The sequence below is a fragment of the Coenobita brevimanus genome, chromosome 66 (genome assembly GCF_032717465.1).
Source record: "Coenobita brevimanus isolate Jiangsu-jjx chromosome 66, ASM3271746v2, whole genome shotgun sequence".
Classification (NCBI taxonomy): domain Eukaryota; kingdom Metazoa; phylum Arthropoda; class Malacostraca; order Decapoda; family Coenobitidae; genus Coenobita; species Coenobita brevimanus.
In genome coordinates this window covers 1350628-1422716 of record NC_137019.1, presented here as the reverse complement: position 1 = coordinate 1422716, position 72089 = coordinate 1350628, and the positions used below count along the sequence as shown (strand labels likewise).

At 42.4% G+C, this 72089-nt stretch overlaps 1 protein-coding gene across 1 annotated transcript; it reads right to left on the bottom strand.

The window, feature by feature from the left end:
• Positions 1–12935: 12935 nt before the first annotated feature.
• LOC145405247 (cotranscriptional regulator ARB2A homolog) lies at positions 12936–56829 on the bottom strand. Its single transcript, XM_080276666.1, has 9 exons — positions 56801–56829; positions 54066–54163; positions 52152–52252; positions 46481–46674; positions 43295–43433; positions 37945–38064; positions 37706–37810; positions 35345–35429; positions 12936–13341 (listed from the first exon to the last, which is right to left on the bottom strand). The coding sequence occupies exons 1-9, from the start codon at positions 56815–56817 to the stop codon at positions 13049–13051; spliced, it is 1152 nt and encodes a 383-aa protein (XP_080132792.1). The 5' UTR covers positions 56818–56829; the 3' UTR covers positions 12936–13048.
• Positions 56830–72089: the final 15260 nt, after the last annotated feature.

Here is a 72089-nt window from a genome sequence, read left to right as displayed (position 1 = left end):
TTTTGTCCGGATGATTTCATTTAGGTTTGGAAACTTTTCTGACTAACCGAACTCAATACAATCATTTACCCAATCAGTAAAAAAGATCTAACTAAAACTGAATACAGTCCTCTGAAGGTACCAAGAATAGACCTCATCAGACTGAAGGAGTTAAGCCAGCTTAGGTAAGACGTTCCCGGGCCGGAGGGTTAAACAGATTCCAACTTTTTTCCCTGTTTTCGTTTTTGCAAGAACTAAAATTATTAAGTTGCATTCAAAACTGCATGTTTTCTTATATAATTTCCACTGGTCTTTTTTTCATTAGACAAAATTCGATTACATGGACTCAATTTCCACTGTAACTTTTCACATTTCGTTTAAACATGAACAGAATATATTGTCAGCTCCAGTACGGTTTCTTCCTTTAAGCCAGAATTCGAATATATTAAGTCGAATCCAATACTATTTCTCTTATTCCGTTCCGACTTTCGAGGTTGACTGAATACCCGCTAGAGGTCGCCACCCCGCTTTCAGGAGCTCACGGCCGAAGAGGAGAAAATGGATGTTGGCTCTTGTGTTACGGCGGTTCACAGGCGAAGGTCGAGAGGGAAGACACTGCAGGGATCGTGTTCACAGGTGGATTTGACTCGTGCAATATAGGCCAAGGGAACTGCAATATTCTTTTCTTAAACCTTTCAATCTAATGGCGTACGTTAGATTATATTTTTTGCTGCTACCAGACGATTATATTCAACTTTAGAAAGACGTCATGTAGTGCAGGTGTTAATGGAGGTTATATCTAATACCCCCAGTTCAAAATGTCCGCCTAATACTGAAAATTGACTGGAGATAGCAAGAAAAATACCAATCACGTCATCAGACTGGTGGTTGATCCCTTCAACTCGAAGTCTACCTTATATTTTACTTGCTACCATCAAGCGATTTTACTCAGGAACGACATTTCGAGGCACAGGTATTAAATATATAGTTTCAATTAACTCCTTACACAAGGGAAACCTTTTCTTAGTTCATTAAAACCATCTGGAAGCGCCAACAATAAATAAAATCCATCATCTATATGAAGACGCTGATTAATAAATATGTATCAGTAACAAGATAAATTCAAGAGGCTAGTTTATAAATAAGTATCGATGACAAGATAAATTCAAAAAGTTAATCCATCAATAAGTATCAATAACAATATAAATTCAAGAGGTTAATTAATAAACAGGTATCAATACTCAGTAAAAATAAATTCAAGAGGTAAATTCATAAGTAAAAGTAACAAGATAAAGGATGAACGCATAAGTAAAAAGTGCAAGCCATCGAAACATACTAAAACTACCAATAATAATAAATATGACACTGAACAATGCTGCGAACACGTTTTAAATGATCCTCTTTATAAGCGAATGTAAATGAGTCAGCATCTGCGGTCGAACTCTCGGGCTCTTGTGACTCACTCTCAGCTAATTATATGGCGTTAGATGAGGGTACTAGAGTTGTTCCGATCCTGAGAGTTTATGGTGCCAGTATTAACACTGAGGCTCCTCTACACACTCACCTGAATAAAATCATAAGAGACAGCTCGCATAAAATACTGACGTAACATGTCTCATACAACAGGTACTCAATGATGTTATGTATTTAGGCTTACTTTCTGTTGTTATCTGTGTCGCAGAAGCAAGGGAAGAGAGCGCCACAAGAGTATGTGTACTAGACTTGTTGGTACACTTCATAACTCTTGAAGTTCTTATGATTCACGCTCAGATGAATAAAGATGCCTGGCGTTAGCTGGAATAGAGCACTCGTGTCGTCCTAGTCATTCAAAAAATATATATTAGGTCCAATATATTCTTTGGCCTTTATCATTTACTCACCTTCATAGTAAAATCGTCCGGCGTTAGCTGGAGTAGAATACACCGTAGAGCTGTCCCGACGGTTAAGTGATGAAACTCTCCTCCGTAGCGAAAGACTTTCTGGAAGGTGTCAGGATGGATGATGAGCAATATAGTAATGCATGGTTTACCTCTTCTTTTACTTCATTTATTGATCTTATCTTTAGGAGAGAAGTTTGGACACATTATGCACAGTACTGTCCAAGTTTTGTCGAACAATTATGAAACCCTAATACAAAATTTTCTGAAAAGTGTACTAGTCTCCTATGATCGCATCACAACGTTTCAAAAGTCATTGCTCACTGTATCGTTATTAATTTGTCGTAACGGAGCGAACCAAAGTTTGTGCCCGCAACAGTACATTAGAGCAACAATAACTTACAATAGGACAGAGCACTTCATCCACTTATTTACTAACTTTTTTTCCTCTCATAGGGTAAATTAGGTTGGGTGTAACATCGCGAAAACGAGTCACCGAATAATCATAGGATGGGTTAGGTCAGTCAAGGCAATTAGTCTTGGGTAAGGTTAGGTCTACTTTGACATTATTAGATTTAGGTTAGCTGGTTATGTATGTAGGTGACTTGCCCAAGCATACGCACACCACACCACACCAAACCACGCTACACCCGCTCACATACAGTAAGGGGTACGAGGACGGTTAGCCAGCTGAATTCGTGAACGTATTATTCTTGCTCTTGTTGGAGAAAACTTTGAAATATACCTTCTCTGTACTTGAAACCATTAATCCTGCAGCACAAATTTTCGCAGGATATACTCTCATGGCCGTTTTCCAAACCTCATCACAATTCCACCTTATCCAACGCACTTCTTTGTGGTCCACGTCCATTATATATATATATATATATATATATATATATATATATATATATATATATATATATATATATATATATATATATATGAGGGAGGGGGGTGAGTCGGGGGGAGGGTAGTCAAATGGTGGGTGACAGAGCGACTTGGAGGCGTTTTGTCTGCGGCCACCCTTTGCGGGATTAGGGCGTCGGGCTATAGACAGATAGACAGACAGATAGACATATTTCATTCTTACTACCTAAAGACGATATTACTGAGCAGAGCAGAAATTATTTGGACTGGAGGGGTTAGATGCATCCTTCATCCATCCTTTTAATTAAAAAATCCTTCCAAGTTGAGGAAAATCGTCTGGCGGTAATAAGAATAGTATATACAATAGGACGTGGAATGAAGGGGTTAATCAGTTAAGTGCAATGATGTCTTTCAAATTTCACTGTTGCTACTCCAAGACGATTAGTTTGATTCAGCTTTCAATAACCATTTCACTACAACTCTTTCCTAAAATGAATAAAATTATTTGACGGTGACAGGACTAAACTAACAACATACGGCATCGTAGTGAGGAGGTAAATAGTTGTTTTACATGTCTGAGGCTCGAACTGCTGATACTAGACCTCCGCCCTCATGATTATTATTACTGGTTAGCTTGACAAGACCTTATTAAGTTCAGACACGGCTTCCAGAGAGTATAAAGAGGTTACTGACAGCTACCGTACAATTTTGTCAGCTAATATGCTCAGCTCACTAAAGAAAGTTTTAACCAGGATGAGAGAGAGAGAGAGAGAGAGAGAGAGAGAGACCTCACTTTACTGATATTATGAGATACAGTTTTAAAGCCTTTCACTATGATAAGCCTCCTCTAAGCTGAATATAACTGTTTGTAGCCAGAACAAGATGAGTCATCGTTCTGCAACAGCTTATTTCCGTCACTTTCTTTTTCTAACTTCTTAGTCCATCTCATGTCAAAACTATATATTTTTCCTACTGCACTTTTCTTATACTGCACTGTTCTGTTTTGTGCTGTAATACTTTAGTGGTGTACTAAGAGGTGTGCGTCACTTACGTCTTGGCCCGTCTAAAGTCAAAAACTATAGTTACATCATTTTCCTGGTATAACAGTCTTCTGTTCATGTTATTATGAGAGTGAAGGAAGTGCGTGCCACTCCATCCACGTTATCTGGCACTTTTTTTTTACTCCTCTTATATCATACTGTTCTATGGTTTAGTATGATGGTGTGAAAGGTGCCTACAACATTGAACACGGTATCTGGCACATTCTTTCTTTTCCTACTCCTCTTATATCACGCCGTTCTGTTCTATGTTCGAATGTTACCATAGTTTGAGAGGTTCAAGCCACTCTGTACATGTTATATGGCACCTCATCGTGGTACTCTGCACCATCAGGTCGTTATTCACACCAGCTTGGCGGCCCGGGACGAGAGAACGTGACAAAAACTCAACCTCTTTATTAATTAGCTCACCCCTCTCATACCCCCTCACTCTTCCACTTGACCCTTCACTGCCCCCACACAACCCTGCCACTATGACCCTCACACTCTCATCCTAAGCCCCCTCACCCTCACCCCTCAGTATATGCTCTTCAGCCCCCTTACCCTTGCCTCTCAAGTCCCTTCACCCGTTCCATTCTAACTTTTTTTTCTTTTTTAGAGCCAGGATCAATTTATTAAATACAAATATAGTATAAGCACAGACTAGGATAGGCACAGATAGCCCTGAGTTAACGGTCACTACTCTTACTTTCGACCTGCGATGGGCTGTGGATCATTGAGGGTCCCTGTTAGTTAAGCGACCACCATTAGGATTTTTAACGTACCAAGGGTCACTGCTTCAGGAGGTAACTTGTGTACTTGTCCAGCACGGGAAAGTTCCTTGTCTCAGTGGAGTGAACGAAGCTGGGGCCTGACTGACTGCTGCCTACCTTAAAAGTGCCAGGCAAGGCTGCCACACCACCCCTGAACATCCACACTGTGCATTTTCCACTATGTGTCTACAGACGCCCCGTTAACTCACCATACATACTGTCTTGCCTTAGTTATTTATTACTTGATTACTCATTTTACTTTACTACTTTCTCTTACAAGTTATTCAAACTGGCACCTTATAGATAAAGTATTATAGATTGTAACTTTTCAGTCTTTCCTATGAAATTTCCATGTCAGTTTTTCCATGCTGCATGGTGATTTTTCTCACTGTTTTCTGCCAGTTTTAAGTGAAGGATTTGGAGGCGGGGGGAGCCTTCTTGCTTTACTATCCTTATCCTTCAGCATGTAGAATTAGGTCTCGTAGTCATAGCCTACTCTGTAACAAGCAGCCTCGAAATGACCATAAGGTCTGTTGCTGTTTGCTTTCCTTTGAACTCCTTGGAACCTCCCACCCCACTCCTCGCTACCCCCTAACCGCCCCACACCTCAGCTCTTCAATCCTTACACCTCCATCCCTCATCCCCTTATCCACACACCTAAACTCTCATAACCCCCTCCACTCTACCTCATCACCACCCCGCACCTCCCCACTCAGCCCCATTATCTCTCCCCTTATACCCTTATTCCCTTATCCACGCCCCTCAAACCCCTCACCCCTCCCATCAGCCACTTCCCCCCTCCCTTTTACCCCCGCCCCTACCCCTGACCCCTGACACTCGACCCCACGGCCTGATATTGGTTAGAGGGGCCCTGATGCCTGGCGGGTTCGAGCCACTACCCCTGTTTTGTTTTCATCTCGCTGTGTGCTGTTGTGGAGCCAGGTGGAATGTGCCCTTCTGACCTGTGTGTGTGTGTGTGTGTGTGTGTGTGTGTGTGTGTGTGTGTGTGTGTGTGTGTGTGTGTGTGTGTGTGTGTGTGTGTGTGTGTGTGTGTGTGTGTGTGTGTGTGTGTGTGTGTGTGTGTGTGCAAATTATAAATATATGTAAGTTTCGTTTATGCCTGAGTGTGAAAGTAGGTTTTTGCCACTAATTGTAGGCGTGTATGTCTGTGGCGTATGTCAGAGGAAAAAATTACATGTGTACTGATAAATTGGTTGTGTGTGTGTGTGTGTGTGTGTGTGTGTGTGTGTGTGTGTGTGTGTGTGTGTGTGTGTGTGTGTGTGTGTATTTTTCGACTGGTATGTTTGGAATTCCTGCTCGCTTCCTGAGTCTGTTTTTTTTTCTGGTGGGGAGGGGGAGTTCGTTACCCACATACGTCTACATATAATCGACGAAATTGTGTGTAAGTGTGGGTTGTGGGTGTATTATTTATTAACGCCCATTTATCCCCGTTGATCGTGGCACTGAGTAAGTGAATAATTAATGTGGAAAGGATGATTACTGTGATATCGCGCTGATAAAAACACGGAGGCGATTAACTTAAGCAATATATAACCTTAGCGTACACACACACACACACACACACACACATATTCGTACGCACGCACACATACATACACATACAAACTACTGTTTCTACGATTACCACTCTTTAACCTATTGCTACAACTACTACATGTACTTTTACTGCTGCTGCTGCTACTACTACTGTTACTGCTAATTCTAATACTGGTGGAGTACGACAACGAAGACTTCTACTTCTACTACTACTACTACTACTTCAACCGCACCGTGCGCTACTATAACTACTACTACCACCACCAAACTCCTCCAACATCACCACCCACACCACTTTCTCCCGAGCGAGGTGAGGTGAGGCGAGGGCAGCGGGGCGGGACGAAGTGTGTGCCCTGGATACCTACCCTACCCTTCCTTGGCTCCCACACTCACTAAATGTCGCCTGCTTGCCCCTGCCCTTCCTCATTCTCACCCTGTCCTTCCTTCCTTACTCCCACCCTGACCTCTCCCCCTGCTCTTTTTCGTATTCACCCTGCCCTTCCTTGCTCTCTCCCTGCCCCTGTCCGCTCTTCCTGCCCTTCCTCGTTCTTAACCCGCCCTTCCTTGTTCTCTCCCTGCCCTTCTTCGCTCTCTACTTTGCCCTCCCTCGCTCTCTCCGTCCTTCCTCGCTCTCTGTTTTGCATTTCCTTGCTCTCTTCCTGTCCTTCCTCGTTCTCTCTCTGCCCTTCAATTGCACCGTACCCTTCCTTATCCCCTCCGTACCTTCCCTCGCACCGTATCCATTTCTCGCACCCTTCTTGTGCCTCCTTCCTACCCTTCCTCGCTCCCTGCCCTTTCACCCCAACCCCAGGACCACTTTCGTAAGCGCGTCTTCTTGTTGCGTCACGGCGTCAGTTTGGAAGAAACCTTGAGTTAAGATGGGAATTTCGTGTTCATTTGAGGCACTGATTTAGTACACACACACACACACACACACACACACACACACACACACACACACACAGAAAGGGAAGAGGGCAGGGTATGAGGTGAGCATGGGAAGTGCGGTGAGGTGCCGCTGTGAACTTTTCCTGTGTAGCGGCTGTGGCTGTGGTGAAAGTGCCGCGCAGGGCGTCACCTGTGGGGGAAGGTCATGACTTGCAGCATGCGTCATGGGCAGCCCTACAGTGGCGTTCCCGTACTGTTTGACCCTTCTTACCTTCTTGTAACACCTGCTTATTAACATCATCTCATGTGACCATACAGGTACCCACCATGTGTGAGTGAAGCGGAGGTCTTGCTACAACTTCCGACGTTCAAGTATCAGAGTTACATGGTTATTTCAGTTAATATTTGCCACCTCAGTTCATTCATGTCAGTGCCACCAACAAATATGCGATTATGTCAAGGTTACCAAGTGTACTAAATGCTAGCCCTCTGCTTCACAATGATTGTACTTTGCAGCACCACCCAACCTTTTCCCCACTTTCATTGTTCATACATGAAGATGAGATATAAAACAAAGCTCTTTGGGCATAAACCAAGGAAGGACGGTCCAGTTCAATCGATGTTTTTCTGTGCCGCACTATCTACGAGGTTTCATGCGCCATATGTGACAGGAGAGAGCCCCCAGATCCCTAGACCAAACAGTTCCTCATCTGCATATACTCCAGGTACCTAATTCTTCCGCGTTACCAGTACATCATCCCCTACAGTACCAGTACTCGGTCATTCTCATCCAAACCTCCCACTACAGCCTTCTGCTCTTTCCAAAGTCTATCCCAATCTTCTGCATTTCCCTCTACCTGGTTCATATACAGTATCACCACCTCTTACGGTTGACTTTTATCCAAACCCACACACTTGCACTTACCTCCCACAGTCCCACATCTCTTCACTCAGCCGTACTGCCACCCCTTTCTTCTTCTTATTCTCTCATTCATCTCAGATTTTCATCTCCCTTACATCCCCAAACACATATTTTTCCCCATCTTCAATACTTTCACTCAGTCATTACGTCCAGCTTCTTTCAAATAGCTAAGCACCTCAGTTACCTCATGCTTCTTCCCATTTCCATTACATCCACATACATTCATACCCTCAGTCAGAGCCTCTGAAAACTTTTCGTCTGGCTCACTTTCCTGCCATCTTTCTTCTATGGAAAGCTCTCTTTACAAGAGGAAACAGTCCCCCTTCCCGCTTTCTCTCCTCTCTGTTGTCTCGACGATACGCTGGCAATACATGAATAGTATTCTTTTCCTTTCCTAAGAAATAGTTTCAAAATGAGTTAGGATGTTGATGGTGATGCTACTACTGTTGTTCTACTTGCTGTTGCTGTTGTTACCTTAAACTCATTTGGATGTATGCCCAGTGGACAGTAAGCTGAAGCTGCCAGTCTGAAGGCCACCACCCTCCTTTCGGGATATGGAAAGAAATTATGGGATGTTTGCGCTACTGAGCAGCGGAGATATGCTTATGTAGTAGTCTCTACCCTGACTTTGTTTCATTCCGCCACACGGTGCTTCAGGCTGTGAAAGAAGGTGGTGTGATCAATATTAAAACCAGACAAAGATACTTTTAAAGTTATACAGAACACCCTTACCTGTTATAAGAATCTAAGAATAAATATACAAGAGGTCACTGTAGCCACAATTTATTTTTGGTTCGTAAGCATTGTTGCAATGTTGCATGTAATGATGTTAAAGCAATACATTACTTAAGAACTAGTATACTTAACCATGCAGAATAATAAACCAGAAAATCAATCCAACCTCACCACTTCAAACTCCACCATATTAAGTAACTATATTTAAATGCAAACTCGCGTAGGGCCGATTATTTTTCTAAACTAAACTACATATGCTTGAATAAACTTGTATGTGGTAAATCTCCGAGAAAATGGATTTGGCTCCACTCAGTTACAGCATACAAACTATTAAAGGGTAACTATTATAATTTCGCAAATAAAATATTTTTCGGAACTTTGGAACGAAAAATAAATAAGTAAATACACAATCTGGGGCGCTGGGGAAAGTTCCTGCAAAGTTTCATCAAATTTGGATCAAGCGTCTAGTAGGGGTAGCTGGTTAAACCCTAATAAAGACAGACAAAGGTCCACTGTTGTACAGATACAACATGACATTTTGGGGTGTCATTATAAAGTGCCTTAAAGTTACTTAAGGTTTTATCGTCCTATAAAGTCTACACGTGGAAAAAGAAATTCTAGAAAAATGTCAGTGTAAAAACTGGCTTTTAATAACTTTGTGAATCAACATTAAAGCTGGCTTTCTACAGTATAACTTCCTTAGTGAATATCACAGAATTATCATTATTTGATACTTTGCAAGCTGGATCACTGTCACTATGGAAAATAACAGGACGTGATTTGCTGTTACAGCTAAAATAATTTCAGTTACTACTACACTTAAAATATTTCTGCTAAGCGCAGCAAGGTGAGGTGGAGCTCCACAAGCTCACCAACACAGCCAGAAACGGTACCACAAACTATGCTATACGCATAGGCACTAAACGACGTCACGTGCACTGTGACTAACGACTGCAGGATCGTCAGAAAGGACAATCAAATTCATTCACATAGGCCAGCGCAACCAATGTCAACTTGAATATCCTCTAGTAGAGAACAAGTAGAACTCCGATTGAACATCTGAAATTACGGGAATGGGTTCAATGATGTTCCATTATTTGCTTTTAACCACTGTAGTGTACTGCATACTTGGTGTTCATTGACCATAGCCATGAAAACTGGTCTGATGTACAAATACACCAACACCACAAAATGTCTTGAGATACCACAGGGTATGCTAACATGGCAATTTAGAGAATATATTCCGCTACGCTTAATTGGTCAAGAGCGTTTTTTTTTTTTTTTTCACTGCGACTACTTTTTGGTTGTTACTGAAAAAATATATAACAAAAAACCTAACCAGCTTTTACAGCAAATTATAATGCAAAATTTCTCCAACCATTATCAACTGGACATTACTTCGCTTTGAACTCTCGTTGTCTTTTGCATACATTATACACCTCCAGCGGCAAAGCATATTTCCACTGCAGCTGAATCCAGCTGATTTGGCAAGCTGCAGATGCTTCCAAATCATATTATTGCTTATTACAATGACTGTTCGTTTTTTTCTTTCCTATATGTAAAAAATTCCTTTCATTAAAAAAATACTCTCAAAAACACCAAAATACGTATAAAGCATAATCTACTTGAACTAAATACTTGCAGCACATCCGCTCCTCACTTTCTTCAGTAATTAATGCGTGATTTAACACTTGCTCGCAGCTGTGTGGCAGAACCTACACGATGACACTGGTTGGCAATGCAGCTCACACGTGTAATCCATCCTACACTCTCTACCGTATTTGTAATGTCATGACTGACTATAACCCATTTATAACAAACGCACAGTAACATACTGACGATGCACTTTTTTTTTCTTCTTGCTTTGGGTGTTCGGTGACATTAAAATATATCGTCCATGTCACATGCACTAAACGCAAATGATGTCACCGGTTCAATAATCAATTAATTCATGTGCAGCGTGTGTGTGTGTGTGTGTGTGTGTGTGTGTGTGTGTGTGTAACTGGAATGTGGTGCTCGTGCAAAAAGGCAGTGTTGAAAAAAAAAAAAAACATACACCTACAGGCAGGGTAATCAGACAGTTCTAGCGCATGACTGATATCAAGCACACAGGAATGTAATGGACAGCTTTATAAACTAAGTAACTACAGTGCACCAAGGATAAGAGACTGCTTTCGTGCCAAAGAAGGCGGTTATTTCATCAGTCCGTCCTTCCTATTCTAACTTATGGATCTCAGAAACGTGGTCCAGCAAACGCCTTAAATCTTAAACTTACGGGCATATGTGTTCAGAGAAGAATGGAAAGGATGATGTCTGATGTCACATGGAGTGATAAAATGAGAACTGCTTTGACATGGGAACAAAGAAGGTAGAGAATATAAACTCTATAATTAAAAGTCACAAGTAGATGTCGGCAGGTCACGTCCTTTGTGGAACAAGTAACAGATAAACAACCAAAGTAAATGAGTGGCAACTCAGAGATTGAGTGAGAGGAAGACAGAGAACATGCTGCAGAAATGAAAATCAAATATTTGCTGAGGTTGGATGAAACCGGATAGCAGTCAAAATGTTAGATTGAAGAAAAATGGGACAGGTTTTCGTCATGCAATGCACCAACAGGCTGCTGCTGATGAAGCTTGGGTGTCCATAAGAAGTAGGCTACTAGCCTAGAGATCACCAGAGCTTTCGCATGCGGATTTCTTCCTGTGTTGGTTCATTAAGGTCAATGTCCGTGTTCCTCCTTTGCTGGGGACATTACCGGAATTAGAGACATGGATTACAGAGGCTTTATCAAACTGCTAGATTAACAAGGATGTGGAAAGAGTGGACGTGAAAAGCTAACTATCGGGTGACATTGCTCCACCCACACGTGGCGCTCAAACTGATGGACAGTGTGAAGAGAGCGTTGGATGCGAGAGGGATGTCTGTTGAGCAAGGAAGAGTGGCTGTGCGTGACAGAAATAAATGGAGAGAAATTGTGAATGAGTAAGTGATGACGCAGCCTTGAGGGGATATTCTCCCGCATTTGGTCTGATCAGCTAGTCAGGTCAGGTGCGGGTAAGGGACGGGTCTGTTAATGATGTGGCAGGGGTAAACCAGTTCTGCTGTCGGGCCCTGCTGCGGATGTCACTGATTGCATTGTGCAGTTGACCCTTGTGCGGTGTGGTGCGGTGAGGATCTGTCCGTTCTTCCCTTTGGGGCTAAGATGCGAATGAATGTGTTTGAATGGATGAGTAAATGGGGAGTGTGTCGTCCTGTCTCGGCTACCTCCCTTTCCTTGGGGGAAGCAGCCTAGGTATATGGATAGATAGAAATCTAAACTTCTGATCTTTGTCTTCCGGACAATTCATATTTCGTGACTACTTGAAATTTTATCTGAAACAGAGGATTATTATGGTAATTCCATCAAACGGACAATAACATTCTATTCATAACAACATACCTTGTCACAACTTAAATTATCTGTGCGAATCAACACGTAAATTTCTGAAATAAAAACATAAAAAAAAAGAGAATCTAATTCTTCAGGTAAAAAGCAACCAGTACTCTGCAGTATAATAATGCAGGTAACTAGTGACACACTGAAAAGAAATGGATGTGCAGCGGCTCTTATATTTATACTTACCCTCTAACATGTTCTTCCTGATCGTCTTTTTATATTATCATCCTTATCACTCCCTATGCACATCCCGTGTTTTTGCCATCCTCTGTTATTCTATTATCAACGTCTTCCTACAGAAACATTTACCACTATCTGCATTCACCATCATCATCATCTCCAGCATTGCTTCTCCCTTCATCCCCTTCCTACAAATCCAAAACCATCCTTGACATATTAACTTCCATGAAAAAAACCATTCCATATAACACTGGTGCCTTTCTCTGACCATCCTCATGTGCATCATCATCTCATTTGTTTTCTTTTACACTTCTTGTGTGTACAACGGAGTTGTACCCAGGTTTTGCGGAACTGCCTGTTGTAAGCTTCCTAGGATTGTGTATTACTTGCGTGCCAACAGATGGAGACGATGAGTGAAAAGCTGTCACCTGCTTGGATAATATTTGCCTGTTGCATCTTCTGAGACTGGAGGAATCTCATACAGAAGTAATCTATTGGCAACTACGAATGTTTCCATGTCACGACGACTAACTTATGGCAAAGCACTATCGTTAAAACACAGTTTCCGTCCCAGTAACACTTACCTTACATACACAGATTCTAAACCTGCAACACGCAGATTACTATGCCCATTCCGAAACATATCTCCCTCCAACTCTGCTGACCATCACAGCCCTCCTATCATCACCACACGCTATCCTTCCGCCTCTCTTTCCATTTAAACTATTACCAGTTGCCCTTTTATCATAACCTTTCTCCTCGACTTCCACCCTCACGCTGTCAGCACCCATCTACTCTGTCGTTTTCATTTTCTTGGAGCCATCCTTTCCTTTGTCTGCGTCGCCCTCTTCATCACTTATATCGTGGCCACCGTAGCCCCCTTTTCCTGTAGCAGCTGTAACGTCCCTGCTACCCGCATCAGAATCCATATCGTTGGCCTCTCCCTCTCTGCCGGTGTCCATTTCTGAGTTGGTGTCCACATCTCTTTCGGCGTCTGAACCTGTCACCTCCTCCAGTTTCCGGTGAATGAATTTGAAAATACTGGAGATGCTGGCCCAGGACGTCAGCTCATGGACCTTCACCCCTAAGAATCACACCGAGGACATTAGGAAAGAGAGAGAGAGAGAGAGAGAGAGAGAGAGAGAGAGAGATTTACACAGTTATACAAAGCTTGATATTGAAGGGGGAAAAAAAATACTGCTATTCCCTAGTCATAAAGTAAACAGTACTGAACAATAAAGCCTCCAGAGCATCAAACTTTAGTCTGTACAGGAGGATGAAAGACTGCCAGATATGTAATTGAAGACTGAAAGTAGTAACAAAGTACTCTTTAAGTAACATTACAATTACTGACCATCAACTTATCTGGATGGCAAAATGAGAGAGAGAGAGAGAAAGAGAGAGAGAACATATAAACGGCATATAAGACTGAACACTAGCCAGTACAAGAAGAACACATCAACGCCATCAAATGACAAGGCACCATGAGACAAATCCAAACTAACGCTCCCAAACATATCAATATTCTACAGACGAATATTTGGCTCACACAGCTTCATTGGCGCAGCGCACGCATAGATGAATGCGTCCAGTCAGTTTCATATTCAATTTTTTCTTCTTTATTTTTATCAGTGCTTCTCATTTAGGCCTTTAGAAATCTTCCTAGCGATCTCCTGATACTTCCCTCATGCAGACTCAAGCATTATCTCCATTTTTGTCTTCCAGGTTCTCTATGATCATGTAATATTTCCCTTCATTCGTCACCATACAAACTTTATCCTAGTGCCTTCCCCAACACCTGCGCCAAGGGATGCGCACACGTTAATGAGTAGGGGGCCGTGAATGAGGTTAAAAAACACAAACAGAAAGGGTGAGTTAGCATGACACAAGTACCCTAACAATAGCCATGTTTTGAGTTCATTATAAGAACCCCTCGGAGACCATAGCTGGTGAGGCAAGTAGGGTCTGCAAGCAAAGTCCGCGCCACGGGAGAACAGGAACAGCACTAGACAGCTCAGGGTAAACACACTCTGCTGTCCCGTGTTATTATTCTCTCTCCAACTTTTCCCACTCCTCCCACTCTCCTCTGGCCTGCATCAACCACCCCCACCTTCTTCGCTCTCTACCCCGCTGCTTACACCCCCGTACAATGCCTTAAAAAAAAAAAAAAGTATCCTCACTTGGGGTAGACAGCTGTGATACCATACGTTCACCTCTATAATAATAACACATAAGTATTTATTATAGCATTGATGCGTCACAACTGTAGGACATGCCTATGATACCACGTACCATAAATGTCACATGGCAACTGGGATCTTCAGGGCTACCAACATGTGTCACAAGGTCTCAGTCGTGTTTCAGATCACATCGTTGATTTTTCGGTTTGTTTACAACAAAGTTGTTCGGATACTTTTTTTAGGCACTGTACACCCCACTGTACCATGTTCAGTCCCGTTCGCGTTCATATTTGACAACCTTCAGTTTGTGCACCGTGGATATTTCTAATAAACCCCGTTGCTACTGTACTGCTACTACTGCTGCTGCTGCTATACCTACACATTACAAACGTAAGCTTCTGCTATTACTTCTAGTACTCTAATGACTTTATCAATATTTCTACAGTTACGGGTTCCACCACTCTTACTACTACTACTACTACTACTTCAACTAACAGTTTCATTCAACTTGCCTTCAGCATACACTACTTCGATATTACATTAATCATAACAGTAACACTTTTGTGAATGTGCTCGACTTAAGAAACTCTTGGCATTATTATATTAATATTGTTCTTATTATTGTTGTTATTCCTGTCGTCTTTATTGTTCTTGTCGCTGTAGTTATTACTGACAAATTCAGTTTGCTTCAAAAACATGGAGCCGTATCATCTCAAGAGCTACACAAAATCACACTATCTCACATCCCACACCATCTCCAGAGCCACACAGCCACACCACCACAGACACCATAGCACCTCGTGAACCGTACCATCTTAGGAGCTGTACAGTCAAACTACCTCAAGAGCATCAACACTTCAAGACCCACATAGCCACACCACCACAAGAGCAACACAACCACAACAACTCATGAGCCACACCACCTCAAGGGCCACACAACCACACCAATTCAAGAGCCATACCACACAACCATACCACATCAAGAGTCATACAGACACACCATCTCATGCCACACAGCCATAACACTTCAAGAGCCAGTCACATCGCAAGAGCCACAGCACCTCAGGAGCCAAAGAGAACCAGTAATTAGGCAGTGAGGCGTGGGCGGTAATCCTGGCCTAATCCGCTAATCCCCAACAGCGTGACCGGCCGTCGGGTCTGGGTCCACTGATAGCGAGGTTGGAGGGAAGAGGAGGAGGAGGGGGCACTGGAGAGGGGAACAAGAAGAGGGATGAGGGCCATGGAGAGACGGGGAAGTGAACTGGAAAGGAATGGGGAAAAGTGGAGTATTGTAAAAACAAGGGAAAACGGCATGATGGAGGAAGCTGGGGGGAATGAAGGGGTTTGGGGACTGAGGAGGTTGGGTAGGCTGAATGGCACAGAGGGGAGCGGATGGATATGAACGTGTGCAAGAGAGTTTGGGAAAGAAGGGGGGGGGGGAAGAGACATGGGGAAAAGAGAAGGCTTGGAGGACTTGAAAAGGTTAGAGGACTAGGGGGCTAAGGAACTTAGCGAGTTGGAATACGGGAAGAGATTGGAGGACTGGGGGGAACTATAAAGGATATGAGAACAGAAGGGTCGGATGAGAAAGACAGGGATTGAAGGGACGCAAGAGAACATGAAAAAGAAATAGGAGGGGAATCAATACCAAAAAGTGAAAATATTAAACACAATACCCCCAAACAAAACCAGTTCATTTATGTATCGTCCTTGAAATGTGTGAAACAGCTGCTTTATCTGCGTTACCTGCCGTACCTCTTGTTCGAAAGAACACTGTCTTGCCGTAGCGAAGAAACTATTATCTCCTCGTACCACAGCTCACGTTTTATATCTATTTAACCCTCTTACTGTCGCACCAAATTTAGACCTTAATTTCAGCAAACTCCAAACGATTTCATTCAGCTGTGGGCTAGACACAGGAGGCAATGTGTTAACCATCTTCTTTTACGCAAGGAAGAGAAAACCCAAGGTTAGAAGCTCGCAAAATTTGTTCCCTCTAAGAAAAAAATAAGAGTGAACCCAATTCAGGGTCCATTAATTTGGAGATGTCAGTCCGTCGCTGCAGATATCTTTACATCCTTCCAAGATTATGTATCTATATATATATTCCCCCCATCTATAAACCTAATTCTAATAAACTTTTCTAAATAACATCTCGACGATCATTAAATCACCATCTTCCTCCTTCTTCTCGCCGGCAAAAGAAGCGCTGTGCTTGAGAGCTAACAAGCTTCGTGATAGGTCGTGAAAAGCAGCTTCACAGGTAAAAGACAATAAACTTTTTTCCTTTTTCCTATAAGTACTGATTACTATTATTACCCTATTAAACATTTAACAACTTACACCCCCCCCAAACACACACACCTTAGTGCTTTGTGTGTGTGTGTGTGTGTGTGTGTGTGTGTGTGTGTGTGTGTGTGTGTGTGTGTGTGTGTGTGTGTGTGTGTGTGTGTTACACAGGCTATATACACACTGACCACACAGATGTTTTGGTCCCAGCACAGTAGTCTGGCCTTAATCTTATGTACAGTACTGTAATCTCTTCATATCAAGGGATTTCACTGTTTCGGTACAAATGAATAGAGTCATTTTGTGGGAGCCAGAAAAACTTTTTTTTTTTTTTTTTGTGGTAGTCAGAAAAAATTAAGTTGGTGTTGAGTCAGAATGGGATTTTCTATAGCAGCTATGCCTGTCCATCCGTCAGTCAATTTCTCCATCTTAGAAAGAACGACGCAATATTGATGATAAATGTGCCTAAGCCCACTCAACGAACAAACACTTAACGAATAGCAAAGAGGAACCGAGGAGGTAGTGACTACTGGAAATCCGTGAGCAAAACACAGCAATTACATACAATCTGCATACACGGGCAACAGGGCCCCTCAACCCACTTGCTTTGGCTGGTGCACATGGGTGTTTTATTCAAGCTAATACTAGATTAATTTATTCATATGAGAGAAATCCAGGCATTCAACGGCTTCAAAAACTAAGTAACACTGTTTTCTGTTAATGTACACCAAGAATTTTATTACTGTTTTCTGTTAATGTACACCAAGAATTTTATTTAAACTAACACCTGCCAAATATGCGAAGTCGACAGAAGTTGTAGCAGTCAAAGCGCTAAACAGTCGGCATCCTAGCAAGCCTATATTGAATTAACGGAAGATTAACTGAACATAAATAAAGGAAAACGCAACATAGGGCTTTCTCCCATTCTCCATAACCTCTGGCTATATAAGCTTCCCCGGGATCGTGAGAAGCACCACTCTGACCGCCACGACTAAAACCCATATGGAAACTTTTTTTTTCAGGAAACGAGGTTGTGATGAAGATGAGAAAGTGCAGGTATTACTATAAATGGACTTAACCTTCACGGAAACAGAGAGAGAGAGAGAGAGAGAGAGAGAGAGAGAGGGAGTCTGGCTGTCAAAATAACAGGAGAAAGGGAGCCGAGGGAGAAGGGGGGAGGGAGGGAATCAGAGACCACTTCAATTATGAGATGAGACGGTAGAAGACGTGGAAGAGGGAGCAACAGACGGAAGTTAAAAAAAAAAATGGGGAAAAAGTACAAACACGATAAAATAAAAATGGCGAAACGCACGGGAAAACGTGAGGCTAGTGAGAAAGGGAACAATATTATAAAAACAGTGACTGAAGCAGAAAAGATAAGACTGATGAAGAATTATAAAGAGAAAACAATGAAAACGGGAAATGGGTTTGGAAACAATAACAGGAAACAATGGAGAAAATGGAATCAGAAATGGAAAAATTGTAACACAAAACAAGAATACTAAAGAAAACAGGGTATATATGAAGCAGAAAGAAAGACACAAGACGGCAGGAAAGAAAACTTATAACCTTACAGCTGCCACTATACTCTGTCCATTTTATTCTGGCCTATAATTGCCGATTTCCAACTTGAATTCTGATCTGTTACAATAAATTTTATCATTAGACTGTGATGTCATTCATGAAAAAGTGCTATGGAATGGATGTGGAGCCGTAATATTGCCATACTCTGCCACTGAGATACGCGAAATAAACTGCAAAAGGACGAAAACTTCCACCAGGCTAAGGTGACCGAAGTGGAGTAAACAGCGAATGTAACTACCGGTACAATACTACAATTTTTACTACTTATTGGTGTACTCGTATTCATAATTTGGTGAGACAGTCGTAAAATCACATGGCAAAGTGTTATTGTAAATGATAGTTGAAAATTCTCTCTCTCTCTCTGGTGTAGTCTGACAGAGATTAGGGAATGGGAAGGAAAGGGAGGAGAGATGAAGGGAGGGGAAAGGAGCGAAGAAGAGGGAGGGGAAGGGAGCGAAGAAGAGGGAGGGAATGGTGGGGAGGCTGCACGTGTATAAACAGCATCAGCAGCCCAATAGTGTAATCCGAGGCAGGTGTGTGATCCTCTTACAGATGTGTGAGCCTAATAAATGTTGCCGCTATCAAAGGTAAACACCCTAGTCCGGTCCCTCCCCTCACCCCCGACACACACAGGTGACACAGCTCTCTCACAACTAAACTCACTTCGTGTATGGGCTGCTTACATATCTCTGGATGACAAGAACTCAGTACTCAACAGCTTCGAAATGGCTTGCAGCACTAGATGCAATACCTCAGCGGAATCTAGCAGTATTCATTTCATTCTTCTTAGTGATAATTCAGGAGGGCCTGGCTCCAATGGGTCCTTTCTAACGTTGGATAACACCCGATAAACAGTTCTGTCATGATTTTCACAACAGTAATCAAACCGACGTATATGAACTCACATTATCAAATAACAGACGAGATTAGTTTAACATTAAGTTCAAGATTTTCACCTCATATCGTCTTTAACAAGCCGTTACTAAGCTTACTTTCTGTCCATGCCAATCTTTTATAATGCTAAGTTTACTCTTAACTCCCTCACACGTCACTTCACATTCTTTCTCTTCTCACTTCATAAGCCCAGGAGTTCATTGGTCCACCACCTTAACAGATCCAGCTCCTTCCCTTACTAATTCACCTTCTTAACTTTACCCAGATAAACTGTACCAGTCACCAAACTCCACGAAGCCTCTCACTAACCCTGCACTGTCCAATACCATGCTTCACTCTTCACTCTCGAAAACCTTCACAACACACACACACACACACACACACACACACACACACACACACACACACACACACACACACACACACACACACACACATTCCTACCCCCGTGACCAGAGTATCCCCTCAGACATGCAAATCCCCCGGTGCCAATATACTACCTACTTGTGGTCAGGTGCGGCACTCTTTGGCACCAACAGGAGGCAGGTGTGTGTCTTAGTGCGCCTCTCTCTCTCTCTCTCTCTCTCTCTCTCTCTCTCTCTCACACACACCACAACCTATCAAACAGAGGATGCTTGTGTGTGTGTGTGTGTGTGTGTGTGTGTGTGTGTGTGTGTGTGTGTGTGTGTGTGTGTGTGTGTGTGTGTATAAAGAAACACTGACTCAATGTCCCACTACCATATCACACACACACAAAACCATGCAATTCACTTGCTTTAACTCTGCGGGACCACCACCAAACACGAAGACAATATCACTGCTGAACCCATTTTAATGTACTTTGGCTGAAGGAAATGGGGCTAAAAAGGGGAGAAAAAACAAAAATAAACGGAAGGAAATGAAAAGGTAAGTGAGAAGGAAAATCGGCCTAAATAAAGGGGTACAGGGAGATGTGAAGAGAAAAGACTGGTTATGGAAGGGAATGGGTGAAACGGGAACTGAAATGGGACCGAAAACGTACGAGGTATAAGACTGGAGAAATAAAGAAAAAAAAAAAGGGAAAGATAGAGATAGAGATGAAGGGATTGGGGCAGAATGAAGGGAAGGGGACTGAAGAGAGAAATGGGATTGAGAAGAAAAAAAAAAGTTCCAATGGAGGGAAAGGGAAGTGGAAAGAAAGAAAAAAAGGACTGAGAAACAGGAAAAGAAGGGAATGAAGATGAAGGGAAGGGAAAACATTAAAAGAAGGGAAAGAGAGAGTTCAAAATGATGGTAAGGAAAATATTAGAAGAGTTAAGGTTGATTCGAGGGAGGAGAAGGAAGAGGGATTGTTAACTATGGGAAAAAGAGGGAAAATGGAATAAAAGAGAAGAAAGTAGACGGGAACTTTAATGAACCTACGCAGAATATAACAAGAGTTGGAAGCCCAAGAGGAAGAAAAGTGGCGGGGGAAAAGCAACGTAGATGCAAGACAGGGGCATTATAAACGGAGGGAAGAGTTGTATGGTGAGAGGCAAACCACGGGAAGGAAGAGGTCATGGTAGCATAAAAAGAGAAGAGTGATACAGACACCGTAAAACATGTAAACAGAAGGAAAGCCCGGCAGGTGAAGGGAAGAAATGAAAGAAAAATGAGGAAGCAAGATCATATGAAGATAATTACGCTAGGGAGAGAGAGAAGAGAGAGAACTCGAGAAGGGAAAGAAGGAAAATAGGGGGAAAGATTCACGACGGGAAGAAAGGGTGAAAAAGAAGGAAACGCGAAGGGAGAAGAAAAAGATGAGGACAGGAGGAAAGGAAAACGTTAAAAAAATGGGGGAAGGGAAGGGAAGGGAAGAGAAGGACGGGAGGGTGAGGGAAGGGCAGACTGCGGACCAGCCCCCCTTGGGTAAAACTGCAGCTGAGACAAAAGTGCAGCCGCCATCTCCGGTGTGGTGCCGCGGCGCTGGGGGGAGTAAATGTCGCACACTTCCGCACCCCACAATTCTCTCTACCCCTATACCTCCTCCCTTTACACCACAATTCTCTCTACCCCTATACCTCCTCCCTTTACACCACAATTCTCTCTACCCCTATACCTCCTCCCTTTACACCACAATTCTCTCTACCCCTATACCTCCTCTCTTTACACCCCCTCCCTCACCTCTACCCTTTTCTCATGCCCCTCTCCCCCTACACCCTCCCCCCTCACCTCTTCCCTATTCTCATATTCCCTCTACTTACAAGCCGTACCCTAAACCCCTTCATACCCTTTCTCTCCTCACATTCTCTCTCTCCTCAAACCCCTCTCTCCTTATCTTCTTTCCCTCACACCCCGCTCTCCCCTCAGCTCCTCCTCTCCTCACCCCACAAGCCTTTCTTTCCCCTCACTCCTCAACCAATTTTCTCTTCGCTCCTCAATGCCTTCTCTCCCGTCACTCCTCAACCTTCTTTCCTCTCTCTCATCAACCCCCTCTCTTTCCTTTCACTCTTCTATTTCTCTCTTCTTATTCCATTATACCCCTTTCCCCCAACCCCTTCTCTCATAACCCCTCACTCTATAACCCTCTCTTTACCCTCAACCACTTCCCTCATACCCCTTTCCCATTCCTCACCTTTTCTCTCTCTCATTCTTTACTTCCTTACCGTACGCTCCTCTCCCTTCCCCTCTTTTTCTCCCCTTTCCTACTCTTTTACCAACCTTTTCTCACTTCCCTCATTCTCCCTCTCTCTATCAGTCTTTGCTGTCCTTTCCTCCTTGTGTGTGTGTCTCTCCTCTCCCCTTTTCCTTCTCCCCTTCTCTCTCCATTTCTGTTCTTCACATTCTCATATCCCTCTCACTTTTCTCCCGCCCCCTCTTTTTCCCCCTCCCCACATCCCGTTCCCTCACTCCCCTCGGTCTCCCATTCTTATTCTGTTTTCCATAACCCTTCCTCCCTTCTCACATTTTTTCCAGTTCCCTTTTCTATTGTTTTTCATTGTTTTCCACACCTTTCTCTCTCTCTCTCTCTCTCTCTCTACCTACCTACCTACCTATCTATCTATCTATCTACAATCCTTAATTTCGAGAACACAGCTGCATGGAATCTGTGCTGTCCTACGGATTAATTCTTCCCTTTCCTTTCATCACGCTCGAACTCTTTCTCCACAGTCTTAACTTCTTTCACTCTGCCTTGTTTTTAAACTCTTCGTTCTTCTTCCTCCTCTTCTTTTTTCTCATAGATCCTTTGCCTTCGTTCTTATACTCTTCTCCTTCTTCTTCCTCCTCCTCTCTCTCTCTCTATTTTCTTCTCCCTTCTTCATCCTTCATTTACGCTTCCCATTCCCTCTCTTTCTTCTCTGTTCTTCTATTTTCATCTTCCTGGCTTTCTACTCTTTTTCACATTTTATTCTTGTTCCATCTCCCTCACACTTTATTCTTTTGCTTCCTTCTACCTCCTTCTCTATTCTCCAAGTTCCTTCTCCCTCACACTTTACTCTTCCTCCACCCTTTTCTCTTCTCGTATCCAAGCTCCTTCTCCCTTACATTTTACTCCTCCTCTTCCGTCACCCTTTTCTCTTCTCGTCTCCAAGTTCCTTCTCCCTCACACTGTACTCTCTCTTCCTTCGCCTTCCATTTCTGTTCTGGTAGTTTCTTCACCTTCACACTTTATTCTTCCTCCTCCTTCACCTTCCTCTATTCTCCAAGCTCCTTTTCCTTCACCTTTTATTCTTTCTCTTCTTTCCCTCTCCTCTCTTCTTTAAGTTATAAAAGGGTTAAGTAAAGTTACGTTCAAAAATAATTCTACACGCTTGGGATTTATAATTAATATGATATACCAACCCAGCCAAAACTCCTGAATATACAGAGTTACTTCAGCCAAGACTTCACTATACTCTGACATGTTCCAGACAGTTTCAAAGAACTATTGGCCGTAAATGTGTATTTGTAAACCCCTCCAGTATATCCTGAGTTAATTCTTACTTTTACAGATAGCTTACAATTATATTATCCGTAACAAAGACCACGAAAATGACAGTAAATATCAACGACATTTACTAGCATTCACTCAAGCTGCACCCTTACTAGAACTCGGTCTTAGCTTTTCTTCCGTCCACTCTTCCTAGCTTCTTTCATACTGACTTCCTGCCAGCCTCCCATTTTTCTATATTATATCCTGTGTTCTCTCTCTCTCTCCTTTCCCACCTTCCCATCATTGTCTTCCTCACTTTTGTTTCCTTTGCTTTTTCCAGGAATTCCTTTTTCTCTCTTCCTCCTACTTCCCCTTTCTCTTCCTCTCTCCCTCCTCTCCTTTCCAACCCACCTTCTTCTCTCCCCATCACCCTTCTCCCCATTTGTTTCCATTGCAATTTAAAGCAACCCTTCATCATCTATTCCTTCTTAGCCTTCTTTTCCTTCCTCAATACCTCCACTTTCTTTCTCTCTCCCTCCTCCTCCTTTTCTTTCCTCTACCCTCTTCCTTCCTCTTTCCCTCCGCCCCCTTTTCCTTTCTCTATACCTCCTCTTCCTTTCTCACTCCCTCCTACCCCCTTTTCCTTCCTCGCCTCCAAATATGTATCCATCTTTCCGTTCTCACCCTCTCCCTGACTTTTCATTTTCATCTCTCCCCCTCCCTAACTCGTTCTCTCTTCCTCCCTCCTTCTCCCTAACTTTTTCCTCTCCTCATCCCTCTCATTCCCTAACTCTCCCTCTCCACATCCCTTCCTTTCCCTAACTCTTCCTCTCCTCATTCCTCCCTCTCCCTCTTCCTCCCTCCCTCCCTCTTACTTTTTCTCTCTTCCTTCCTCCCTCTTCCAAACTCTTTCTCCCTTCCTCCCTTCCTTCCCTCCCTTCCCTCCCTGCCTTCACATCGTCGTCTTCCTCACTTTTATTTGCCAAGTTCCCAGAGGCGGACGGGATTTGTTTTGGAAGTCGTTTTGAGGAATAATTATGTGGCTCCTCCTGCACCCACACCCATTATCAGCTGCGCCGGAGGGGGAGAGAAAAGAAGAGGAAGGAGGTAAAGAGGAAGGAAGGAGGGTGAGCGAGCCGGGAGAATGGAGAAGGAAGGAGGGCGAGGGAAAAGAAATGAGGAAGGACAGGGGGTGAGCGAGACGGCAGAATGGAGAGAAAGAGAGAAAGAGAAGGAATAGAAGAGAGGAAGGATGGAGGGTGGGCAAGATGGGAAAATGAATGGAAGGGGGGAAGGAGAGAGAAATGAAGAGGAAGGAGGGAAGGAGAGCTTGACGGGAGAAAGGGGAGGAAGAGGAGAGCGAGAAGGAATAAAAGAGAGAAGGCGACAGAGAAGAAAGGAGGGAGGGAAGCAGACAATGAGGGAAAGGGAATGAGTGAAAGGAAGAGAAATGAAGAACGAAGTTAAAGCAGAAGGGGACAAGACGGAAGAAAAAGAAAGGTGGTAGGGCTGGGGGGAGAAGCAAGTGACAATAGCGAGGGAGGGGAGCACAGAACATGGAAATAGGGGAGGAATTAGGTAAGGAGACAAAAGAGGGGGCACGAGATAAAGAAAGAGGAAGAAAGGTGGGTGGGAGGGATGAAGAGAAAGAAGCGCGAGAAGGAAGAAAAGGACAGAGAGAAAGAGGATGGAAGTAGGAAGGAAAAGAAAGAAGGGAAAAGAAGGAGAAAAGAGGAAAAGGAAAAGGAGGAAAGAGGGAGGCTTGAGAAAACAAGATGAGTGGGAGGGATGTAGAAAGTAAGAGTTACGTGGAAGGAAGAAGGACGTAAGGGAGGAAGAAGGAAGAATGGGAAAGAAAAGAGATGACAGGAAGGGAGAAAGAACAGGAGGATGGAGGGAAGAAATGAAAATAGAGGGAAGAGGGGAGGGGAAAGAAAAGAGGTGCACGAAAGGTAGGGAGACGAAAAAGAAGGAATCAATGAGAAGGAATAAAGAAAGGAGACAGGTGGGAAAGACAGAGAGGAAGCAAGAAGATAGAAATGAGAGGAAAAGATCAAGATAATTAGGAGGAAAGGAGGGAGGGATAAAATTAAGAGGAAAAAACAGGGAAGAGAGAAGTAGAAGGCCGAGAAAAGAAGAGAAGGAAGAAGAAAAAGGGAGACAGGATGAAACGCGAGGGAAAAAGACGCCAGGTAATGGGTGAGAGAACAGAGAAAGATGTGAGAAAGAAAAGAGGAGGAAAGAGAGAGCACGACAGAGGAAGGGAAGGAAAGGGTAAAGGGGAAAAGAAGGAGGGATAAGAGGTAAAGGAGAAAGTGGGGATGTATAGCAGTAAAGGAGAAAAGAGGAAGGGAAGAAAGATGGAGGAAGAGAAGAAGGAAGGAGCAAGATGAAGGTTGGAGAGGGAGGAAAGGAGGTACTAAAGAAATACTGGAAAGGGTGCAGGGTAGGAAAGACGGAAAGAAGGAATGAGAGAAAGGAGTGACAAGGAAAGTATGAGGGGAAATAATGAGCGAGAAAGAAGGAAGAGATGAAAAGAAAGGAGGGAGTAAAATGGCAGGCAAAACATGAAAAAAAAAAAAATGGAGGGAAAGTGAAACAGCAGGAGACAGAGTGATGTAACAAGGTAGAAGAGAGGGGAAAGAAGAAGAAAGTGGGGAGAGACAAGAGGAGAGAGGGGAATAGCAAGAAGAATGGGAGGAGGATGGTTCAAGTGATAGGATGGACAGGGACAGAGTTAAAGGCGGAACAAAAAGTGGAAGAGTGACGGAGGCAGAAGAGATAGGGATGTAAAAGATGAGATAGGGGGAAAGTGTATTGAGGATACGCATAGAGGAAAAAGAAATGTAAAAGAAAGATGGAGGAAAAAGGGTTGAGTTAAATGGGGATGAAGGGATGTAAATAAGACAGGGATGTAGGGGAGTAACAGACTACAATGAGGAGGGAGGGAAACGAGAGATGAAAGTACTGTAAATGACTGAGAGACAAAACATGAGGTGGGTATACGGGGGAAAGAGGGGAAAGAATATGTTAGTCGGGGAGCAGAATGATGGAGGGAGTAGATGTGAATTATTTTGGATGCTGTTCAGACTGAGAAACTATTATGTGGCTGAGTCTATCTCCTCCCTGCCAATGATCAGCTAAGACCATGCTGGGGAGGGGGGGGGAGGGTTGCAGGAAAAAAAAAAAAAAAAGAGAGAGAGAGAGGGAGGGGGAGGAAAAATAATAAAAAATGAGGAAATGAAAGACAAATCGAATGTGCACTCTTATTACAAAAAAGAACAGCAAAGCAGCAGGCTCTTGTTCCACCCTCCAGCCATCAACTGTACAGAGTAACAGATGCAAACAAAACCTTTCAGACTAAAAGGCCTGAATGAAATATTACAGGAACAGCAGACAGCAGTACTTACTAATCATTAAGTAAAAGTAAAACAATTAGTTTTTCTTCTCTTTTCAGGAGAGAGAATGATTAGAGACACTGCACGAGAGTCAGGAAACAGTTCTGGGGAGGTGGGGGTTGGGGTGAGGGTGTGCAGAGGTGGAAGGGAAGGGACAATTTTTGTTACCTCAAGTTTTCCTTCCCATCGCTGCTCTGAACAAAATGAGAGAGAGAGAGAGAGAGAGAGAGAGAGAGAGAGAGAGAGAGAGACAGACAGACAGACAGACAGACAGACAGAAAGAATATATGAATGAACACGAAATTCTGCAAATATTTTGAAAACATGCAGATGAGGTTTGTTTACGTGAAGCAACACCATGATGTTCAAGTTACATTTTGCAATAATTTCTATACAGTAGGTGACATTTATAAGGACACGCTGTTTTGCCAACTTCACTGGGACATCATTAAGCCCTTTAGGTTGAGGATGTCTTTAGTTCATTTTGTTTATTTATCTACTTATTTATTTATTGTTGCCACCCGAGGCTTATATTTAGCTCTGGGAATACCACTCAGCTTAGAAAAGATTAATGAAGATCGTTTTCAACCCCTTCAATGCGAGATGCTACCTGGACATTAAATGAAATCGTAAGGAGACGGCATGAATAAATTGTAAAAAGAAGCAACCATAATGCAGAGGGTTAAAGGTTAAGCTAAGCTAGGTACCAAAACAATACACGCCACTTTCTTCCCTGTCATCCAAAAGTATACAGCACTATGAGTCACCTAGCGTGCGGCTCGCTCGGATTAGGAACAAAGGATTTTCCATTTAAGCCAATTTTCATACACGCAGATTGCACTGTGAAGATGGAGTATTACCACACATATATATATATATATATATATATATATATATATATATATATATATATATATACGGTACTTTAAAAGTCGTTCTTGGACTACAGGGATTAGTGCAGTTTCTAACACCTTCAGTGGAATATGTCTCGCAATGAACAAGATCGTCTAGCTACAACAAAAGAAAAAATGACATTCTCGTGCTAAACAGGTCTCCGAGGTGTCTCTTCTAAACAAAACAAGATCGACTACCGCTAACTAGAATAATATAAAATGATGTTCTCGCGCTTAATGGGTCAAGAACATTGCCAATAAGTACCCCTCCCTCTCAGCTGACGAAGCCTCGAATTGGCGTGGTAAGGGGCCAGATGCGGTACGTGGCCCTCGAGGTGAAGGGGCAGGGAAGGCCGGAACAAAGGCAGCATTAGTCCAGATTACGGCAATAAGCGTGGATTACCCTCGCCCTTGACTCCTTCACCACCGCACTCCATCCATTGTTGTTTCCTTCCCCTCACTCGCCTTCCTTCAGCCCTCTCACTCCCACTCACAGTCCCCCCCTCCTCCCCCCTTCTCTCTCTCTCTTGTAATTCCACCAATTTCCATTCTAGTCTAAACTCTTTCATTTCCACTCTGTTTCCTTTTCATTCCTTCCTCCCTTCTCTCATTTTTATACTCGTTTCACCTTTCTTCCTCTTTTTTCCCCTTTTATCTATTTCTCAGTGTTCTTACTTTTCCTACAAGTCTCTCTCTCTCTCTCTCCCCTTCACACAAGGAACAGAAAGGCCCGGAACGTCAAAAAAGCAAACACGACCCAAAAAAGGCAAGTCAATATTTTCCGTACAGATATTCAATGGAAATCCTCAATATCCTCGACTAGGGAAAATCATTCTTATTATTTGTTCTTTCTTCACTTACTGTTGGATTAAGTATGCAATGGTTTATGTATTTTTTGGTGTATTTCCATTCAGGGAAGGACTAAGGATGGATGGATGAGAGAGAGAGAGAGAGAGAGAGAGAGAGAGAGCGCTCGGAAGCCGCCAGAAGGACTTGTGCCGCCTCTGAAGGGCTGTTGACTTGAAGAGCTGCCTCGCCTTCCTCCATCCTTCCCTCCACATCCTCTCCTCATCCCTCCCTCCATCTCTTACTTTCTCTCCTTATCCATCCCTCCACCCTACATTTTCTCTTCTCATTCATCCCTTTGCCTCCTCTCCTTATCCTTCCCTCCACATTCTCTATTCATTCCTATCCCCATGTCTAAATCTTTATCCACATCTATCCCTTCATCTGTTTCTCTTCGCCTCTCTCCCCATCCCACCCTTCGTCTCTTACTTTATCTCATCATTCCTCCCTCCATCTATTTCTCTCACTATCCCTCCCTCCATCCCTTTCTCTCCTCATCCCTCCTTACGCCTCATACTTTCTCTCCTCATCCATCCCTCCATCTCTCTCTCCTCATCCCTCCTTCTATCTCTACCTTCTCTCCTCATCCCTCCTTCCATCTCTAACTTTCTCTCCTCATCCCTCCATCCTTTTCTTAACTGTCTCTCCTCATTCATTCCTTCATCAGTTTCTCTTTCCTCTCTTCCTTCTCTTCTTATTCTTTACTCATTTATTTCTTTATCCCATCTCTACTCACCCTTCCCTCAGTCTCTGTCCGTCTCCATCTCTCTCTTTGTCTTCTTCCTTCTCTCATCATCCTTCCCATCATTTTTTCTATCCTTTTCTAATAGACGTTGGTTAGATCTTTAATTTAATTAGTTCCACCCTAAACAGATAACCTCGTTCTGGTCCACTGTGTTCTGTCTCTCTCTCTCTCTCTCAACCCCCACCATCCCACCACGATCCTTCCTCTCTCCCTCATCCTATTCTTAGCGCCACCACTCTGTCCCTATCCTAAACCCCACCATCCTCTCAAACCAGTCGTCCCCTCCCCTACCTCTATACCTTTTCTCACTCTGCTCAGCCCCCCTTCTTCATTTCTCATTTAATCCCATCACCCTATATTCATCCACCCTCGAGTCATTCCTCCCCTTATTATGTTCCTCAATCCCATCAACAACCCTAACCCTTCATTCCTACTCTCATCTAACCCCCTCTATTCTTATTCCACCTCCACCTTAACCCCCTTCCCACCACAAACACCCACAATCACCACTACAAAACCCACCCCAACCCGGTTTCACACTTCTCATTACACATTCCCCACAACAAGCTTACCCCCTCCCATTCAAATCCCACCCTTATCCTCATCCATTTCCCCTCCCACCACAATGCCCACCCCTACCTCCTATCCACCCCCGTCCCTATTCACTCCCCTTCCAGTTGCCATTCCCCATCTAGTCACCCCATCCCTATCCACTCCCCATCCAGTCACCCCCATCCTTATCCACTCTCCAACCAGTCACCCACACCCTTATCCACTCCCCATCCATTCACCCCCACACTTATCGACTCCTCATCCAGTCACCCCCTACCTTTACCATCTCCCCATCCAGTCACCCATACCCTTATCCATTCCCCATCCAGCCATCCCCTACCTTTATCCACTCCCCATCCAGCCACCCCCACCCTTTTCCACTCTCCATCCAGTTACCCCCACCGTTATCCACTCTCCATGCAGTCAGCCCCCATCTTTATCCACTCCCCATCCAGTCCCCGACACATCAATTCCCTACCCAGTACCCCACACTTATCCACTCCCCATCTAGTCACCCATATCACTATCCACTCTCCCCCCTAGTTTTTCTCACACCTATCCACTTCCTCCCTTTCATCGCATCCACTTCCCCTCCTGTCCCTACAAACGCTCTCCCCAATCCCCTCATTACTCTTCTCTCCCCTCCGACCCTATTCCCCTCCCCTCTCCCCATACATATACACTCCTTCCTCTCTATCCAATCCCGTCACCCTTGCTCCTATCCACTCCCTTGCCAGTCACCTCTATCATTATCCATTCTTCTTCCTCCTCACTTCTGTACCTATTCAGTCCCCCTTTCCCATCAATAATCCACCCACACTCCCAGCTGTCCCCAAGCCTACCCCTATATTTTCTCTCCACCTACCCTCGGATATTCTCCTTCCCATTCCTATCCGCTTCCCCCTCTCATCGCTGTTCATCTTCCCTCCCATCTCAATCTCCATTCCGCACCACGGTCATCTCCTCCCCTCCACTCCCCCCCCAAGTTAAAATCCTGTCACGGCGGGCCACCATTTGCTCTCACTTAGCCACATTAACTCTTGTCACCAGGTACAAAGCAGGAGGAGGTGGGGGAAGGGGGGCTTTACTTCCATCCTCTCTCCCCTCTACCTTTTCACGCCCCGTCTCTTTTCTTTCTTCCTTTTTCGTCTCTTCTACCTATTTCCTGTTCTTCATTCATTCTATTTCACCTTCGCACAGAAATTCTGCTTTCTTCCTTCCTCTTTCGTTTCTAATACCCATTTCCTGCTCTTCCTCTCCAGTCTCTTTCTATTCATTCCCTGCTCCTCATTGCCTCTATTTCACCCTCCCACATCCCTGCCCATTCCTTCTTTTTTTTCTCGTATCCTCTACCTATTTCATGTTCTTCATTCCCTCTATTTCATCTCCCTATACCCATTCCGTTTTTTCCTCTCTCGTCTCTTCTAACTTATTTCCCGTTCTTTGTCCATTTTGTTTCATTCTTCTACAGCCTTTCCATTTCCTTTCTTCTATCCTTAAACCAATTTCCTATTCTTCTTCTCCTCTATTTCACCTTACCAGACCCCTCTCTCTTTTCTTTCCTCCTTTCTCCTCTCTTCCAAATCTCCCGCTCCTCATCTCTTCTCCCTTCTAATTCACCTTTCCTTATCCCTTTACTTTTCCTTTTTCCTATTATACGCTGAATCTCCTTTATTCCCTGCTGTTACCGTTTTCTCCCTCTATCTTACTTCCTTTTCTCCAGCTCTTTTCTTACGTATGTTTTCGTTTCATCCGAGTCAGCAATTTTTATTCTCCCCGTAATTCCACCAATTCCCATTCTACAGTCTAACCACTTTCATATCCCCTCTGTTTCCTTTTCATTCCTTCCTCCTTTCTCTCATCTCTATACTCGTTCCACCTTTCTTCCTCTTTTTTTCCCCTTTAATCTATTTCTCGATGTCCTTACTTATTCTTCCTACCAAGCTCTCTCTCTCTCTCTCTCTCTCTCTCTCTCTCTCTCTCTCTCTCTCTCTCTCTCAAATCATCTGTTCCTGCTTAATGAGTGGGGCCTGAGGTTGCAGAAACACCCGAGTTCCCCCTTTGCAGGCCATTACCGCGCTGACATGATTACCAACGGGTGAGCAGGCAGGAGTCAACTAAACAGCCCCTCGCCGCCCTCATTCTCATCTTCTCTTTCACTTGTAAGCACTGATTTTATTATTTTATTTTTCTCCTTCCAACAATTTCTCGCTCATCTCCACCAGTTTTAGACACTGATTTTCGTTTTTCATGTTTCCAACAATTTTTCTTTTTTTTTTTTTTTACTCTAAGAAAACTGCCCAATATCACAGATGGACATAAAAACAATCACCTCACAAACATTACCAGACTGTCTGCAACATTTCAGGTGCAAACACTCCAACATCAGCAACGACGAAACATCTACATACCCATATTATGCACAGGGCATCTCAACACCTTGATCAGTGTATGCAAGTGAGGTAGAGGGGGAGGGGAGGAGGAGGCCAAGGATGAGATCGAGGGGATGGAGTGGAGACATATATGAGATAGGGGAAGTGTGGGCTGGAAGGAGGATAGCCAAATTGCAAAAGACAGGGTGATGTTGAGGTGATTTTGTTTGTGACCACCACTTACAGAATTAAGGCATCTAGCAATAGATAGAGAGATAAGTAGATAAATAGAGACAGACTGACAGACACAAGTGAATACATAACCTCCACTGAACCTCACTGGTGGAGGTAACAAGGGACAACACAGCTAGACCAGAAGTGCTAAGAGAGAACACCTGAACGCTGATATGACCCATATCCTTGACCTCTGATTGCTCTGCTTCAAAACTGAATAACTTCTTCCCATATCAACATACAATGTATGTGCCAAGTTTGATCCACATCGGATCAGACAATTCATAAAATAATACAACACCCTAAACTCTGACCTTCACCTGTAACCCTGACCTCTGATAGACTTAAACCAAAACTGAATTACTTCTTCCCAAATGCTCACAAGATCTATGTGCCAATTCTTACCTAAATCACATCCAGAATTCAAGATATGAGTGCAGATACATACACAGACAGTGGCCAACATGGCTCAGAGAGTAAGAACACATGCTATCAACATGGGGTCAAGCAACCAATCCCACCCATGGACCATTACTTGACATCAGGAAGGGCATCCACTTGCAAAGTGCTACATGCTCCAACAAAAGTCCTCTATTTGAGGACATCGCCTTAGCCCCTTAAAGAGGGGAGTACTACTGCGATCATTAATTTTTTACCCCCATGACTGGTGATGGGTCGAAGCCAGGATAGGAGCCATGTCAGAAAAGCAGACACAGACACTGGCCACTTCATTATAAAAGGCTCACTCACCAGAACCACAACTCAGTCTCACGGACAAAACATATGAGCACAGTTATGAAACAATTTGTGAATCACTATCAGCCTTGAAAAGTAGGGAATGTAAAGGTGGATGGAGTAGTTGGTGCGAGGAATGTGCCTGCAGAAGTGAATGAGCATGGAAGTGCTCTAGTGGACACCTGTGCAGGGAGAGGGTTGGTGATAGCCAATACTCTCTTTAGGCACAAAACAATCCACATTGCAAGTGATGAGAAGGGTGGGTGGTGAACTGAATGAAAGGAAGGCATTGATTGATTATGTGTGTGTGGATGAGAGAATGAAAAGGTATGTAGTGGATGCTGGAGCATACAGAGGTTAGGAGAGTGGACCTTCTGATCACCACCTGGTAGTGGTGAAAGTCGAGTCGTCGTTTTTGTTTTTGAAGGCTCTAACATGCTTGCATGCGTCAGCATTGGTCACCTAATGCTGGCTCTCCATGCTGCTCGATCTCTGGCAGCTTCCCTATTTAGTCCCTTAACCCTGAGGTTGCACTCAATGACCTCGTCACAGGTCTTTTTCGGTCTACCTCTCGCTATCCTACCCCACCATTAACACTTCTCACTTTCTGCACCCAATTATCATCCTCCATCCTCTCCACATGCCCAAACCATCTCAATCTACCTCTCCTCATCACAACACTAATACACTCCAGTCCCATCCTACCTCTTAACTCTTCCATCATAAACCAAGCCCCCCTTCCCCCAGGCCTTGCACTCAACAACACATTGCACATCTACCTAATCGTTGCCATTTCTGTATGTCTGAGCCTGCGAATACCCTCTTCCTTTACTGCCCAGGTTTCATTACCATACAGCACTACACTCCTAACACATGCTGCACACAAAGATCTCTTAGCACAGAGAGAGAGCCCTCTCTATGTCAGGAAAAGCAACAGCTCCCTGAACTTCCTACCACTCCTCACTCTGGCGACAGAGCTAGATCGTGCCCGACCTCCAGCACAGAATGTGTCTCCCAAATAACAAAACTCTTCCACACACTCAAGAGACTCACCAACATGTTCAATCCTTTCATGCCTGGCAATATCCACATGCTCTCCTCAACACGCCGCACACATGAAATCAGCATTATCTCGCAGTCTACCTCTATTACCACTACATATCTTATGCACCCCCTTACCACAAACGCTGCATGAGATGGAATTACTTCCCACACCCTGATGACAAGTCGCACATGGCCACTCTCCCTCATCTTTGAGAGTACCACCCCCAGCATTCGATACCATCACTTTTGCTTTATCTACATTTACCTTTAAGCCCTTGTGCCCCATACCATCTCTCCACTTCTTAAACCTTTCCTCCATCTCCCATTCATTTTCTGCAATCAACATCAAATCATCATTATACATCTCCTACAGAAGTCCATTTCTGAAGTCACGTGAGAGGGCTTTGAGTACCATGATAAACAACAAGGGGCTCAAGACTGACCCCTGACGCACACCAACATTCACGAATAACTCATCACTCAAATCTCCATTCATCCTCACCTGGGTGAGAGCACCCACGTACATGGCCAAAATGACCCTAACCAGCCACTCCTAAACCCAAACTTACTCATGGCCCACTTCACCACCTCTCTAGGGACACTGTCAAAGGCCATCTCCAAATCAACAAACACAAAGTCCAGTTTCCTTTTCTTTCCTATACTGTACATTTTTCCAGAAGCTGTCGAACAATGAATAAGGCATCAATGGTCCCTTTGCCTGGCATAAACCCAAACTGCATCTCATCAGTATTCAATCTTTCTCTAATCATGTCTTCTACAACTCTCCCATTACCTTCATTATCTAGTCTAAAAGCTTTATCCATCCATCCATTATCCAATCCTATGTTACCCCATGAGAAGCGTACGAACCCGGGGCTAGGCAAGTTGGTCCTGACATTTAAAATGAGAGTGACCAGCCTTGCTCATCCCTGAGTGGCATTACGTGAGCAATAAACCCCAATCACCCCTTGGATATGAACCTACACAGACTCAATCCAATTGGAGCACCTTAATTACCTACTAAACCACCAGGCACCATAATTTGGTTATATGGTTACCACCCAGCATAGTAAATGGTTTCCTGGTGTACAGGAAACCATTTGGTTTGTCACTCAGTGTAGAGTAACCCATAGGCAGAAGGAAGAGGAAAGAGTGAAGGAAAGAAAGACAGAAGAGGAAGGAAGGAAGAGAGAATAGGGCTGACACCCACAGCAGCACTACATCAAAAACTAAGACAGTTGAAAAATCGTACCTACAGACACTCCCTTTGAGCCATAATTCAGTGCAGTGTTCTAAGCCTTTTGGTGTGTGTGTGTGTGTGTGTGTGTGTGTGTGTGTGTGTGTGTGTGTGTGTGTGTGTGTGTGTGTGTGTGTGTGTGTGTGTGTTTTTAAATACATATACAGTATCATCAAACTACAATGTGAACAATAAATACTTTAAAATCCATACCTGCAGACACTCTTTCGATCTCCAAAGGGGAAGTACTGCAAGGAGTGTCCAAAGGTTGTTGACTGCACACCCAGTTGCAAGACACCTGCAGTACACATGAACCTAGCTCAGATTTATTTAAATTTTCCATAATAATTTCATACAAGATACTTGCAGAAAATTTTAGCAGAACTTACAATGTCTGTTTTATTCTGTACAATGGAACACAAGCTAAGAGCAGCTTAAAGTAAGAGAATTCCATTTTTAAATCTAATATGATCATTATTATCATCATCATCATCAATATTGCCACTATCATTATCATCATCATTACTCCCACCACCATCAGGTTGCTCTAGCTGTTGCTTCTGTGGCTGCAGGCTCATCAAACTGGTATTTTTTTGTGTGTTGATGCACCATATATTGCTGCTAGAGTATTATATTTTTATTCCTACATCCAGTTATCTGATAGACTGTACATAACTATACATGTGTGAATGGGCAGACAAGAGGAGGAGTAATGAATGTGAAATCAGATTTGAGGGGTAAAGTACTAATACGATCAAACAATATTTTCGGAAATGAAAAAAGGGTAATAACAATGAGGAATACTTGGCTGCTAAGCATACAGCCTGACAAGAGGTATACAGGGCAAAGTCTAAATCATAGAGACTTACTGAATAGCCTAAAGAGCGCTGAAAAGAAGAATCTGGTATTCAGGGTGATTAAACAGAAGCTGAGAGAACACAGGGATAACACATGTGAGCAGTATGTGAAGGATGATGAAAGAAGGGTGGAGTGGATAGTGATGATGTTATGGATGTTTGGAGAAAGCATTACAACTAGTTGCAGAATAAGGGTTTGGCTGGAGCAGGGAAGATTTGGAGACAGAAGATCCGATGTTTGGTCCTTGGCCTTTGGTTCATATTGGTACCATCGGCAAGGCAATCGACAGAATGCAGTTGGGGAAGGCTGCTGGTATGTCTGGGTTGACTGCTGAGGTGTTAAAAGCCTCCAGAAATACATGAAAGCATTTAGTTACTAATTTAATAAATTCTATTATATGTGAATGTGTTGTTCCAGATAACTGGTTGAAGAGCATAACTGTAAATTTAATGTGTATCAGGGGAAGGGTTATGCTCTGGAATAAGTAAATTATAGAGGCATAAAGCTTTTGGATCAAATAATGAAGGCAATGGAACGAGTCCTGGAAAGAGTAAATACTGATGGGGTGCAGGTTGGGTTTATGCAAGGCAAAGGAGCTACTGATACAATATTCACAGGGACAAGCTTTACTTCCCTCTCCAGAACCCTTATCTTGATCTGTATCATAACCCCATCCATAAAAGTACTGAACAACCACAGGGTCATCACACACACTCTTGTCTCTTACCAACTATCTATCTACCCTTCCTCATGCCTTACTACCATCATGAAAACTCTTTACAGAATTTCCACCTACACATTGCATTTACAAAATCTTCCACAATCCCTCCCCATTAAACATGTGATATGCATGCTCCAGATCCTTATGTTCTATAAATATCTTACAGTCCTTCTCACATGCTTCCTCTTTGATCTCTCTTACTGCAAAGGAATTTTAGGAACTGTTGTCTCTCCTGAGCATGAAAGAGCTCTCCTTTCATGCATGAGAAGTGTTATGCTATAGGGCAGTCAGACTTGGGCTGTAGGAGAAGTTACATGCAAATTGGAATGCAAACAATAGTGAATAATAAAATGGATGAGTAGGGTCTCACTGAGTGGCACAAATCACAACAAGAATGTTGTGAGACAGATTTGGCATAAGAAATATGTGAGAAGTAATGCAAACTAGAAGGTCAAGATGCTGAGACATGCTGAGAAGAGGAAAGGGTGACCGATTGAGAGAGGCTACGGGTGTACAGGAAATGGGCAAACTGAAGACAGCATGAGATGAGACCCTGCATGGAGAGCTGCCACAGGGTAAAAGAACCTATTGTACATATGCTAGGACGGTCACTGGTCTCTAAATTTAAAAGTAAACTTCCCATCAATTTAGATGCAACTCTTTTCATTATTAACCAGACATTCTGATATGGTATATGCCTTTCCTTTATAAACATTTTTCCATACACCTTGCTTCAAACACAGCCTTATGTCAGTGGACATAATTAAAGAAAGGGGTTTCCACCCAACCAGTCCTACTATTTTTAATGATCTTTAACAACACCCAGGAAATGTGGAAATTATAGTAACTTTTGCACTGGAGTGTATATAATTTAAGAAAAAAATACAAATATTCTATTCTCACTGTACTGATGCCCAATAAATAAAAACAACTGAACCAGAGGAAAATATTTAAAATAAATGCACCATTAACAGACAAGTAAGAAGAAAACCAACCTTAATGAGATCCTTGTACAGGGCAGGATTACTCAAGAAGTGAACTGAGTCTGTCATTGCCACTGCAAATACTCTCTTCTTAAATTCTTCTCTTTTATTTCGAAACTGAAAAAAAAAAAAAAAATACACATCAAATTTTTCACTTCACTTCTGCTGCACTAGTCATGGTACAAAGCACTTAATGTGTTGCTTCTTCAAGGGTGTCTCGACAAAAGGAGTAAAGAACCAAAAATACCTACCAATGCCGTAGTAACAACACCCCCATAACTGTGGGCAACTATGGCAATATGCTTGGCCTTGGCTGGGCTGATGTACTTATCCCATACATAGAAGGCATGGGACTCAGGGTTTTCACTTCCCTAGGAGAGAAAAATACACATTAATGGAACTAGTAAGGAAGTGCATAAGCAATCATCCTACAAAAGAATGCAAGATGGCTTATAGCTAAATGGATAATTATGTAAGTGAATGAATCTCAAAGCATGAAAATAAAGTACTGTTACATCCACAGTCACGCAATGCCACAGGCTCCAACAGCAGTTCAGTATGGGAAGGACACTGCCCAGTAAGTTGTTCTTCCTATGGTCAGCCTTTCTGTGTGCAACAACAAGACCAGCTCAGGCATGGTAAATAAACACTGGCTTCTCAAGTTCGCAGTTTTTATCTATCTATTGCTAGACGCCTAAATCCCTTATAAGGGGTGGCCACAAACAAATCACCTCCAAGTCACCCTGTCCCCCGTCATTTCACTGCCCTGCTCCCAATTCACACCCTCCTCTCTCATATACCTCTCCACTCCATCCCTCCATCTCATCCTTGGCCTTCCCCTCCCTCTCTCCCCCTCCACCTCAGTCACATACACTCTCCTCATCAGTTTCTCACTCTACAACCTCTAAACATGGCCAAACCACCTCAGTGTTTCTCCTAATGCTTCCTATCATGTCCACATCCGCACCACAATGCTCCATCACATCCTCATTTGTCAGTCTGTCTCTCCATGTGACTCCACACGCTCCTCTCAAATAACTCATTTCCACTGCTTTCACTCTTGGCTTGTGTCCCTCCAACAACGTCCAAGCTTCACTTCCATAAATCAGTGTCAGTATCACAATACTGTCATGCAATAACGTTTTCACTTTCATGCTCACTTCCCTATTTCATATCACTCCCTTCAAGGAACCAGCAACCTTTCTTCCTTGTTGTACCCTTTCAAGCATTTCACCCTCTACTCTTCCATCCTTTCTCATCACATTACCCAAGTACTTAAATGTACTCACATTTTCCATCTCCTCATCGTCCAACCTCACTGTACATTCACTGACTTCACTTCTCTCGAAGACCATAACATAACTCTTCCCTATGTTCACCTTTAAATTCCGTTTCTTACACACTCTCCCAATCTCATCCACCAAGCCTTACAACTCCCCTTCATCTTCACTTAAAAACACAGTATCATCTGCAAATAACAGTACAGGAAGTTTCCAAACACTGCCCTCTCTCACTAAGGCCACTCCAACATCCACTGTCCTACCTTGTATATCTTTTATAACCCCATCCATATACAGATTGAACAACCATGGAGACATGACACATCCCTGTTTCAACCCCACCTTCAAACAGAAAAACTCACTCAGTTCACTATCCATACGCACTGCAGCCTTAGCACCCTCATACATACTCTTCACAGCATTCAACAACTTCCCATCTACTCCATATAGTCTTAATACTTTCCACAATCCTTGTCTATCCACCCTATCATATGCTTTCTCCAAATCCATGAAGGCCGCATACAACTTCTTTCCCTTCTCTAAAAACTTTTCCACTAAAGATCTAAGAATGAATATCTGAGCAACACAACCTCTTCCCTTCCTGAAGCCTCCCTGTTCTTCCCCAACTAATTCCTCTGTTATTTCCCTAACTCTGTCAATAAGTATCCTACCATGTACTTTTCCTATTACAGTAAGAAGACAAATGCCCCTATGATTGCCACACACTTCTTTTTCCCCTTTCCCTTTGTACAAGGGAATAATTATACCTGACTTCCAATCATCCGGGACTTTACCTTCCTCCCAGGCCAATCTGCACATCTTCCACATCCATTCTACTACTGTCTCTCCCCCATGTTTCAGCATTTCACCACACACTCCATCAATTCCTGGGGCTTTCCCCATTTTGACTTTCTTCAACGCTTCCACAACTCCCATCCTACTGATTTCTTCCTGTCTTCTCACCTCCCTCCTTCTCCCAGCCGTTCCCCAGCCACTTATACTCGTATTACTTTCATTCTCTATGTTCAACAATTCATTAAAGTGTTCTCTCCATCTGCTCACTTCTTCTCCCTTCTCAACTAGTAATCTATCATTCTTATCTTTCACTCCCATACTAACTTTATTGCCACCCTGTCTGACTCTCTTTACCTCCTTCCAGAACATTTTCTAACATTTCCTCCACTTTACACTCAAATTCCTTCCAAATTCCTCATCCACTCTCTTCTTACTCTCTCTTACTAATCTTTTCACCTCTCTCTTCCTTTCTACATATGACTCTCTCTTCCGTCTCTTAACTTCTTCCATGCCCCTATTTCTCATCCATTCATTATATCCTTTCTTCGTTTGTGCCACAGCCTGTCTCACCCTTCATTCCACCATGCTGTTCCTTGCATCCCCGTTCATCTGCTCTTCACCCCACACACCACCTCACATGCTGCGCATATTTCCTCTGTGAATATCTTGCACACACCTTCCACGTCCCCCATCTGCTCCAAATCATGTTAACCCAGTTGTTCCTCCACTTCTCTCTTATATTCTGCATTTTTCTCAACCTCTTGTAACTTTTCCATTCTCCTTACATCTACTCCTTCCTCCTGTCCTTCCCTTCTTCTATTTCTCCATTTTACTTGGACCTTGATTCTGACCACCACCAAGAGGTGGTCCGACAGTCCACTTCCCCAACGTCTGTATGCTCTTGCATCTGTTACACATCTCCGCATCCTTTCATCCACACACACATAGTCAATCATTGCATTCTTTTCATTCAGTTCACCACCCATCCTTCTCATCACTCACCAGTTTTCATTTTCCAAATAATTACACTTAATGCTTTAAAGCTACACTTCACTGTTTTCACAAATACCGGAGCCATACAATCATCACAAACTGCTCTGACACTGAACTGACACTGAACTAAACTCAAACTGAACTGAAACTCCTCTAGTCCCTTCCCCATCCTTATATAAGCTCCCCATGTACTAGAATCATCTACTACATTCTCAGAGAAGCAAGTTACCAACTCAAAGACATCCAAACTATCCAGAGTTTCTTACACTATGTAACATTCTAAATTATTTAAATACAAACTGAGATAAAATTACATAATTTAACGAACAATCACATAAATAAAACAGTATAGAACGAAAGAGCACAAAAATTAATGTACAACTTACAAAATACCTCCACTCACAAACAGCAGGCTAACCGGCAACTCTGACTCATAACTGAACTACAAGAATTACTGAGAACCTTCCAATACTACATGACTGTATTGTGATACCAACTCTAACGTATGGAAGTGAAGCTTGGACGTTGTTGGAAGGACACAAGTGCTATGAATGATAACTAACCTTTTAGGATAGTGCTGGTGGGCTTGCTGGGAATGGAAGGTGGTATCCAAGGCTGTAGGTAGTCCTACTAGGTCCCCGGAGGATGGCTGCTGGCATCACTAGCGGGTAATGGCTGTTGCTCCTCCTCAACCTCCCTCATAAATCCTTCGAAATCACACTCAGAATCACTATCTTCGTCCACAGCCATGGAAGGTCCTGCTTCTGCCTGTCCTAGCACTCTGTAATCCTCGGCAAACGGCATGCTTCTCACACTGTTGCCAGAGCCCCGTCTCGTGACTGTGGAAAGTGATCGCTGTTGCTGACTCGGTAGAGAATAAGGAGAAGCAACTTTGTTTATAAACTGGTACACACGCCGATGAGAAGGGTTTCAAAACGATTGATATTTATTCTAAAATATTAATATGTATTCAGTGTCAGGCTAAATGTTCAATGCTGTAGTATGATACATTCTCTGTCGAGTCGCCTGGGTTTTGGTCACACTGTTTTGCCCATCGTATCCTCGGCAGGAATCCATCCAGATGAATTCCAAATGCCCGTGGTATCGTTGGCAATTTTATCACGTTACCGTTCCGATTTACCATCGTATCCTCGGCAAACCTGGTATGAAGTGCCATGTGATAGCCTTCCGCTGCCAGGATCTTGTCTTGGTTTTTTATTATGGTCCTGACGTTGGCTTCATTCATGTCGTGGGCCTTGACAATGTCAACTTTCCTCTCCCCTTTCTTCTTCCTCTCGATGCTTTCTAGCTTGGTGGCCTGAGGGAGATGCCGACGCTTCTTGGGGTTCTCAGAAGGCTTCCTAGGCATCGTGAGCAGGATAAAATGCAGTAACAAGGGCAGAAAATGCAGCAAGAAAAAAGCACCTTCCAATGCAATTATGCGACTGAGTGGCACTGTGGCGGGAGAAATTTAAACAAAACATCATGTGACACCAGAAGAGTTTTTAATTGGGCAGCATCACGATCACGTCACGATAGCGGGCGGGGAAGGCTACTTGATCAGAAGTTTTCATTGGCTATCATCATCATGGGAATGTCCAGTATGACTGTGTTGGACCAGGGGTGATCGTGCTAGAGTTGAACTCTGCGGATTTCGCTCACTTCTCGGAGCTCTGTGCGTGTTATGCTAACACACGTGTTGCAGTAATTAAATAGTATTAAATAATACTAATTATTTGCTCTCCGTGCTGGACCTGAATCGTGCTGGACTAACGCGTGTTGGACGCGAGGGTACTGTATATATATATACATAGGTATGTATATATATATATATATATATATATATATATATATATATATATATGTATATATATATATATATCCATCCATCATCTAATCCTACATTGCCCCATGAGGAACGTACGAGCCCAGGGCTAGGCAGTTGGTCCCGACATTTAAGATGAGAGTGACCAGCCTCACTCATCCCTGAGTGGCATTACGTAATAAATCAACCCCAACCATCCCTTGGATATAAACCTTCACCGGCTCAATCCAAATGGAGCACAATAATTACCCACTAATCCAACAGGTTCCATAATTTGGTTATATGGTTACCACCCAGCGTAGTAAATGGTTTCCTGGTGTACAGGAAACCACAGAGAGAGAGAGAGAGAGAGAGAAAGTGAGAGAGAGAGAGAGAGTGAGTGAGAGAGAGAAAGAGAGAGAGAGAGATGGATGAATAGATAGATGGACAGATAGATATACAGACAGATAGATACACACACACACACACACACACACACACACACACACACACACACACACATTATACCTGATACCAGTATGTATGAAACAAATACTTGTATATAACTTACAAAACTACTTTGATAGGATCTACTTAGGGCAGTATGGTCATAACCCATTCACTCAGATACACTGTATATACTTGCTACATATCTCACACAGATTCTGCTTTTGACAACACAACATGGACTCACTGCTGTCTCACCTGGACACATGTACAAGTTCTTACCCTAATTCTGCCCATCCCTTTTGTAACGCCCCTGTAGTTGTCATTAGTGTTCATGATCAACACACCATAGCCTTCCTTTTTTGCCTCCTTGATGAATGGTATTTGAGTTCCTGAATCCAAACAGTCATTGATAATCAACCTGAAAATTATACATACAAGGAATAAGAAAAAAATATAAAAAAATCACACAACATGAAATGACACAAGAAAAGAAATTCTACAGCTGTACTAATGTAACTACAGTAAACAGCTATCTGTAATCTAATAATCACATCTAAATGTAATCATGATTGGCACAGTTTTTTAACCCCTTAACCGCGGGGTGTCACTTTCGTGACGCTTGGGAGCAAGGGATCATACCGCGGGGCGTCACTTTTGCGATTCTGTGTTATTTTGAATTCGCCCGGGCTTTCAAGTGGTAGCTTGTATCATCTATCAGTACTGCCAATGTCCAACACTAGTCAGCACTCCTAATCTCATCTGTACTCCCATCCATTGTTGACAATTTAGCCATTTCTCCCCATTCTTGACTCCCCTCCCTACCTTCCCTCCATTACCCTCTCCTCTCGCCTGCCCGGCCGTGCTATGCTAAGTAAATCTTCCCTGGAATTTTCCACTGATTTCATCCATTGAAATAAGCCCTATGCCCTATTCTTATACCAAATAATATATACCAAAAAGAAATAAGGTAAGTGAGAGTGCCATACACCTGGAATTGGCTAATTATCACCTGACAACACCTCACCTGCACTCGTTCGCTAATTTTCGCTGTTTATTTCCCCTTGAAATATGCCGTATAATCTATTCTCATACTAAAAATATATATAAGGAGGGAAGGGAGAAGCCTAAGTGTTATTTACATTCACCTGGAACTACCTAATTTATAATGTATTGTCTAGATTTCCTGCCAATCATTTCACTGCTATATATTAGCAGCTGTCAAGAGGCTGACATTGGCAGTAATGCATTTCCCTAGGTAGGCCACCCCGGCCCACCCCTATCAGTTCACTGTCATCTTCCAAAGTGAAAGTACGTCTGTTCGCTCCTGCTAACTTCCGTCGCTTTTTAGCCCCATGCAAAGGGCCCTGTGACCTTTACCCCCTACTAAACCTCATGTGGAAAGAGGTAGAGGGCTGACAATCGAAAGAGAGTGACTATGATCTTTCTGCTGAGTAAAACAGTGCAAGTGGAATTGCAAATAATGTGTAAATAATGTGTAAACAGCAAGTGAAAGCAATGAATGTAAATATAAGTGAACAGTGGAAAATAGTTTTATAAGCTACTTCAAGTGACAGTGCATAACACTGTAAATAAAACAAAAATGTAAATAATGTACATAAAATAGAGAACGTAAATAGAAATGTAAATGAGTAGTAATATAAGAATACGAGTATATATACTAAGAGTAATGAAAGTGAAAGTTTCACTCTAGCATGTATGAATACTATGAGTTATGTGAGTGAAGGTGAAAGTGACATTCACTCTCAATGCTAGTATACAGGACGAGAAAGTGAATGCTACGTATTTTACTGAAAGAAATTGAATGCCTACAGTGACAATAAACACTATTACTGAAGGAAACTTATGGATAAAGACTGTAGATATATATAAGTGTTATATAGTAATAGAAATATAAACTGTGAGTGTTTTTACGAATAATAAATGACAACACCAGCGGCGAACTAGTGCAATTGGGAAGGTCATACGCCCTCGTAATTTTCATTGCTTTCACAGTGTTTTTTTTTTTTTGGAATATGGATTCCAAACTACACTCAACCCCCGGCTATCACTTCTAATTGGTCCCGCTATGGCTGCGCTATAGCCGAAACCGTGATAGCCGAATTGAAGAACTTATGGTAATAATTCTAACTGGTGCCATGACCTCAATATTTACCCCTAAGATACCCTTTTTGTACTACATATTAATATATAATAGTCTAAAAATGAGCATGTTTTATGATGTGATCACAATTCTTATAAATACTCCTCACAGTTGATTCATTGATGTTATATCTCTTCTCCACACTTCGCTTGGTCTCACCATTCTCTATAAGTTTCAAATTTCCAGTTTATCTGCATAACTTAGGTTCTTCCTCTTCTTTATTTCCCTGCCAGGTGCCGCAGTATTATGTTGGATGATGGTACGGGGAAGGGGAGGGGGTACGTTGGCCATGGTCACATAATAAAAAAGATTATTCTCGCTATCACTGTTCACGGTCTGAGGGTGTGCACTTGAATGGTTTGACAGGCAGGAGACTAGGTCGGGCGGCCAATCAGCGCTAGGCTGATGCTGACGTCACACGACCAGTCACGGAGTAAAGCTTTTGTTGGCTGGGCAGAGCACTAGAGCCTGGCCATTTTTAAATTTTTGAACATTTGCAGTGCGCGATAACAGGCATTTAGTACATGATAAAGGTATTTGGGTAGTTTTTTATATAGGCGTGATAGCGAGATACGCTATAGCGGAACCCATGATAGCCAAGGGTTAAGTGTATTTGAGAATCATAGAATAGTGTTTCTAGTGATAATATCAGGCTGTGGTAATCATATTACGGGTTGTCAGGAAGTGTAAAGTGGAGACTTCATTACCCAACTTCAGAGGTCTCCACAAGTCCTAAGGTACTCGACGAAGGCTCAACAAACACCCCAGGAGAAAGCTGAAGGTATGTGCCATAAGCATATATGATTTTAATATTCTAGGACTAATAACTGATTTTTGGCAAATATTTTTAGAGAGTCTGTCGGAGCGCGAATATGCCCACGGGTGTCGCAAGAAAAAGCAAAACAAGCCCGCGGTTAAAGGGTTAAATATTCATTACCTTACAGTTGTCCTAAAAGGTGAAAAAAAATTCCCAGTGTATACCGTAAATAAACAGTGACCATATTCAAACAAATACACACAGTGATTTTTTAAAATTATTATTTATCCTATGATCACTCTTTGGAGGCACCCTTAAGAGGCTTCAAGTCACTTATGTCACCACTCATGCACTACTGTACACAGTACAGTTCAGTAGAACACAATACAGTACAATTAAAACAAGTGATCTTATATGTTGCAGATTAACCACTGAACTAATATGCAAACACAAATGTCAAATTAACAGCACAACTAGAATTGATAGGCAAACACAAAGATAAATATTAATAGCACAACTAGCTTTCAATGCTAACATACAAACTAACCTGCGAGCCCACTGACCAGCACGCACGACACCACTGCCGTGAATAAGGATCAATAATTTCTCGGGGTTGGTGAAAGCATCCTCTGAGGCAAACACAAATGTTTGGGGTTCTGATTCCACAGCATCACATGGGACTGGTAGTTGCTGCAATTTGCATTCAGTCTCCAGGAGCCTATAGACTTCTTCTGTGACAACCTGCAATACAGGGTACTGAAGTTGCATATGATGAACAAGTGGGATATTCAAAGATCTTTGAATACACAAAACAAGGAACTGCAACAAGTACAATATTCAGTGCAAAATAATGAAAGAAAATTGGTGGATCTATTGGCAAAGCACTATCCACAACCTATCATCATCATCACTATCTCCAATGCCTTGCTTCCTCCTGGGATCTCCATGAGTGAAATGCCTGCAAGTTATTTTATCCTCATATGCCTCTCTCACTTTCTCAAACACTCCTCTTCCTCTCTCTTTTCTCTCACCAATATACTGTCCATCCCCCTCTTTTTCATACTACATGAGACCTACCTCTACCAACAAGGACTGCACATACCTATGCAGTCCTTGTACACTATCCACTAACCACTATCCACGAAACAATTCCACATCTCAGTTCACTCACCCTTCCTTCCACTCCAAAATAATCTACTCATACATTTCTCTATTGCCTGCTTGTGCAGCGTGTATCTGCCTCTTCTCAGAGTAGTGTACATACTCTGAGAAGAGGCAGATAAACGCTAAACATAGTCAAGAGCAAACAAAGTGATAAGTATTAATACAGGTACTGTAAAATGAAAAATTAAGTTTTTGTATCATTGCCTATTTCATAAGTTAAATATTTTTTACGGTCATGTGGAGAGGATGGAAAGTGAGAGACCAGCTAGGAGAGTGCATGTGAGTGAGGTGAAGGAAGGGAGAGGGAGGGGGAAACAGGATGAAATGAAAGGTAGGGCAGAGAGGCATATGAGAGAGAGGGATGTAAGTTGGAGGGAGGGCAGCAAAATGACAGGTGACACGGCAACACGGAGGTGATCTGTTTGTGGCCACCCCTCATGGGATTAAGGCAACTGGCTATAGACAGATAGACAAAAATAATCTTATTCCTTTTAGTCTAAGGAATCTCTCCTAAGCTAAATGAAAATAACAGGCAGTGGTAAAAGCAACACCAAAAGTGCCAAACAACAAAATGTACTTATTCCAAACACATTACCACCATATTACAGGCCAGATGCAAAAGGCTGATCAAAATCTTTAAAAATAAAACTATTGTACAAGAATTCTCTCATACCTCAGTGAAGGCATGTGCATAATCAGTCATAATCTTTTCAGGCTGAAACTTCTCTATGTTAAATAAACTTATCTGGTACTGTAATACAGTATCCTGAGTACACACCCAGGTGGAACAATGAGTCTTAACCCGTCACGTCCCGAGGTTTTCCGCACCTATGACATCCCCCAGTCCCGAGCCTTTTTGGAAAAAAAATTTTTTTTGCTAACACTTCCACTTAGGTCGAGAAACGAAGGAAAATCACAAAGAAAGTGGTTCTCGCGGTCTAGAAGTGGTGCGTACGGGTGCGGTTCCCCCCGGCAAGTGTGGTGTTCTGTAATGGACAGGATATGCGCTTACGTTTTCTATGGTAAGGAATAATGGGAGAAACAACACACAACACCTCTATATTTATCGAATTTGAACTAGTAAACAATAACAGTAACAATATAATGGATTTCAGACACATATATATGAAGAATAAGCATTGTACCATCGCGCGAGCATAGCGAGTTTGGTCCGAGTCGTAACATGCTATATGCTAAGTGTCTGGTATGAGTCAACCTATCATTTTTTCTACTTGTATACTTCTGTTTCAATGACATTTTACCAATTACAACTGTTTGTAAGCGTTTTCAGATGTTTTCATTCATTATGATGACATGCAGTATAAGTATAGCGCACATCAGCTTAGTAAGCGCACTCGCTATGACTCGTATTTCAACATAGCAAATTGTTTTATCACTTTCCAATTATTTTCCCCTTTACATAGAACCTTTCCTCCACCACTGTAAAGGTTTTCAATTATTTTCATTCATTACGAGGGCATTTAGCGATATGCTAGCGCATATTCACGTAGCAACCACGACCTCAAACACTCGTGTTTCATCATCTACTTTATTTATTCACTCCAATTATAATTTCCCACTTACAATACACACGTTTACACCCCTATAATGCACTGTACATACTGCCATTATTTATTCAAGTGAGCGTGAGAATATCGCATGAAAATACCCTCGCAAGGAATGTTTCGACCAACATAATACTCACACTTATATACTAATTCTTCACATATATTACACACTTTACCACTTGCTGACTTTTATTTTCACTAATACGTGCCTTATTCATTCAACTGAGCGTCAGGAAATCGCATCTCTATACACACGCTATGAATATTTGACTTAGAATATATATCAGCACTTACAATAATTTGAACTTATATTATACCCGTAAGAATTTCCAATAATAATAATTATATAATTAAGGGCCGTATTTAATGCACTGAGCGACAGAATATCGCATCATAAAACCCTCGCTATGTAAGTTTCAACTTAGGGCAGATTTATATACTCACATACAATGTTTGCACTTATGTTCTACCCGTATGCACTTTATACTAATATTTGGAGATCAACATGACTGATAATTTCACTGAGCGTCTGTCTGTCGCATTTACCTCATAATTTCTGCGTCCTTTCGCATTCACACCATACTAAAATTGCATCAACGTGTGATATTCACTAAAACATGGGTGAATACAGAGACCCACGTCACACTGCACGCACTCATAGCGGGTGTCCTTCCTCTGTGTCGTGAGTCTCATCTGGGAATTACTGCACACGTGACACCAGCGTTGGGGCCTAGGTCTGTTTGGCTGGGGAGGGATAGGAGTGGGGAAATGGCGGACGGATATTCTCAGGGGAGTTTGGGCAATAGGGGCAGCGCGGGTGCGATGTTGGGGCCTTTCAACAGCATATTTTGCAAAGATTTCTCTTGTGAGCTCCCTCTCAAACCCTTCAAATGTTTCCTGAACTCCTGTTGTCATGGCGTGAAGGTGGTGGCAATTCAGAGCAGTGATATCTAGCAAGTGAAAGAACAGTTTCTTATACCACTTCATCGTGGTCCTGGCACACTCTACCGTCGATATCATGGAGTCTGACTGGTCCACGAGGCGCATGTTTATATTGTAATCCATGACACACTCAGGTTTCCAAACACGACGCCTGTTCTCGCTACGGTAATCTACAGAATCAGTACGGTGCATCAAGGGGCAGTGAACTGTGGACAAGAGGCTTACTTCTCTATTGTGGTTCCACACTGTTGCAAGGATGTTGTTGGCTTTGAAGAAGACAACCTCATTCCTTGCAAGTTTCCGCCCTACCTTGGCCATGTGACGCCGGTTCACCTTTACGGTTCCACAGACTCCCATTTCATGCATGTGAAGATAACCAGCGAGAAGAGGGCTAGTGTACCAATTGTCCAGGTAGAGAACGTGACCACGATGAAGGTAGTCTTCTATCATCGTCTTTACCACTGCTCCCGACAGTCCAATACTTCGATCTTCTATTATGTCTGTCTGTGCACCGGTGTACAAGACTATGTCTTGCACGTATCCAGTCCTACAGTCGCACATAACAAAGATCTTGAACCCAAAACGGTGCCTTTTGCTGGGTATATACTGTCTGAATGAAATATTGCCTCTCCACAACACGAGACTCTTGTCTATGACGAGGTCTCTATAGGGATAGAATGAGGAACGAAAGGTTTGCCTGAGGTGATCAAAGACCAACCTAATTCGCCTCATTTTATCAGTGTTGTTTGCATTTGCAGGGTCATGAGCATCATAGAAATGGAGGCGACTTAGAATTTGTTGAAACCGATTACGGCTCATCACTTGACCAAATATTGGGGTAAACATAACAGGGTCCCTAGTCCAGTAAGCAGGAATTCTATTCTTTCTTATAACACCCATCAAAAGGACTAGGGCAAAAAATAAGAACATTTCTGGAAGGGAGACAGGGTAATCATAGATGATAGAATGCATACTCCTTGTTCCCAATCTTTCACTCTCTAGGCGCTGGGCACTTGCAAACAGGTTGGTTTGGTATACAATCTGATCAACAAATGCCTCACTGAAAAACAGGTGGAAAAAATCCAACCTGGTGGAATTACGGTGAATTCCTGGAGCAATGCAGCCAGATCGCCCCTGCTCAGTGAAGGGGTGAATGAGGGGAGAAAAATCACTCCCATCCTCCCAATCCCACAACACAAATCCCTCGTCCCCATCATCCCCATCACCGCCTTCGTCTGGGTGGGGAGGAGATCCTGGTTGGGGAGATGGGGGAGAAGGAGTGCGGAGGGCTTCCCCACTGTCACTCCTCTTCCCTCTGCCTTTACCCTTTCCCTTTCCCTTACCCTTACGGCCTTGAGGAACATTAGGGGGTTGTGGGGATGAAATAGGGGAATATTGGGGAGCAGAAGACGTGCTGGGGAGTGGTTCCTCCCCACCTTCCCCCTCCATGACAACACCACGTGCTATCTCACGCACCCTAGCTCGACCACGTGTTAGGGGATATTGGGGAGCATAAGACGTGCTGGGGAGTGGTTCCTCCCCACCTTCCCCCTCCATGACAACACCACGTGCTCTCTCACGCACCCTAGCTCGACCACATGTTAGGGGATATTGGGGAGCATAAGACGTGCTTTGGAGTGGTTCCTCCCCACCTTCCCCCTCCCTCACAACCCCACGTGATAAGGAACACACCCGCACTGGCCCACGTGATCCACTACGCCGCCACACACTACGCAGGAAGAGCAATGACTCACTCACGTCACTCTCACTTTCCCTAATCCTCCCTGGACTTTCCCTTTCACTCCCCACTCCCTTCACTTGACTTCCTAACTCCCCAAACAAAATGCTAGGCCCATACCTGCTCATACGACGTGGTGTGTGCTCTGGGCCACGATGTGTTATCACCTCACGTCCATACCACGTGGCAGCACGTCCCACGGCTCCGTCCTCGTCCTTGAATTCTGGTTCCAAATCACGCTGGGGATAGGGATAGGATATTGCACGTGCCTTCTTTGCCTGGTGCCCTTCTCTAGCAGCACGGTAAGTCACGTACTGCCGCTTCCTGGGAGATGGAACCTCCTCGTCACTGCTGGTGGTTTCTTCCTCCTCTGGCTGCACATAATCCTTGTCCATATCCTCGTCGTCCAGTGGGGAATCACTGTCGCCGGTAAAGGTGTCCAGGGCGACTTGAATTTCGCTGTCTGAGAGACCTCTCTTAGCCATGTCTGAGCAGGACCGTGGCTACCAGGTGAGTGGACGAGTGGTGGGCTAGCGCGGGTCGCACGGGGTCGCCGAGTGTCCCCACCTGGTGGCAGGTAGGGGAAGGTCATGCGAGGGTACGTACCGCAAATCAAGCGCGAATTTTGAAAATTGTCGAAATTATGCACATTGCAATTGCACGACGTACCGGTACGTCGCCGGGACTGGCAAATGCAAATCGTTGCAACGTACCCATACGTCGATGGGACGGGGCGGGTTAATAGGATATAATGCTTATTTAGTGGGTACTCTATTATCTTTAACTGGAAAAAAGTATTTTCTTACCTCCCCAAGAGCCTCATAATGCCGCTGGTTGAAGGTTTGATCTCCCTCTCTGACAACAAACTGGAATCCTTCTCCAGTTTCCATGTTTGTCATTTTTCCATCTAAAAAGAAATGGAAGAAATAATCAAGGATATCTGGCATGCTGTACTCAGTTAATTTACTGGCTACCACTGAACAGCATGCCAAAGACATATTAACCCCAAGCCCAGCCTAAGATCATTTCCTATATACCCGGTAACACTTCACTCAACTGAGAAAAACCTCATCAAAAAGAGAACTTAGCTGGAGGAAAAAAAAAAAAAAAAAAAAAAAAAAAATCCCCTTCATTAGGATGGTATGAAGGAGCCTATGCTTCAAGCCTGTTGTGAGTTGCAACTGCCATTTGTTTAGGTTGCCATGTGTACTGACAATGTGTGAGTCAACACATTACTTTCTGAAGTTGTATGCAGCCTTCATGGATTGGAGAAAACATATGACAGGGTGGATAGACAAGGAATGTGGAAAGTATTAAGAATATAGGAAGAAGACGGGAAGCTGTTGAAGGCCGTGAAGAGTATGTATGAGGGTGCTAAGGCTGCAGTGCGTGTGGATAGTGAACTGAGTGAATTTTTTTATTTGAAGGTTGGATTGAAACAAGGATGTGTCATGTCTCCATGGTTGTTCTGTCTGTACACGGATGGGGTTATAAAACAGATACTGTACAAGATAGGACAGTGGATGTTGGAGTGGCCCTAGTGAGAGAGGGCAGTGTTTAGAAACTCCCTGTACTGTGTTTGCAGATGATACTGTGTCGTTAAGTGAAGACGAATGGGAGCTGCAAGGCTTGGTGGATGAGTTTGGGAGTGTGTGTATGAAATGGAATCTAAAGATGAATGTAGGGAAGAGTAAAGTGATGGTCTTCGAGAGAAGTCAGTGAATGTACAGTGAGGTTGGATGGGAAGGAAATGGAAAATGTGAGTGCGTTTAAGTACTTGGGTAGTGTGATGAGTAAGGTTGGAAGAGTAGAGGGTGAAGTGCTTGAAAGGATGCAGCAGGGAATAAAGGTTGCTGGTTCCTCGAAAGCAGTGATAAGAAACAGGGAAGTGAGCATGGAAGTGAAAAAGCTACTACATGACAGTATTGTGGTACCAACTCTAACATTTGGACCTTACTGGAAGGACACAAGTCAAGAGTGAGAGCAGTGGAAATGAGTTATTTGAGAGGAGCATGTGGAGTCACATGGACAGACTGACAAATGAGGAAGTGAAGGAGTGCTGTGGTGTGGATGTGGATGTGATTGGAAGTGTTAGGAGAAACACATTAAGGTGGTTTGGCCATGTGGAGAGGATGGAGACTGAGAGACCGATGAGGAGAGTGTATGTGAGTGAGGTGAAGGGGGGAAGAGGGATAGGGAGGCCAAGGATGAGGTGGAGGGATGGAGAGGAGAGGTATATGAGAGAGGGGGGTATGAGATGAAAGCAGGGCAGTGAAATGGCAAGGGACATAGCGACATGGAGGCGATTTGTTTGTGGCCACCCCTTATGGGATCAAGGCATCTGGCAATAGATAAATAGATAGATATTCTGCAGTGGCTCAGGGTTTGTGGATGCTGTAAAAGGCCCTTTTCCTTGTGGTGTCAGCTTCAGAAACTAGACATTCAGAGTTACCTGCTAGGATTGGAGTCGATCTCTATGTTCTTCCACGACTTTTTTCTCCTTTAGCATCTTTTCACCTCCACGATTTGTCAGAGGGAACAAATCATGTGGAGAATCCTTTTTTTTTTTTTCTTCTTTTTTTTCTTTTTCTTTTTTTTTTCTAACAGACCTTGCTCTACTGCTCTGATCTTAAAACTGTAATGTTCTGTGACTGCGACAGTGGACCCTGCTTCTGCTCTCAAGATGAATGATGTTATTAACCTACCACACTTAAACTTACCTTTAAATTCATATCCAAAGCCTTCAAGTGTATTTGGAAAGGAAGGTTCTGACTTTTCTTTGCAACACATCAAACCTGCCATGGCCACCACACTTGTTCTGGAAGGGACAGAGGTTTGTAAAAGTTTATACAGTCAGACACACTAAACATCATATTCTTATAAACAACACAAATGTGTATGGTACACATTCAGGAGTTTCTGCAACAATAATTAACTGTGCTAGTTAAAGCAAGTACTGTGCAACACAACTGAAACAGAAACTTCTTTAACAAAACATTATCCATCCATCCATCTATCATCCAATCCTACATTGCCCCATGAGGAGCGTAGGAGCCCAGGGCTAGGCAGTTGGTCTCGACATTTAGGTTGAGAGTGACCAGCCTCACTCATCCCTGAGTGACATTACATGAGCAATCAACCCCAAACCACCCCTTGGATATAAACCTTCACCGGCTCAGTCCGACTGGAGCGCAATAATTAACCACTAAACCACCAGGTGCCAAAATTTGGCTATATGGTTACCACCCAGCATAGTAAATGGTTTCCTGGTGTACAGGAAACCATTTGGCTTGTCACTCAGTGTAGAGTCACCCACAGGCAGAAGGAAAAGGAAAGAATAAAGGAAAGGAAGACAGAAGAGGGACTGTAAAGTCACCTGTAGGCAGAAGGACAAGGAAAGAATGAAGGAAAGAAAGACAGAAGAGGATGGAAGGAAAGAAAGATGGAAGAGAGGAAAGGACAGACACCCGAGAGCAGCACTACATCGAGTGAGTGGATGGTGAGTGCCCCACCTACCACAAAACAAAACATTAAATACTACAAAATACAGGAAAAGTCCTGGACTCTCAATCACTGGGGACAAAGGGTCTTTTGGACTATTGTTTTTTTTTTTGGACTATTGGGAGGGACCTTTGAAAACATCAGAAATACTGTATGTACATGATCATTAAATAAACACTTAAAATTATATGGGTAATAGTTTTAGACACTGGAAATGCATAGAAGTGTAGCTGAGTAGCTGCAGGCAGGTACATCCAAGTCCAAGAGCAAGTCCAAGCCAGGTAAATCCTTAGATAAAGCCCAGAAAAATTCGATAAAGCCCAGAAAATTTTGAAAAATTTCGCCTTGAAAAATTAGGAGTATTGGGATATTAAGATTACTGTATTGGTGACTGGACTGCAGGGCTTTTACTGTACAGGGGCAGTACCCATGAAACCACTTCATTAAACAGGGTCTCTCCAACTTTACTATGCAACGTCTTTCCCATATTCATTATGTGGGGTCTGGGGTCTCTCATGACTTCGCTACACAGGGTCTATCTTAAGTTCATTATACAAGGCCTCTCCTAATTTTGTTACACAGGGTCCCTTTAAACTCCACTATATGTAGTCTCACCTAACTTCACGACACAGGATCTCTTCTAATTTCACTACATGGGATCTCTCCTAACTTCACTGCGGTGTCTCTCCTAACTTACTACAGGGAATCTCTACCAATTTGCATAAAATCATCTGGCAATGGCAATCATCAACCCAACCACAAATGATATCTAAGGAATGAGGTAAGAGAGGATCCACAAAGTACAAAAGTAGAACTATCAAACAACATGCCCAGTGAGTCATTCACACATCATTCAAGCCTTCAAAATTTTGGCTACACTTCACAAAAGATAACCTTCCACACTTCACATAAGCCTCTGGAATTGTCACTCTGTAAATTATCCATTTTGAAAGGGGGGATTCACCCCCTGTCATGTGGATCTCCATACAATACATCTGGCAGTTATAAGAATAATAAATTATGCTATCCAACAAACATAGTTACTGTACATTTTTTCTAACCCCTTCACTAAAAGGAGTTTTTCCATAGATGAATTAATATAGTCTGCCAGTAGCAAGGATAAAATAAGAAAATAAAAAATCAATCATACTGAAACAATTGCTATACATATATATGGAATAAGTAGCATGGTTGTTGATGTCACTGCTTAACCTCAGTCTGTCTGGCCCAGTGGACCCACTGGCACCATGTAAGAGCGGGAGGGAATAAATAAATAAGGCCAAAGTAGCCTTTTTGATGTGTTGCTGGTTATAGATTTAGTTTATGAGTCAATGCTTTTCAGTTTTTAATTTGTGCATTTTAAGAGGAAGGCCAGAATTTTAACCCTTAAATACTGCACCTGTAATTATCATACTATTGTATATGATTGTACAAAATCTATAAAATATTTCCAATTATTTTGTAAATATCACCATAATAATAATGGATTTCTTGTCAATTCATGTTAAAAAGTACTGCTCAATCATGGCAAACAATTCTAGAAACTGGAATTATTGAAATAACTCCCAAAAGGGAAGAGGAGAATTCCCCCTTTGGGAGTTAAGGGGGAGGGGTGGAACCATTAGATTTTCTGAGAAAAGCAGGTAATGACCAGGAAAAGTCTGGGATCCTCTGATCTAGTTAAGGCACTCCATCCAGATAAGACCTAAAAGAGTTACCGTCATGGGAGGGTTGGCATTTATTGCTCACATATTGCCACCCAGGGAGGAGTGACAAACCACCCTCACACTGAATGTCTCGACTGAGTAGCATAGCCCAAGGCCTCTATGCTCCTGCAGGGGCAGTAAAGGATTATATAAAAGATAAAGAGATAAATCAGCATTTTCATATCAGTTCAATATGATTCAATTCATTTGCATGAGCTCACATGCTCGTATGCCAAAGAGTATCTCACTCTGCTTCAACCAGCATCTCTTCCTGGAGTCAAAGTTAACTATCCAGGAGTCGTAGTTCGCTATTTATTGTTGTTGCATTTATTGTTGTTATTGTTGCCCCAGGCATGTTTTATCCTGAACCTGCTAAACTGCAGGCTGAAGTTGTCCTCCTGCAGTTCACCATCTTTTCAGGAGACTGAGAGTAAGTTAGGGATATTAGTTTAACTGGACAGGTGATCAGTTGTATCAATGCCACCACCCATTAGGGACACTGGTATAACTGGGCAGCTGTCCAGCTGTATCAGTGCCACTACCTGAAGGCATTCCTCTCCAACATCTCACAACTTAAAGAAAAAGAGGAAATGAGAGGATGAAACAAGTATATTCTTTTCCTCTTAAGTATGCCCCATAAGATCTCAACAAGCTTTAATTATGAACAGGTTTAAGTTAGGTTGTTTAACCAATGGAGTTAGCCAAAACACATCTCTACATACAGAAAAAGAACAATGGTAAAAATTCTAGGAAAGCTTTGACCAATTAAAAGGCTTGCTTCAACTGCATGGGTGTTGAACTATGAGGTCAAGTAACAGGAAAAACAATTAAATGAAGCAAGTGTCTCAAGGTAAATGCAGTAGGAGATGGTGCTGGGTGTGAGTGGATGGACTATGGATAAGGGTGAATTTGGTAGGGACTGAGTGTCTGGAGTTCAGAAGAGGAAGATGTTGCCTGGGACAGTTTTCTATAATATTCATATGATTAATCAACACCAGCTAAAAAAATTAAACATGCCAAACCATTCCCACATAAATGAGTAAGAAAGACCTAAAGCAACTGACATGATACCAGCCAGCACACTTGAATCCTTCACCGTACGGTTCACATTAAATAGTCTGCTGCCTCAACAGAATTACACAAACTCACACAAACAGCATGCAGGCATAAGTGTGGTAGGAGGGACCAGGGTTGATAACACTGCCTGTAATACCACACAGTAACAACAGAAGTAAGTCACTGCATCTCTGATGTATGTTTTTATCGCTATAGTGTGCTTTGGAGCACTGTGATGGTCATTTTGTATAAGAAAGCTAAGCAAATACAGAGGTCTCTTGGTATTCGTGCACTTAATTATACTGAATTTCCTTACCACTTCTACATGGAAATTTGCACACCTGCCGTTATTGCACATTTTTTTGGCTAAAAAATTTCATCATCATGAATTACAGCTGGTTTCTGCTGACAATGATGGTGCAAAATTTGTGGTTCTGATGGCTTTGCATGATTCAAAGTTGAGGCCTTACTCAAGGAATAAAACCCAGGTGGTGGAGATGATAACTCTCCACCCCCTAGCCTCAGAACCCCTTACCTCAAGCCCATCTCATGTCTCTGTATGGTGTATGTTTTTTTCTTTATTGTGCCCTTTTCATTATTTCCCATTAACCTAACCATGCCTATGTGTGTTTCTGATACTTAGCATAACAGTATGTATGTAAAAGTGGGCCTAAACTGTTGTACAAGGGAAAAATTGGGTTTACGAGCACTTGGTACCAATTGGGATAAATCCCATTAGTTCTTTGCTTCTGTTATCGATAAGGGTAAATCCCACAGATTCTTTACATTCACTATCATGCACTAGGTGTAGTATATCAGTTAAATGAGAAAGGCATGGGATCACTGTACTGTAGTGTACTTGTAGAAGTTTTTTTTTTTTTTTTTTTTTTTTTTTTCCCATACTTGTAGTTTAACTCTGATGATGTGTAAGACAAGATGTAAAGCTATAAGGAGTTCATTGTGGAATTTTCTCTTACCTTTAGCAAGTGTGTCAGCTGCTGTTGTGTTGTCATCAAACTGTGTCACTGTGACAGATTACTGCAGATCTGAATAGGCCAGTGGTAAAAGACTGTTAAATATTGTGAAAAAAAAGACTCCTCAGTTCCCTAAGAGTGGGGCGTGGAAGACAACCAGCCATACCAAGACAAGAAATGACATTGAGCCTTTCATACATAATTTGTTCAAGATGGACAATTGTTTAAAACAGCTAAAAAATGTGAACAGTCTAAAATCTCTCAAAATGAGGAACAGAAGCCAGCCAGTCAGGTCAGACTATGGCTGGAAATGGTGCCAAGCTTACAGAACATAATTTGGTCAAAATAAACAAGATACTATGGAGTACTTAGGTTAGAATGGTAAAATCCCAACCAAGAAACCATTAGCTAACTTACAGAATACATGAAAAAAAAGTTAAAGTTGGAAACAAGGTACATCAAGGGGAAAAAAAAATGAAAAGGGTGATGCATTGGTGCAAGCATGTAAACAGACACTCCTATTACGGAAGAATGTCATCCTTTTTCGATAATGTATGGAAAATAACATACATTATAGTGCTTGGAGGTGGTTGCAAGTGGCTAAGTTCCTACAGTGAACCAACACTGCTTAAGTAATAAGGAAAACAATGTTAAAAAGAAAAATTGTAGAAAGAGAAATTAAATACAAAAGATAATACTATAACAAATGCATGAGCCACTGAGTCTGGAGCCATATGAAAAGAAACAACTCTGGAAAACTAAAATGATGGAACTGACTTGAGCTTGCACCAAAGAAGGACTGTATGTGGTATGAAAGGAGGACTGGACAGGAGTGAGCCAAAACTGATGGGACTGACTTGAGCTTGAACCAAAGAAGGACTGCATGTGGAATGAAAGGAAGATTGGACAGGAAGTGAGCCAAAACATGACTCAGCAGTGCAATAAACGTATAGTAAATTCAATTTTCTGAGACAACGGTGATTTCCTAAGCTGTACAAAACTGGCTGGTGGCAACAAACTCCAACACTTTGAAACATTCAGTCAGTGGGTTTATGGAAAGACTTAGCTGGCAACATGTCAGTATCCATGGTGAGAAGTGAGGAATGACATCATGAAAGAGTGAATTGAAAACTTAAACAGGGAATTTTTAGTCACTGTCAAAGTACATCACGGTTCGTTGCTGAATCTATTGCTGTTCAACCTGGCACTTAAAGCAGTGTCAAAGGAGTTTAGCTGTGGGCTACCATGGGAGCTGTTATATGCTGATGACTTAATTTTGGTTGGGAAAGCATAAAGGAGGTCAGAGAGAGGTTGGAGAGGTGGAGGGATAGGTTGGAAGCAAAGGGTCTGAAAGTTAATACTAGCAAAAAACAAAGGTGATAGTCAGTAGGTGTAAGGGAGTCATATGTTGTGGAACAAGCTTGTGGCCTTCTGGAGAGGAATTTTGTCCTGTGCACAACTTGTAAAAGAAGGATCCACAAAAGATTTAGTGGTGTTAGAGGCAGACTGAAGGATGTGAGAATTTTCCTATGTGCAGTATGTAGGAGCATCTGGGCTGTGAATGATACAATGAAGAGCCATTCAGGATGACAGCGTACTGAAATACATGAAGGAGTCTTGTTACCTGAGGGACGTGTTGAGTGAGGGACGAGGAGCAGAGACTAACCTCATTGCTAGAATGAGAAGTGAATGGGAGAAAGTTATGGAACTGTTGCCTCTCCTGACCATGAAGGAGCTCTCCTTTTGTGAGAAAGATCTATCTAGCAACCTATAGCCAGGTGCCTGAATCCCATAAGGAGTGGACACAAACAAATCATCTCCATGTTGCCCTGTCCCCTACCATTTCACTGCCCTCTCCCCAACTTACATCCCCCTCTCTCATATACCTCTCTACTCCACCCCTCCATCTTATCCTCAGTCTCCCCCTCCCTCTTCCCCCTACACCTCATTCACATACACTCTCCTCATTAGACTCACACTCCCCATCCTCTTTACATGGCCAAACCACCTCAATGTATTTCTCCTAACACTTTCTATCACATCTACATCCACACCACAACACTCCTTCACTCCCTCGTTTGTCAGTCTCTCTCTCCAAGTAACGCCACATGTTCCTCTCAAATAACTCATTTCCACTGCTCCCACTCTTGAATTGAGTCCTTCCAACAAAGTCCAGGCTTCACTTCCATATGTTAGAGTAGGGATCACAGTACTGTCAAGCAGGAACTTTTTTACATCTATGCCCATTTCCCTACTTCTTATCGCTGCTTTCAGTGAACCAGCAACCCTACTGTAACCTTTCAAGCATTTCATTCCCCAAACTTCCATCCTTTATTATTAATCTACCCAGGTACATGTCAAGTGGGGTTGGTGGAGGAATAGTGCCCTTCCCTGTAAAACAATTAACTCTAAGCCCTTGGCCACCCCGTCTGGGATACATGGCGTCTGGCAATGAATGAATGAAATGAATATTTTCCATTTCTTCATCATCCAGCCTTTCTCAGCATTCAGTGGCTTCATTTCTCTGGAGCACATGTCAGGTTTCTGACAGCACTATCAAAAACCTTATGATATTTTACGTGTGTACTTTAAGTAGAAAAAGAAAATAATTAAACGTAACGAGCGAAAATATGTAGCCCTGGGTGAGCCAGGGAAAGAATGGTTTTTATCTCACGTGCAGGTGGGGAGGAATATTCTATGTTTGTCGTCCAATTACTCCAAAACTATTGGACGTATCGATTTCCCGTAAGAACCACGTTAAAGAGCATTAATTTCTACATATGTTCATTTGCAGAATATAAGCCTTTGGGAGCACTTTCTGTTGGAAAAGTTGGGGGAACAGACTGTTTTGGTAAAGTCGAAAGCACTCGGAGGAGTAATCTCACTTGGTCGGCCAATTACTCGAAAACTATTGGACGTATCGATTTCCTGTAAGAATCATGATAAAGAGCAGTAAATTCTATGTATGTACAAGCCATAACAATGTAATATCTATGATAAGAATTCATTGTTACGTAGGCAGGAATATCACGTATGCTATGCGCACATCATGAAGGTGACGTACGGACACGAGTTCCCTGTTGTTTTTGGCGATTTACTCGAAAACTATGAGGCGTATTGAAACCATTTTTAGGTCATTAGAAAGCTCGTGAAATTCTGCATAATATTATGCACTAAGAACATAACATATGCAAGAAAAGTTCAGAATTAGAGCTCCTTGAATTTTTTCAAAAATGGCTTTCAGTTTTTGGCTATTTTCTCGAAAAATACAAATCGTATCACAACCGAATTTGTCTCTTTAGAAAGCTGATGAAATTCTCCATCAAAACTTCTAATACCATTTTCCTGTATGATGGAAAACATTCGAATGGTGATGTTGGAAAGTGAACGTAACGTAAAAATGTTTATTCACAGCCGCCTAATGTTGTTTTATTCGTGTTTTCCTGTTTTTTTGTGGTGCTTATCAGCTAGAACAAACATCAACAAATAAGAAGACACAGGTTTCATGGCAGTATATTGATGTTTGGGTGGCGAAAATAAGCAGAGAATACGTGTTATTTGCTGTGCGCGGGCAGCCGGGCCAGGTGGCCTCGCAGAAAAAAATCATGCGCCGGAAAACTTACTTAAACTTATCGTGTGTGAGAGGGTTAATGAATGAGGGAGGAGGTTTGGGTGGAGAATATCAGGTAGAAGAGATAACTACCATTGTGGCCTTTCAGGAGTGAGGAAGTGCTCGGAGTACCTCTCACACAGCCCTGTACTTCACAATAAAAGACCTTGGTAGGCCTTATAATAATTTGGTTTAGACACCAGATGTTGTTCACATTTTCCTCTGACTTTTGTGGATGCCAAACAACCAAACTCAACAAGAAAAGGTTTGTTCTGAGCCCCGATTTTTTTATGTGACAACTGAGGGTCCAACCTCCCAACAGAGGAAATAGTTTTTTTATATATATATATATATTTTTTTTTAATACTGTACTAGACATTCAGAAAGGTGATGAGACTCTTACTTAAATGTACTGCATATGCTTACTGGGAATAAAAACATAATGAAGCTTTAATGTTAGGGACAAAGTAAATCCCATAGCATCATAATAACTGCATCAAATGGCAATGTCACTGCTGGTTTAAATAAATCTAACACAGTACTGCAAAACTAACCAGCACCAAAAAGAAATCTGGCACAGAACTGGAAAGCTTCCCAAGACTACAAGGATAAACCATTACAAGAACAAGATACATTTGCATTAAAAATAGTAGTACAATCTTGTACATGCCTCCATTTCTGTATATGTAACAATGTTTTCTCTTCACGTCACACAGAGCGCAAAATACACTACACAAATGTGAATGCAAGTATCGGAAAGTGGCTTAGTTTAGATGGAACTAACTAAATTCAGTTTCATATAAGTCGTGTTACTGTGGCTATGTTTCACAATACAGTCCTTTTCCAAGTTATTCATCATTCAACTAAGTTGTCCAGATTATTAAGTAATCAATTTATCCTAATGGACAAGCAGACTACATTATTCAAGTTCTGACACCATAATTACCATTAACTATATGTTTCCTTGCTACATGATGCTATAAAAAAAAAAAAAAAAAGCAGATCTTTCTTAAAGTTTATTACTGGTGAATGACTGAGGTCAGTTACATGATAAAGAGGTTTAGTTTACTCTATAATCATATAGATTAACTCTATAATCATATAAATGTTACATATGCCCTGTGGAATAAAGAATACTAATAATCAAGAAGACTATATATACACTAGGGATGTATCGGATGTCAGAATTTAAACATCCGCGGATATGGATGTGAATGCAATTATCATTTTTCTGTATCTTGCGGATGCGGATGTCTGTTTCAAGAAACTGCGGATGCGGATGCAGATGTGAAATTATGACATCCTCGCAGATGCGGATGCGGATATTTTCAGGATAAATTGTTGCATAATCATTTAACTAAAGCTCGGCCCTTGGAGACAACTGCCTATCCCTTATCCCAGCCTTGGGAACTGATTTTTTCCTACTCTTATGAACTCACCTGCTGTAAAAAATACAATGTTTTCAGACAGTGGTACTTTCAGCACCTTTCTTTAACTTACTGTGACACTTCCCTAGCCACAGTCTTCATAACACATACACATGCACACGCACACAGCCATACACACCAAAATAAAAGCATTTTGATTCCCATTAACCCTGTTAGACACTACAAAGTACCAAGGTAAGTGTATTACCCATACGACTCTTATCGACTTGGTGGAGTTAGTCACAGCACTTTGGTCTTGTGCAGCCCAATGCACTATAAAATAACTACAAAATCATTGCCCTTATGACCACCTACCATGGTAAACAGTAAACACAGCAAGCAAGTCGTATCACGGAAAAACACTAATGTTTTTGTTTATAACGAAGGCATTGTATTTAGTATATCCACCACATCTGCTTTGTGTCTCGTTCAAATGCGGATGCTGATGCGGATGTAGATGTTTATTAAAATGCCAATGCGGATGCAGATGTATATTTTTACATAAATGCGGATGCAGATGCGGATGTCGAAATGGATGCAGATGTTCCGCGGATGCAGATATCCGATACATCCCTAATATACACTGCCATGATTTTTTCTTCCTTAATCCCTACTAGACAAGGATGCCCTTTAACTGATTACATTAACAAAGGACAGTTTTTCTCAGCTTAATAGATATGTCTTCATAATGAAACAGTCAGATATAATCTCCAATAATCCCTTCTATCAAATGAAATTGAAATGAAGAGTGTATTCTGGCCAAAGCCAGACAAGTTTAAGCACCTTATGAGACACATCCCCATGATTACAGGATTAACTAATCCAGTAATACTGCACTTATCAAAACTTAGACAATGCTTCACCAAGGTACCTTGCACCTAAAATGCAAAATAAATACTATACTTAAAGATTTGTCACCATTTACATGGCTAAATGAAATGCAGGAACATATATACTACCACAGCAATTACCTCAGACAGAATTTAACAACAGAAAATCAATAAGAAAAACTTCAAAGAAAGTTGTCACTATTTCAATCAATGATTATCCTTCAAATGCATAAAAATCAAAAAGTAAATTACCCTACAATCCACATTCCTAGTTATTATTAAGATTAAATATTTTCACCTACATTTTCTGCTAGTGAAATTTAACCAGTAATAATACAGTATAACTCAAAAGTATATAAATAATACAGTATATAAGGTATATATTTATATATGTAAAAAACTATGTATATTCTCCATAATATGTTCAAAACTTTAAAAAAAACAAAGGAATAGACTAGTATTCATCTTTCAGTCTGTTTTCTTATCAGCTGGTGGTTTCTCCTCAGTCTTCTCTTTCCCTGAGAATGGACATGAAAGCCCTCCATTTGTGACTGCTGTTCCATTCGAAGTGGCCTCCTTTAAAGCTGTCCCATTTCCTGTATCTTTCTCGCCCCCTGTCGCTGTTGTGCCAGGGGTCACCTTGCCCCAGGGGTTCCAGAACTTGAGAAAGATGGGTTGAAGGAAGCGATGCCAGATAAAGAGCAGGACGGGCACCACGATGCAGGGAATACACACCATCTTGACACACACTCAACCTCTGCAGACAATATGTTACCTAAATTAACAAAACCTCATACAACAGCAATGATATAAATTAATATGGTTAGGATCGCTACATCTGAGACTTTTTCAAGGTACAACATCCACCTTTAGAGAAATACTACAGTACTGATGTACTAGGGATCTGATAATGTTTTATTAGTTATTTCTCATGTTTGTCCATGTTGCAATTATCTTTACAGATTATGTTAAATTACTTTAGCTCTTCAACTCTTCTATCAATCTATCTATTACCAGACACCTTAAACTCATAAGGGGTGCCCACAAACAAATCATTTTCATGTCCCCCTTTCCCCCTCAGGTTGCCCTTTCTCCAACTTACATATCCCTTTCTCAAACACCTCTCCATCCCATTTCACTATCTCATTCTCAGTCTACAGCCCCCCTCCCCCTTCCAACTCATTCAAATACACAATCCTAGTAAGTCCTCAATCTCTCCACATGTCTAAACCACCTCAAAGTATTTCTCCAAATGTTTTCTTTTTCCCCATGATCATCACAACATTCCTTCACATTTTTATTTACCTGTCAGTCTCTCCACATAACTCCACATGTTCCTCTTGGATAACTCATTTCCACTGCTCTCCCTCCTGACTTGTATCCTTCCAATAAGGTCCAAGCTTTTTTTCCACACACTAGCTGATGGGTTTGCTTGACCTCACAGACCAAGGTAACAACAACAAAGTAGGAATCACAGTACAGAACTGTCATGCAACAATTTTTTTTTCCATGCTCACTTCCTTACAGTTTATCAATTTTTTTTCAGAAAACCAGCAACCTTTCTTTGCTGCTGTACCCTTTCATGCACTGGGTTCTCTTAACTTCCTTCCTTATTCATCACATTACCTTAACATTTGAAGGAACTTGCAGTTTCCATTTCAAGTCCATCCAGCCTCAATATACACACCATAACTTCATTTCTTTCAATGACAATACCGTACCTTACCTTTTAGTTATATTCAGTTTAGATGATCTTTTTTAACCATACTTCCAAACTTATTCACCAAGCCTCGCAATGTCCATTTATCTTCACTTAGCAATACAGTACCGCAGCTATCATCAGAAATCAGCAATACCTTCAATTTTCAAACTTTACCCTCTCTCTCACTAAGGAAAATACAACATCAATGCTTTACTTTTACATATACAGTATATATACCGTATGTATATATATATATATCTATTGCCAGACGCCTCAATCCCGTTTGTTCCTACCACCCACCAACCCTCCTACCAATCCTACTCCTACTTCCTTCACACCTCCACAGCCAAACCCACCGATCCTTCCCACACCATCAAGTCCCCCAGCTCCTCCTATTCCAACCCATCCTAATCCACCTCAACCCTTACCTCCATCACAACCTCCTCCTACCCCCTCCCCTCCACGCACACACCTCCTCCCCGTGCTGCAGCAGCCAACACACATCGCACACACAACATAAATATCCTTCAATTAAACATAGATGGCATAAACACCAAAAAACAAGAACTCACACAGTTCATCAAACAACAGAACATACACACTGCCATCTTACAAGAGCACAGAAAACACCAACATTTCATAACTTCACCACAATTCGACAAGACCGGGCCAACGGCGGTGGCGGTGGACTCATCACCCTGGTACACAAATCCATCAGCTTTACAGATACCAGTGCACACACATAGACACTTCTTCCCCCACATGACACCACAACAGAAATACAATAAATTAAAATACACACTGGTAACAAATCACACATAACAATCGCTAACACATACATTCCCCCCCAATCGTCCCCCACAGTACCACACAATTACTCTCCACAGTTACACCACATCACTAACATACCCAACATCATCCTGGGTGGTGATTTCAATGCCAAGTCGTCGGCCTGGTATGTCAACAACCCTGACACAGACAGAGGGCTGGTACTACAGTCCCAGACAGATCACCTTTTCATACTGAACAATCTAGACCAACATACCCATATCCCACATCAAGCCCTCTTCCTCCCATCATCCCCACACATCACCTTCTGCTCCCCAAACCTCGCCCCCACTACATCACGGAGAGTGGTCAAAACCCTAGGTTCTGACCACCTCCCAATCATCATCACTACCAAAACCAAAATCACCCCAGCTGGCCACAAACACACATACACTAATTATAACAGAGCCAACTGGGAGGCCTTTGTAACTGAAACAGAACAACATTTCAAAACACTAAACAATACACCCATCACAAACATTAACACCGCTGTGCACACTTTCAATACAATTATACAAAACGCAGACAAAAGACACATTCCTAGAGGCAACAGAAAGAGACACAACCCCAACATCACACCAGAAATTCAAGGCCTCATCAGACAATGGGACACACTGCAACACTCCCCAACACCCCATACACAAGACACTGTACAACAAATACAAGAACTCAACACTCAAATAAACAATAAAATATCAGAATGAATACTGGTGTGTGTGTGTGTATATATATATATATATATATATATATATATATATATACACATATATCTATATCTATAGCCCGACGCCCTAATCCCGCAAAGGGTGGCCGCAGACAAAACGCCTCCAAGTCACTCTGTCACTGTATATATATATATATATATATATACCTCTCTCTCTCTCTGTCTCTCTCTATGCTTACTGAGAGCCTGTCACCCACTTGTAATGCATTTTTTTTTTTTTTTTTTTTTTTTTTTTGTGGGCTTTCATTAGTTTTAATACTTGCCCCAAGTACTTGTACTCCTCAGCTTCAAGAATTTCTTCATTCAGTTTGATAATGTTCTTTGGTGTATTTGGATTAAACATATATTGGTAGGAGAAGGGATCTTTTTGTTTTTGTTGATTTGGAAAAGGCCTTTGACAGAGTCCCTAGAGAGGTGGTGAGGAGGACAATGAGTAAGCTTGGTTTGGAGGAGTGGCTGGTTAGGGTGGTTATGGCTATGTATGTGGGAGCTCACACCGAGGTAAGAGTGAATGAAGATTTGAGTGTTGGGTTTTCCGTGAATGCTGGTGTGCATCAGGGGTCAGTTTTGAGTCCCACGTTCGCCCTTTCACTTGACTTTAGAAACGGACTTCCGTGGGAGTTGTTGTATGCTGATGATTTGGTGTTGATTGCAGAGAACAATAGGGAGGCGGAGGAAAGGTTTAGGAGGTGGAGAGATGGTATGAGGCACAAGGGCTTAAGAGTAAATGCAAATAAAACAAAAGTGATGATATCTAGGGTTGGTGACGGTACTGTCAAAGACGAGGGAGAGTGGCCATGTGCAGTTTGCCACAAAGGCGTGGGAAGTAATTTCATTTTGTGCGGTGTTTGTGATAAATGGTGCATAAGAGATGTAGTGGTATCAGAGGTAGACTACGAGATAATGCTGATTTTATGTGTACGGCGTGTCGGGAAGAGCAGATGGAGATTGTCAGATGTGAAAGAACTGAACTTGTTGGTGAATCTCTTGAGTGTGTGGAAGAGTTTTGTTATTTGGGAGACATGTTGTGTGCTGGAGGTGGGGCTTGAGCTAGCTCTGTGGCTAGGGTGAGAAGCGGTTGGAAGAAGTTCAGGGAGCTCTTGCCTCTCCCGACATTGAGAGGACTCTCCCTACATACTAAGGGGTCTTTGTATGCAGCATGTGTTAGGAGTGTAATGCTGTATGGTAGTGAGACCTGGGCAGTGAAGGAGGAGGATATTCGCCGCCTCAGACGTACAGAAATGACAATGATTAGGTGGATGTGTAGTGCGTCCCTGCGTCCAAGGTCTGGGGGGGGCTGGGTTCACGATGGAAGAGTTGAGAGATAGGATGGGACTGGATGGTATTGGTGTTGTGATGAGGAGAGGTAGATTGAGATGGTTTGGCCATGTGGAAAGGATAGGGGATGATAATTGGGTGAGGAAGGTGAGAAGTGTTAATATTGGGGGTGGGGTTACGAGGGGTAGACCGAGAAAGACATGGGACGAGGTCATTAAGTGTGACCTCAGGGTTAAGGGACTGAACAGGGAGGCTGCAATGGATCGTGCAACATGGACAACTGCCATTAGGTGACCAAGGCCGACGCATGCAAGCATGTTGGAGCCTTTAAAAATGAAACGACGAAACGATTACTTCAGTTTTACTTTGGTTCATCTTTAGCATTATTTTGAGAATTTCTCTATTTAGGTCATTTAACATTTTGTGCAATGTTTCTGTTGTTTGTGAGATTAGGACAGTGTCATCTTCCCATTACAGCTTTCTGAAAATGTTTTCAAGGTATACTGTAAATTGGTGAAACTGTACCTCCCTGATGTATGCCTTTCTCAATTTAAGTTCTTCTGAATCTTTATGTAACCTTCTCCTCCAGTCTTTCTACTCTCCCTGCAGCAACTATTTCTTCACGTTTTCCTCTACCTCTGTTCACTTGTATCTTTGCAATTACTTTGTAATGATCAGACAATCCAATCCCCTAACCCCTGTACACTCTTACATGAAGCACAAATCTCATTTGATCCTTCACATAAACACAGTCAATCACTGCCTTGCAACCTCCCATCCTCCTTACCACTCACACTGTACAATACTGCATACATGTTGGTCATCTTGTGCCTGAATAAGGTACTGTACTGGCTACTGCCAAGCCCTTCCCTGCTCTAACATCCATCACAGCACTACCATTTCCATTGACTTCTGCCCCCACACACTTCCCTGCACCTCACCGTGGTGTGGCACTGTCCACTGCAAGAGAACATCGATTCACTGCATGAGATGACCCTGAAAGGGCAGCTGCTCGCCTGAGGCTCATTGTTCTGCTCCGTCAGATAGATTGGAGTTGCTCAACAACAACGATTTTCCAGTCTCCTACATCTGCTACAACAAGTTCATTATATGGTTACCTTAGTTACTGTCCTGTACTCGCATATGTTTGTTTTCTTTGACATACCATGGAGTTTGTAAGAAAAAAAAAAAAATCAACTACAATATATTTTTGGCTAAGTTCTATTAAATCATACAGGAAACTTAAAAAATATGTGGCATACTGTACAGTCCACTACAAGGCAGTGCAGTACTGACATTTAGCTTTGAAAGCAAGTAGACACATTAATACTGAACAAATACAGTATATACATTTTATCATCTAAACCACCTACTGCGCTTAACTGTATGTTACAAATGAACCTCACGCACTAGACTGATAAATAACAACATCCCATTACATTATTACATTACCGATCTTGTACACTCAAATGTTCCAAGGTTTCTCAAATCAGACTACTACATACACAGCAGGCAATAACAACACAACTTGTTTAGGACACTGTATATTAGCTGGAATTTTACTTTCTATAGTCTTTTCTGAAGCTGTTTCTAGCTACTCACAAGGCTGCCTTGCAATTACAAAACTATTCAGGTCCTATATGAAGGCTCATTGCCAGGGTGATGGGAGGCAAGGGTGGTGCACCATTACCCCACAGACTTGGTTCTGCCCAGAAAAAAAAAAAAAGACCAGAAAATACTGAAAAATTTTGCCTTGACAAATTCGGAGTTCTGTAATGGGATTTTCAGATTATTGGTGGCCGGATTAGAGGACTTTTACTGTGTTCAGCTTACAAGAGCCTATGCAAACTGGTATTCCAATGTCTTTTTTTCTTATATCACTTGCTGACATTACTGAATGTATGGAACCTCTCCCTTAGCTACTGGAGGGGTCACAGTCTTCATTTAACCATTCCAATTTGAGGGACCCCGCCCCCCCCTCCAAATAAAAAATAATGTACAAATGAAAGATCAGCGACAGGAAACTACCTTAAGGAGTGATACTCCCAGCATCCCAAAAAAAGGGAGGCAAGAAACCACACCATAATGCACTAAAACTGAAAGAGAGGACAATACATCAACAACCCTAAAGTATGCTGGCCATATCATATGAAGTATTAGAGCTAAATGAAGACAAGAACCAACATACCCTCTCCTCAGCTCACTGAGCCTAGACTAACTGTTCCTATCAATGTTTCACACAGGTAGGTGGTGTAGCAAGCTATCAATGCCTCTCTCTCAAGCAGTTTTTAACCCTCTCAGAATTCAAGGGTTGGGCAATTGTCAACGTACCTGGCAGTTCCCTTTAATTCATTCATCATACATTTGAGGTCGTCAGAACCAAAGGGGTCCTTCCATCATCAAACTACTTTGGAGTAAAAATGCACTCAAAGTTTATATTCATATACAGTACAATCAGTATCTTGTAATCACTGATGATACAGGAGTCTTTCAAATGTCAAACTGTCCTTTTCTTAATAAAAGACTTTGGTTGTGACTACTCTGTAACAGCTGCAAAAAGAATTAGCCTACTGTTTTCAATGGTAAACACCATACTCAAAGAGCATGTGAAAATACAGCACAGTATTGTAAGTGTAAATTGGGTTAAATACTATTGGAGAAACTCATGGCAACAATGTGTGATACAATAACACATAAAGAATAAAACTTATGTTTCATCAATGGTGAAAAAATAAGGTACATATTATGAAGCATCCATACCACTGAAGGGGGCCATCTGCCACGTCCTTTCAAAACTGCGCTGCACATCAGGCCACCACCTTCAGTTTGATCCCCTCACATCTTTTCCTGCTTCTCTGTTTAGAGGCAGAGGGTCTACTTGCATCTACCATATGCCACTCAACATAGTGGGCAGCAGATCACATATCAAGGGCAAAAAGCATGTGTTCCATCATCCATTCCCTCAACTCTTTTCTTCCTCCACCACACATTAAGTAAGCAGTCTCACTGGTTGGCAGGGGGGAGGGGGAAGGCTCTGGTTCACGTCCAATGTATCCAGTGCTACCACTCGGCTTGAATTTTAATAGATGGCATTTACCTGGCTTGAAA

Excerpts from the sequence above, each read along its gene's own strand:
- LOC145405247 (XM_080276666.1), bottom strand. Across the intron at positions 52,253-54,065 it reads CTTTGGATATGAATTTAAAG|ATGGAAAAATGACAAACATG; the intron begins GTAAGTTTAAGT and ends ATTTCTTTTTAG. Across the intron at positions 37,811-37,944 it reads GTGTTGTTACTACGGCATTG|TTTCGAAATAAAAGAGAAGA; the intron begins GTAGGTATTTTT and ends TTTTTTTTTCAG.